We start from the raw sequence: 72,089 nt of genomic DNA on the forward strand, positions 1-72,089 counted from the left end.
ATCATCAGAAGAAATTAAACGCGTGAGAATTTAAGATGCAAAGCAGGTATGGGGGATTGTGGGACGCACTGTGGTTGGGATCATTTGTTTTTGATCTGACTGTGGTCACAGGGGTAAGAATTTACTGTGAACCCACTACCACCATCACGAGTAGGAAAGCCCACCAGGTTTTCAGCTGACCTATCACCTACTCGGTTTACTGCATATAATTCTGGTCACCCTTCTTCAGGAAGGAGGTCGTTAAACCTGAGAGGGTGCAGAAAAGATTTACAAGGTTGTTGCCGGGACTGGAAGATTTGAGTTATAAGGAGAGGCTAAATAGGCTAGGGCTATTATCCCCGGATTGTTGAAGGCTGTGGGTTGACTTTCTAGGAGTTTCTGAAATCATAAGGGGCATGGTTATGGTGAATATCCAAGGTCTTTTTCTTGGGGTTAGAGAGTCCAAAATCTAGAGGGCATAGGTTTAAGGTGAGAGGGGAAAGATTTAAAAAGGACCTGAGGGCTAATTTTTCTGTGCAGAGGATGGTGGATGCATGCAACAAGCTTCCAAAGGCAGTGGTGGAGGTGGGTACAATTACAATATTTAAAAGGCATCTGTTTGGGTTTATATATAGGAAGAGTTTGGAGGGATATGGGCCAAATGCTAGGAAATGGGAGTAGGTCAGCTTGAGATGTCTGATCAGTGCAGATGAGTTGGACTGTAGGGTCTGTTTCCGTGCTGTATGACAATATGACTCTATGGCAGACATGTTCTGTCCCAACTGAAGCTATCAGCCAATCAGAGGCCTGCAGCCACTGAAAGCCAATCAGAGGGCATATGTGCTGGCTTGCAGCAAATTGGATGCCCATGGGCATGGGGAATGGAAGGTACTATTTTAGGAGGGTTCACAGGGTGGGTTTGCAGGGAGGGGATCTTCATAGCAAGGGAGAGTAATGGTTTTTAGTAGCCATCACACCTTCCCATCTTCTCCAGTGTTGCATCCCCCTGGAATTCCTGGCATTGTCACCTTTTTTTTAAAGCTCAGCTGTGCACCATGTCAGGGGCTGCAAAGCTCCCCTTTGCAGTACATTCAGTAGGACAGGAACCAAAGGTTAACACCTCTGAGGGCATATAAGTGGCTTGGGTATCACTTCTTTGGTAATACAAAACTCACGTTTGTAAATGTAGTGCTGTTTTATATCATCACCTATCAGATCAGTCATGATTACAACTGCAGCTGCAAGAGTCAAGCTCCACAGGGCTTGAGTGTCATTCTATCTCAGAACCCTGTCCAAAGGACAATTACTGTTTCCCCAATGCCCAACATAACCAAACATCTGCTCATTGCTCAATATGGGAGCATTACACACTGGAAAGCCTTCAAATGGTTTAGAAAACATGAACTTTCATTGATCAACAGTAAAAACGGTGAAAAGACAATCAAAAAAAGATGTATTTGCTCTTGGAGACAGAGAGGAACTGCTAGACTTTTGATCAACAACAAATTTACCGTCAATGAAGATTACTTCACCCAGCTCACATCTATTGGAATAGGGTATCAATTAAGTCCTGTCTGGCTTGTTGTGCCCCATTGCTACAGCATTCTATCATGCAGAAGATGATGTTGATAGACTCATAGAAGTTTACAGCCATTCCGCCCACTTTATCACCACTGTTCGTCTAAGTTCTGACTACACTAAATTCATTTTTTAGCCCTTGGCTCTTGCTTCTCCTCTTTACTGTCGTCATCTTCCTACTTGCACATCCAAGGTGAAGAGGAGGTGATTAGGGCCAAAAAAACTAAAAATTATAGGACTGATGTAAAGTGTCAGAAGAATCATGAATGTAGCTGGGTAGCAACTGGGAAAGGGAGAACAGTCAAGATAGAAAGATAGAAGTTTACTTGGACATGAACAGGCTGAAACAATGGGCATGCCAGGAAGGAGGTGGAAGTGGACTGTGCAGGGTTGAGGGTCTATGAGGTGGGAGACTGTGGAGGGGAGATCTCCAGAGGAGGTGAGGTTTATGATAATCCTGGCAACAGCTTGATGTTCAATGGAAGTGTCAGAGAGTTAGTGCTGCATTTCTGCAAGGTAGAGGTCAGCATGCTAGATGATACTGGCACCACCCTAACAAGGACAGAGTAAGCAAGTTCAGAGATAGACAGGTTAGAGTAGGTGAGGGGAGCAGAGAAATTAAGGTGGTTGATGTCACATCAACAGTTCTCGATGAAGAGATCAATTACAGACAAAGGGCCAGAAGAGGGGTGTCCGAGTGGAGTTATTGGACACTGGTGAAAGGATCCTTAGAGTGGGGACAGAATTCTGTTCAAAGAAACAGACACAGAGGCAAAAGTGACAGAAGAAGAGTCCAATGTCATGTCATGCCTGAAATGCATGAGATGGTATTTATAAAGGAAGTTTAATGGGATTGTTCTCATCAGAGAGGGGACTGTCAGATAGTGTGCTAAACACCTGACAAGAGATTGTGTTCAAGGGAAGGGGAGGGGAGGAAGTATTCAGAAGGTGTGGCAAATGCTATCTTTCAAAGGCTGATCGCCAACTCTAAGACATTTTCTCCAAGCTCCACCTGGATCACAACATTGAAACCAAGAAAAAAATCTGTTGCAAGCGATAAAAGGGGCAACTCTAGCTTAAAGTGATAAACTAAAATGTCAAGACATTTGTTAAACAGGTGAGGTATGTAAAAGTTTACAGAATCAAAACTTCAGCTTTAACAACTATCTTAATGTCAAAATGTCACAATTGTTATGGACCAGGCCAGATCCCTCAAAACATTTCAAGAAGGTAGCCCAGACCCTAACATGCCAGTTGTTTTAAGTAGGTGTATGTGGGTGTTTCAGGAGAGATGCAGCTGGTCAAACCACTCAGTTTTAAACAAAACAGAATTTATTCACAAGATTAACAAATGAAACACAAACAAAAGAGAACAGAATAACTTGACCTATCTGAAAACCGAACAGATTATCCCAATTTAATGATGCTGTTCCCGATACTTGCAACAATCCCCATAAATACTCCTTGGTGCAAAAGGTAAAATCAAACCCAGGGTCTTACAGGAGAGAAGCCAGAGAGAGAGAGAGAGAGGAGGATCAGATTGCTTCTTTTGGATCCAGCAGCTTTTTCCATACTGCTGATAAAAACCAAACCAAATCAGAGAAAAGCTGAGCTGGTAGAATTGGCTACTCCCTTTTCCTTTCTCAAAAACATGAAAGTCTGTTGCCTGAGGCAATATCTTATAGCTATAATCAAATTGGCCCTAAAACCCTTCAACTTAGACATTTTGGGGTCTGTGTCTTTATCAATCTCTCTGAAAAAAAAACAAGAACAATATAATCTTGTTAAAGGATCAGCTTTGACACACATATCACTCAACGGCAACACAAAGACTTTCAGCCCAATATAGGTAATCCATTCAAAAAATTTCCAGACTCCGCAAACAGCTTTCAATAACTGAGTCAATAATATTAAGGTTTTACAAAAAACTCATTCTATGTGTCATTTAATCTTCATGTGAAGTACTTTTTAGTCATCAGTTCTAAATTTACTTTTCGCTAGTTGTTCCAGAATTTATTTTGTTGACAGTTTTCTCTCAATTATCTCTCTTATCTGTTCTCTCGAGCCCTGACACTAGCTGGCCTAGATTTTCTTCTCACACTTGCTGAATGTGATTCCCCAACAGATGTGATGTGAGATTGACTTTGTCCAGGGCTTTTGTCGTTTCATATATATTATGGATTTTCAGCAAGTTGTGTGATGTGCAATGGAGTGTAGGAGTTGTGTGACTGCAGAGGGCAGGCTGAGTAGACAGCCTGTCTGTGATGTCATAGACAATACCCCTAAACCTCATCCCTCATCTAAAAAAAATGGCACTCCACCAGTCCTGACTCTTGCACCGAAGCCTGAGTGTTTAGGGGTCTAGAGCAAGACTTAAATTCTAAAACCTTTAACTCTGATGCCCTATTGATGCAACAGTAAGGGCCATTGACCTTATCAGACTCTTTGGTAGTGCTAGCTGATTAAACCCACTCCTCAGCTCTTCCGCTATCATCACAATCTAATCCTGATAACAATACTTTAGCAAAAGTTGAAAAATTTCCTCTGGTTCTTTTGTGGTTCATGTTAAAGCTGGTCATTGATCCTCCTGCCGTGGGAAGCAATTTTTCCATATGTACTCCATCAAATCTCCTCAAGATCTTTCACAGCTCTTAACTTTTCCCTTAACATTTTCTGCTCCAAAAATACCAACTTCCAGCTTCTTCAGTTTTGCCACATAACAGGTGCCATTTGGGTATCTTCCTTATGCACTGTCTCTAAAGCTTTGACATTCATCCTAAAAAATACTTCTGGAATTAGAAAGGACAAAATCTCGCTGTGACAAAACTGGTGTTCTATAAAGTTATCTCAATTTGCCTTTCACATTGTTCCAAGTTTGCCTCTGTAGAGCACTTTACGGAGCTGACAATAGTTTAGTGTCTTGCACAAATTTAAAAGAATTTTTTTTCAAATTTGCAATTAAAACAAGTTTCACCTGGTAACGAGGCAAGGATGCCTTTAAAAGTGGAGGCAGAGACTTATCCTTCAGTCTTCTTTGCCTTATTTCTGTCATATTCCAATGCTAACCTACTCCTTTTGAGCAGATATATAAAACACGCACAAGAGGATAAAGAAGCTCTTCATCAAACATTCAGACCAGGTCACCTTTGGAAATGTTTGAGATCCAATCGGCAATTTTTTCCAGACCTTAATGAGTCATCAACAACAGATCTTCCATGACATTTACCAGGATGTTGCCAGGTATGAAGAGTTTAAGTTACAAGGAGAGGCTGGAACAGGCTGGGACTTTGTTCACTGTAACAAGGTTTATAGAGGTTTATAGAATCATGACGGTATAAATACGGTGAATGGCAGGTATGTTTTCCATAGACTGGAGGATTTCAAGAGTAGTGAGTATATTTTTAAGGTGAGAAGAGAGATTTAAAAAAGAAATGAGAGGCATTTTTTTAAACAGAGAATAGTTCATGTGTAGAATGAACATCCACAGGAAATGGTAAATGTGGGTACAGTTACAATATTTAAAAGATATTTAAGTAAGTATATAAATAAGAAATGTTTGGAGGGATATGGACCAAGGGCAGGTAGATAGGATTAGTTTAGTTTGGGATGATGGTTGACATGGACTGGTTGGACTGGAGGGTCTGTTTCTGTGCAGTATGACTCTGACTCTGTGACTTATAGGTGGTTCATGAGCCAGTAAAGACCAGTTTAGTTTTATTATTAATTTTATTTTAAGAGTTCTTGTGGGTAGACGTAGGCCATTAAAATCAGTGAGAACTGCATTACATTAGAAAGCCTGCAGGCTTGTGCCCTGTCTATTAAAATCAATGAATAACGCATTCATATAAAAATTCTTTAAATTAATCCCTGAGCTCCTTGCCCTTGCAACATTCCCCTAACTATGCAGACTCATTGCCAGTCAATTATGCTGCATGCAGGTTTCACCTAAAATGACAATTGCTTTAACCTTATCAGTAACGATTCATGGAGAACTTCAATAAAAGTGTCACTGGTGTGAATTGCTGTGGAAAAGAAAACACAAATAATGGGAAAGATGAATTTCATAAATAAAGATCTCCATGGTAATATGAGGAAACATGCCTAAACATGGTTTGTTGTGACCAATTTTGTGCTTTTTTTTAAAATAACGGTGCTTTTCAGAGTCAAGCCAAGTATCCAAAGATCCCAAAACTGCTAACTGTGTTGTATGATAGTCCCACTGAGTGTAAAAATATGAATAAGTCAATGACATTGGTATTATCTCTGATCAAGTTTATGACGAAGATGCAGAATAAAATAAGGATCAGTGAAAAATGTCGAATCCTGCTGAACCCCTGAGCATTCTTTGATAACTGGAGCAAAACTATAGCCTAAACTTTGATTTTAATTGTCCTTCCCCTTTCGCAGCAGAGGCCAGGTAGACTGGGCAATTAAAATGGAGTCAGAGACTGTAGGCACTCCTTTGGTGCTATGTCATTCCTGATGAAGGGCTCATGCCTGAATCGTTGATTCTCCTACTCCTCAATGCTGCTTGACCTGCTGTACTTTTTCCAGCACTGCACTTTTCGACTCTGACACTTTAGCATCTGCAGTCCTCACTTCTTCCTACCTGCTATGATCAAACAGACTGGCATTTGAAATTCCCGAGAGTAAGGACACCCATGCCAAGACTGTTTACCCTTGCAGTGGAGGGTTTTGCAGTGAATCCAGAGGCGTTTCAACTTTCTGACATTTTCATCTTTGACAAGTCGAGTGATGGGTGTGTATAATGCTTCAAACAGTGACTGCCAGAATTGCAGCTGTTCTCTGCTTAGATTTTTGCCATGGTTGATGGAATTCCAAAGAATGTGAACAAAACTAATCATTTATTTATTTACTGAACTCCCAATATCACAAGCTTCTTTATTTGCAGTTAAATGCAATTGAGTTACATGACCGTGTTATTAGCGGATGTTGACCTGCAGCCTCGTTTGAGCTTGACGTTACCCTCAACATTAAAGGTAGACAAACTGCTCACACTTCTCCATTTGACTGCAGTGAAAGACTATGCTGCTGGCACCCAGGAGCATTTACATTAGCAGCAATATCTCCCATAAAAATAATATAACAAAGAGTGTTGATAGAAATTTAATTCTGCAAGAGAAATACTGTGTTACGTGAAGTTGAACTTTTCTTTCATTAAAAAAAAATTGTACACGCATACATGTGCACCCTTGAATAATTGACTGTGAACATGTGTAGTTAGCTTTCATCATCAAAGAGTCCGTGTCACCAAACGTACCTAAAAGCTTTTCTATCACGACTACAACTTGGTCAAAACAAAAAGACTTAACTAGATTATCCAGTTGAAAATACTATAGGTCAATGCCTCTGTGTTACCTTTACATGTACCAACAATGTATTTAATTTTTGAGTGAAACTCACTCACCATAAAACCTGATGTGACGATGCATGCAAAGGTTATACCATGGACCTGTTCAACTCCAGCTTTGAGGTGGTGGCATTGGACTGTAATCCAAAACACCAGGTGAAATATCCTGGGAACATGTTTTGATTCCCACCATGCGAAATTTGAATTCAATAAAACCTAGAATTAAAAGCCCTAGAATTAAAAATTAGAATTTCGCAGCCATTGTCATGAAAAAAATGTACAAGTAAACCTGCCATCTTTACAAGCACAACATTATCAGTGTGAGGAATTCTCGAATTAGCATATGATGTGCTTTTGGCCAGTTCCAGTCTTAGTAGAACTTGATGTCTGATTTAGTATGTAAGTAGACTCTTTCCATATCTGCTGCAGAGGCAAATTCAGAAGCATGGAGAAGAAGATGCCAAACAGAGTGGAGGCAGGCTAATTCTCTAATTTCTTCACTCTAAACCTGCCATAAATGGAGCCTTCAAATTGTACAGCACATTGTATGGGCAATTTCTTGGAAAACCTGTCAGTCCTCGGTCAGAGCACTTATCACCACAAGTTTCATGACATCAACCAAGGGCAATGGCATCAACTAGGTAATTGCAAACTTGTAATTTTGTAGATCTAAACGTGATGACCCATTAAATATTTACATTCCTTGCACAAGCAATGATGCTAAATTTCAGCAGTTGACTAGAACTATTTTTTGAATAGTAGGCATTAAAGGTTTACCAAAAAGATCTGCTACTGGTTTTAATGAAGGTTGGAACTCACTAAGCTTAATAATCAGTGAAGCAGAGGATCATTTTATAAATGTAGATTCCACATGTAGATTGGTTTAAGATCTACTTAGTTAAGTCTACCTGATGCACAACATAAACCCAACATCTAAAATACTGCATATACTGAAATGAGCCAAAACAGAAATGTAAAAGATGAGAAGAAATAGCAGAATTAAACATTAAATCAAGAAAACTAAACAACTGTGATAATGTAAATCAATGAGCTAAGTATAAAGGCATCAACATGTGCATTAATCTACCATAACCAAAGTTGCACCCGTGAAATGGGTGGATGAAATATTCACTTACAGAAGTTAACAGCTGTCTAACTGAGCTAAACACTACTGTGAGTAATATTCTGTGACCAGTTCTTTGCAAACAAGAGGAAACTGTTTATATTTTGTGCTTTTATTAAATTATTCATAGGCGTCAGAAACCTCTACCAGCTTTCTCCATGTGACACCTCAGCCAATCAGACTCGATTTTCCTGCCAATAATCCGTATCTTTTTTCACCTGTAGTGTAAGTTGTTGTTGTGATCATTTACAGTCTTGCATTTTTCCAGATGATTAAAGTGAAAATCTTCAGTTGCTTCTCTGTACAGCATCATCAAGTTAATAGGGAGTGAAGATGAATATAACTAAGAAACAGATACAAGGACCAAATTTAGGAATCACACTTTTATCTCATGGTTCCAGCTTTAAAGTTAATGACAACAGTGTGCCATTTAAGCTTGTATTTTGATTCAGCTTGAAGGAGACCTGGGCAATATTAAGGGGAGGACCTGACATTCTTTTGGGAATTTCTCCCTTAGGATTCTAAAAGATCACACTTGAGAGTGGGTAATCAGGGTCAGTTGTGGATCAGTTACCTGTGCTTTTTCTTCTGTGTCAGAAGGTTGTGCGTTCAATTCCACTCAAGTACGAAAATCTAGACAGGTGCTCCAGTGCACTTCTGAAAGAGTGCTACACTGTCAGAGGCCCGGTCTTTCAGAAGTGATATTAAACTGATGCCTTGCCTGCCACATCAGTTGATATACAAGGTCTGATGGCAGTAATTCAGTGAAGAGAAAGGGAGATGCCCCATGTGTCTTGGCCAATGGTTTTAGAGATTTTCATGCACATCCAATGATGTCAAATGTCTTAGCAAAATCTAGAGAAGTGAGGTAAAGAGATATATTCTGTTCACTCCATTCTTCTTGTAGATGGCATATGGAGAAGACTATAGTCATAGCAGATCTTTTAGTGTACAAAGCTCACTGTCATCTAATTACACTTAGTCTGCAAATGGATGGAATCATCGAAGTATGTTGGGGTCATTTTGGAGACATGGGTAAAGCAAGGTCAGGAAGGGATGTTGCAGGTAGCAGGGTTTAGATCTTTCATTAAGATCAGAGAAGGTGGTAACAGAGGGGGAGGTGTGGCTTTATTAGTCAAGGGCTGTATAAGCTGAAAGAACTTTTGATGAGGATTCATCTACTGAGGTGGTATGAGCTGAGGTTAGAAACAGGAGAGGAGAGGTCACACTGCTGGGAGTTTTTTTTATAAGCCTCTGCAAAGTTCCAGGGATGTGGAGGAGAGGACTGGCAAAACAATTATGGGTGAAAGGAACAGGGTGGTCATTATGGGGGACTTTAACTTCCCTAATATTGACTGACATTCCCTAACATAGAAATTATTTAATTCATAAATTTGTATAAATTAATTAAATAAGTAGAGATGGCTGGACAGGTGATATGCTGTAGGCAAAAGTGAGGACTGCAGATGCTGAAAACCAGAGTTGAGATGAGAATGGTGCTGGAAAAGCACAGCAGGTCAGGCAGCATCCAAGGAGCAGGAAAATTGACGTTTCAGGCAAAAGCCCTTCATCAAGAATGGAGATATGCTGTAGCTGTATGATGTGGGAGCTGGTTGATCCCACTGTGAACGACAGTGACCACATCTGCAGCAAGTATTGGTTGCTGGAAGAACTCCAGATCAAAATTGATGATCTGGAATCTGAGTTTCAACCACTGTGGCACATCCGGGAGGGGGAGAGTTACCTGGATGCTTTGTTTCAGGAGACAGTCACACCCGGTAGATTAAGTAATTCAAATTCAGATAGTGATCAGGGACAACAGGGTGTGACTGTAAGTGAGGCAGGTAGGGGGATGCTGAGTTCAGGAGTGGAGGAACCTCAGCCCTTGACCTTGCCGTACAGATATGAGATTCTTGCTCCCTATATGGATGAGGAAAAGGGCTGTGGACAGGATGAGCCAGCTGACCACGGCACCATGGTGCAGAAGGCCATTCAAGAGGGGGAAGCAAAAAGACAAGTAGTCGTTATAGGGGATTCTATAATTAGAGAGACAGATAGTATCCTTTGCGAGCCGGATCGGGAGTCCTGCATGGTGTCAGGGTGCAGGACATCTCCGACCGGCTTGAAAAGATATTCGAGTGGGAGGGAGACGACCCAGTTATTGTGGTCCACGTTGGCACAAACAACATAGGCAAGGCTAGGAAGGAGGACCTGTTTGGGGAGCATCAAGCACTAGGAAGAAAATTGAAGAACAGGTACTTGAGGGTCATAATCTCTGGATTACTGCCCGAGTCACATGCTAATTTGCATAGGGATAAGAAAATTAGGGAAATAAACACATAGCTAAGAGATTGGTGTGGGAAAGAGGGTTTCCATTTCAGGGAACGTTGGCATCAGTTTTGGAATCGGGGAGATCTGTACCGATGGGACGGTCTCCACTTGAACTGATCTGGAACCAGTGTTCTGGTGAAAAGGATAAATAGGGTGGTCACTAGGACTTTAAACTTGTGAGTCAGGGGGAAGGGAAAGGGAAAGCAACAGGGAGTATGGAGTCAAGTAGAAAGATAAGCAGCAGGTTAGCATGTGTGCAGGGTTTAAGTTCAAGGCAGATTAGGAATGAAGCAAAAAGGGAGGATAACTTAGGATGTACTTCTAGAGGTGATGGAAATCATGAGGATAAGAAAATTAACATTAAGGTGCTTTACCTGAATGCTCACAGTATTTGTAACAAAGTAGATGAATAAACAGCACAAATCATCTTGAATAATTATGATGCAGTAGGGATCACAGAGACGTGGTTGCAGGGGGTTCAGGACTGGCAGTTAAACATCCAAGGATTTATAACTTATCAAAAAGACAGGAGGCAGAAGGGGCGGGGTTGCCTTGTTAGTTAAGAATGAAATTAAATCTATGGCACTGAATGACATAGGGTAGAGGTGATGTGGAGTTTGTGTGGGTGGAGTTGAGGAATCACAGAAACAAAAAAAACATAGTGAGAGTTATATACAGACCTCCCAGCAGTGTTCAGGACCAGGGGCGCAAGATGTACCAGGAAATAGATAAGGCATGTCAGAAAGGCAAGATCACGGTGATCATGGGGGACTTCAATATGCAAATGAACTGGGTAAATAATATTGCCGGTGAATCCAAAGAAAGGGAATTCATGGAATGCTTACAAGATGGCTTTTGGAACAGCTTCTGATGGAGCCCACAAGAGAGCAGGTAATTCTGGACTTAGTGCTTTGTAATGAGCCAGACTTTATAAAAGATCTTAAAGTCAGGGAACACCTTCGGAGGCAGTGATCATGATATGGTAGAGTTCAGTCTGCAGTTTGAAAGAGAAAAGGCAAAATTGGATGTAATGGTGTTACAGTTAAATAAAGGTAATTACAGGGGCATGAGAGATGAAAATCAACTGGAAGCAGGGCCTAGTGGGGAAGACAGTAGAGCAACAATGGCAGGAGTTTCTGGGTGTAATTGAGGACACAGTATAGAGGTTCATCCCAAAGAAAAGAAAGATTTTCCAGGGAGCTTTAGACAGCCATGGTTGACAAAGGAAGTCAGGAAATGTTTCATAGAAAAAGAGAGAGCCCATAAAGTGGCCAAGAGCACTGGGAAATCAGAAGATTGGGAAGACTACAAAAGCAAACAGAGGATAATAAAGCGAGAAATAAGGAAGAAGAGGATCAAATATGAAGATAAGCAAGCCAGTAATATTAGAAATGATAGTAAAAGCTTCTTTGAATACATAAGAAACAAATGAGAGGCAAAATTGGGCCGCTCCAAATTGATGTAGGAAGGCTAGTGATGGGAGACAAGGAAATAGCTGAAGAACTTAATAAATATTTTATGTCAGTCTTCACAATGGAAAACATGAGTGATATCCCAACAACTAAGGAGCATCAGGGGGCTGAGTTGAGTATGGTAGCCATTACAAAAGAAGAAATGCTAGAAAAGCTAAAAGGTCTAAAAATTGATAAACCTCCTGGCTCTGATGGGCTACATGCTGGAGTTTTGATGGGGATGGCTGAAGAAATAGTGAAGGTGTTGGTTGTAATCTTTCAAAAATCACTGGAGTCAGGGAAAGTCCCAGATGATTGGAAAATCTCTGTTGTAACCCCCTTGTTCAAGAAAAGATCAAGTCAAAAGATAGAAAACTATAGGCTGATTAGCCTAACCTTGGTTGCAGGTAAAATTCAAGAATCCATTGTTGATGAGAATTCTAAATTCTTGGAAGTGCAGAGTCGGCTTAGAACAAATCAGCATGGATTTAGTAAGGGGAGGTCATGCCTGACAAATCTGTTAGAATTCTTTGAAGAGATAGTAAGTAGATTAGACCAGGGAAACCCAGTGGATGTTATGTACCTAAACTTCCAAAAGGCCTTTGATAAGGTTACTCACAGGAGGCTGCTGAGTAAGGTGAGGGCCCATGGTGTTCACAGTGAGCTACTGGTATGGATTGAGGATTGGCTGTGTGACAGAAAGCAGAGAATTGGGACAAAAGATTCTTTATCAGAATGGCAGCTAGTGACAAGTAGGGTCCCACAGGGTTCAGTGTTGGGGCTGCAGCTGTTCACTTTATATATCAATGATCTGGATGAAGGGACTGGGGACACTGGCAAAGTTCGCCGATGATACGAAGTTAGGCAGACAGGCAGATAGTTCTGAGGAGGTGGGGAGGCTGCAGAAAGATTTAGACAGTTTGGGAAAGTGGTCCAAGAAATGGCTGATGAAATTCAATGTGAGCAAATGCGAGATCTTGCTCTTTGGAAAAAAGAATACAGGGATGGACTATTTTCTAAACAGTGATAAAATTCCTCAAGTCAAAGTACATAGGGATCTGGGAGTGCTAATCCAGGATTCTCTAAAGGTGGACTTGCAGGTTGAGTCCCTGGTTAAGAAAGCAAATGTAATGTTGTCATTTATCTCAAGAGGGTTGGAATGTAAAAGCAGCGATGTGCTACTGAGATTTTATAAAGTTCTGTTTAGACCCTATTTAGAATCCTGTATCCAGTTTTGGGCCCCACACCTCAGGAAGGACATACTGGCACACTAGTATGTCCAGCACAGATTCACATGGATGATCCCTGGATTGGCAGGCCTAACATACAATGAACGGCTGAGGATCCTGGGATTGTATTCATTAGAGTTTAGAAAGTTGAAGGGGAGATCTAATAGAAACTTACAAAATAATGCATGGCTTAGAAAGGATAGATGGTGGGAATTTGTTTCCGTCAGGTGGGGATACTGGGACCCATGGGCACAGCCTTAGAATTGGAGGGGATCTATTTAAAACAGAAATGAGGAGACATTTCTTCAGCCAGAGAGTGGTGGGCCTGTAGAATTCATTGCCATGGAGCGCAGTGGAGGCTGGGACGTTAAATGTCTTCAAGACTGATAAATTCTTAATCTTGAAAGGAATTAAGGGATATAGGGAGAGTGCAGGTAAGTAGCATTGAAATGCCCATCAGCCATGATTGAATGGTGGAGTGGACTCTATAGGCCGAGTGGCCTTACTTTCACTCCTATGTCTTATGGTCTTATGGACTGGAAATGCTATAACCCTGGTGCATTAGATGGGTCAATTTTTGTCCAAATTATGCAGGAGAGTTTCCTGACACAGTATGTCAAAGGGTCAACAAGAAAGGTCACACCAGATCTGGTACTTGGTAATGAACCAGGCCAGATGTTTAATTCGGTGATAGGTGAGCACTTCGGACAGAGTGACCATAATTCAGTTACATTTAGTTTAGCATTGGAAAGGGATTGGTACGTTCCACAGGGCAAGAGTTATTGATGGGGGAAGGGCAATTATAATATGATGAGACAAGAGTTAGGATGCATAGAATGAGGTAGCAAAATGCAGGGGATGAGGACAACTGAAATGTGGAGCTGGTTTAAGGGATAGATATTGCTTGTCCTTGATAGGTATGTCCCTGTCAGGCAAGGAGGAATTGAAAGGTAAGGGAACCGTGGTTTGCTAAAGAAATTGTATCACTTGTTAAGTGGAAGAAGGAGGCTTATGTGATGTTGAGTCGAGATGGTTTAGATGAGGCCACGGAGAATTACAGATTAGCTGTGAAGGATCTCTGTGGAGATCAGAAAGGTGCTAAATGAATATTTCTCATCTGTTTTCACTCAGGAAAAGTAGACTATTGTAGAGGGGAAGGCTGAGATATGGGCTATTAGACAAGAAAGGATTGAGGTTCGTGAGGAGGAGGTGTTATCAATTCTAAAAGGTGTGAAAGTAGATAAGTCCCCTGGGCCGGATGGGATTCATCCAAGGATTCTCTGGGAGGCTGGGGAGGAGATGGTGGAGCTTTTAGCCTTGATCTTTGAGTTGTCATTTTCTACAGGTTTAGTACCAGAATACTGGAGGATTGCATATGTTGTGCCCTTGTTTAAGAAGGTCAGTAGAGATGGCCCAGATAAATATAGACCAGTGAGTCTTACGTCTGTTGTAGGAAAGGTTTTGGAAAGGATTACAAGAGATAGGATTTATAATCATCTAGCAAGCAACAATTTGATTGGAGATAGTCAAATGTGAGGTGATTTACTTTGGGAAGGATAACAGGAAGGCAGAATACTGGGTCAATGGAAGGAGTTTTAGTAGTGTGGATGTACAGAGGGATCTTGGTTCCATGTACATCAATCCCTGAAAGTTGCCACCCAGGTTGATAGATGCTGTTAAGAATACAGTGTGTTAGGTTTTATTAGTAGAAGGATTTGGAGTTCCGGAGCTGTGATGTCATGCTGCAACTGTACAAACACTAGTGTGCTCTCACTTGGAATATTGTGTTTAATTCTGGTCGCCCCATTACAGGAAGGATGTGGAAACACTGGAAAAGGTGCAGATGAGATTTACCAGGATGTTGCCTGGTCTGGAGAGAAGGTCTTATGAGGAAATGCTGAGGGACTTGGGTCTGTTCTCATTGGAGAGAAGAAGGCTAAGAGGGGATTTAACACAGACATGCAAGATGATCAGGGGATTAGATAGAGTGGACAGTAAGAATCATTTTCTTAGGGTGATGATGTCGGCTTGTATGAGGGGCCATTGCTGCAAATTGAGGGGTGATAGATTTAAGACAGATGTCAGAGGAAGATTCTTTACTCAGAGAGCGATAAGGGTTTGGAACGCACTGCCTGCCTATGTAGTTAACTCAACCACATTAGGAGCTCAAAGTTCGGGAGAAGATTTGTAGCTCGGGTGCTCGTTGTTGTGGTTCTGTTCGCCGAGCTGGGAATTTGTGTTGCAGATGTTTCATCCCCTGTCTAGGTGACATCCTCAGTGCTTGGGAGCCTCCTGTGAAGCGCTTCTGTGATCTTTCCTCCGGCATTTATAGTGGTTTGAATCTGCCGCTTCCGGTTGTCAGTTCCAGCTGTCTGCTGCAGTGGTCGGTATATTGGGTCCAGGTCAATGTGCTTATTGATTGAATCTATGGATGAGTGCCATGCCTCTAGGAATTCCCAGGCTGTTCTCTGTTTGGCTTGTCCTATAATAGTAGTGTTGTCCCAGTTAAATTCATGTTGCTTGTCATCTGCATGTGCAGCTACTAAGGATAGCTGGTCGTGTCGATTCGTGGCTAGTTGGTGTTCATGGATACGGATCGTTAGCTGTCTTCCTGTTTGTCCTATGTAGTATTTTGTACAGTCCTTGCATGGGATTTTGTACACTACATTGGTTTTGCTCATGCTGGGTATCGGGTCCTTCGTTCTGGTGAGTTGTTGTCTGAGAGTGGCTGTTGGTTTGTGTGCTGTTATGAGTCCTAGTGGTCGCAGTAGTCTGGCTGTCAGTTCAGAAATGCTCTTGATGTATGGTAGTGTGGCTAGTCCTTTGGGTTGTGGCATGTCCTCGTTCCATTGTCATTCCCTTAGGCATCTGTTGATGAAATTGCGGGGGTATCTGTTTTTGGCGAATACATTGTAGAGGTGTTCTTCTTCCTCTTTTTGCAGTTCAGCTGTGCTGGAGTGTGTTGTGGCCCTTTTGAATAGTGTCTTGATGCAACTTCTTTTGTGTGTGTTGGGGTGATTTCGTAGTTCAGGACTTGGTCTGTGTGTGTGGCTTTCCTGTATACCTTTGTGGTGAATTCTCCGTTCGGTGTTCTCTGTACCATCACGTCTAGGAATGGGAGTTGGTTGTCCATTTTTTACTCTCTGGTGAATCGGATTCCTGTGAGTGTGGCGTTGATGATCCGGTGTGTGTTCTCTATTTCTGTGTTTTTAATGATTACAAAGGTGTCATCCACATATCTGACCCAGCGTTTGGGTTGAATTAGACAGGGGACGAAACGTCTGCAACACAAATTCCCAGCTCGGCGAACAGAACCACAACAGAACACAAGGGCTTTTAAACAGTCCTTGGATAAGTATATGGATGATGATGGGATAGTTGCGGGGGATGGACTTAGAGTAGTTCACAGGTCAGTGCAACTCGAGAGTCAAAGGGCCTGTTGTGCTCTGTATTGTTCTATGTTCTATGATCCTAACAAGGGCCTTTCTCATGATGACAAAGGGTCGAATGCCACAGTGGTTGCAACCTCCTTTATTTTTGCGCAGCATCATGGAATGGAGTCCACTCTCCAACACAGAAGGACAATTGTGGTGACACACAGGTCTTTCAGTAGTTAAGCAATTCAGATGATAGTCCACACTTGCTGGGTGCCTTTCTGTTCTTCATCTTGAATTGGAATGGTTGAGGATTTTTCATCTAACTCATCCAGAAAACAAAGCTGCCAGAGAGCATCAAAAGTGGACTGGGTAATAAATAGCTCTCCTCCCAACCAATTTAAAATAATCAGTTAAGTTTGTAATGTGACTTATTTATGCTTGATCGGAGCGGCATGCAATCATGCTCAGACACATGCTCTCACTGAACACAAGGAATCTGTTCAAGCTTTGCTCAGCCAGGAATCCTGGGGAACCTATTTTTCCTGTTGGTTCTCCATGAAGCAATGCCTCAACCAATCAAAACTGACTTGTCAGCCAATCATCATCTTTTTCTCAAGGCATCTGAATTATTGTAGGCATTTGAAATTTGCACATTCTTGTGTTTGTGCTCACGAATGCAAAATGAAAAACTTTGATTCTTTCATATTTTCTTTCCAGCAATATTCAAATAGTCCTACTGTCTAATTCAATGATTACTTGCCATGTGAACCCAGATTCAGAAAGATATTGTCCATTAATTAAAATGTAGATAACAATAAAATTCAAAGATTTATGCAAGGTTAAGAAAAAATCAAAGTACTGAATGCTTTTTACCTCAGTCTAAAACTCACGGGTGTCAGAAACGTATCAACCATTTGCCGAACATCAGGCAAGTTTTCAATGCATCACTGACCTGTCAAGCAACAAGTTGAAGTGAATCTTGCTGGTAATCATTTTCCAAGAATCTGATTATCTGAGACATGGATAGTAACAATCATTGATAACTCAGAAATGATACTGGTTCAAGTCCATTGCACAGCAATCCCTCCTCCCATCTTCTTCCCACACTGCAATATTCAAGACGTTTGTTGCATACTAAGTTACCTATTTCAAAATAAAATATGTTTACAGCTTTATATTATGTGTTAATGCTGATACATAAAATTAAATATTGTTTACACAGGTAAATCAATAGTAATTGTTTCAAATGTTATTCCTTGTCTGTGTGGAGTGTTCAGTTCTCTGATTAGATTACTTACAGTGTGGAAACAGGCCCTTTGGCCCAACAAGTCCACACCGACACTCCGAAGAGCAGCCCACCAGACCCATTCCCCTACACCTAACACTCTGGGCTATTTAGTGTGACCAATTCACCTAATCTGCACAAGTTTGGACTGTGGGAGGAAACCGGGGCACCTGGAGGAAACCCACGCAGACACAGGGAGAATGTGCAAATGCCACACAGACAGTCACCTGAGGTTGGAATTGAATCTGGGGCTCTGGCGCCGTGAGACAGCAGTGCTAACCACTGGGCCACCGTGCCGCAAGTTGCTGTAAATGGTATTTTACTGAATAAAATGATTTTAATTTGGATTGAGCTACTGAAAGGAAACAGGTGACAATGGAAATAGAATTGATATTCAGCCCAACATCAACATTGAACGTTTCTCGACAACCTGGCATGGCGATCGTTTGGCCTAAACTGAGTTGGAAAGATTGTTTTGCTGAACTTCTTATTTCCTTATTTTTCAAATTCATTTCTATGGTCTGTACTACTGGACATTTTTTTTTTCTAATTTGTTTTTCATAAGAATTTGTACTTAAGAATCTGTACTTAGATATTTTATACCTAACATGATGCTGTAAGTGGTGAATTGTAAACCTTTCATTGTACTCATTTCAATACATGTGACAATGAGGCTAATTCAAATTCTAATTCTAACATAACCTGAACTGTACCTGAGGGATTTCTATGATGTGATGAATCTAGTATTAGCTAGAATGGCTGTAGAATTATTGACCTTGATTCAAAGAAAAGCATTTAAACCAGTTACGATCAAGCATATGCCCACAGCCAGCACACCTGCTTCTTGTCCTTCAGGGGATTTCATCTGTCAGCTCTGTGCTCCAAGTGTCTTCCTCAACCTTACTGAAGTTTCTTCATCTCACCATGTTACTTGCTTTCACAACCAGACAGCAATTTCCATTTTAGTTTGAAGGGTAGAAATTGGTTGAGGCCAATAAAAATTGATCATGGGAATGATTGCTTCCTCTTTAACAGAGGGACCTCATTTTAAAATGACCAGTGGGCTGCAGACACATACAGTACACATTAAGGCACCAATCTGGGAAGTAAAGGTGAACAGCAAACTATGCGACACAGGCAGCATTGCTCAGGAAGGATCTGTGATAGGGACAGACGATCACAAACTGGGATGGTTGATGCTTCCAGTGTCCCACAGAAATGCTAAGGACTGATACAAACACTAGTTCCTCCTTGGTGCACATTAAGGTAAGTATATAAAAAAAATTAATCTTACTTTTACAGTATCAATCTTTAAGGATAAGCGGTAGGCTGCATGTAAATTAAGAGGTAAAGCAACTCGATCCCCTGACTTGTCCGGACTTGTCCGACCTGCCCAGCTCCTTTTCCACCTATCCACTCCACCCTCTCCTCCCTGACCTATCACCTTCATCTCCTTCCCCACTGACCTATTGTACTCTATGCTACTCTCTCCCCACCCCCACCCTCCTCTAGCTTATCTCTCCACGCTTCAGGCTCTCTGCCTTTATTCCTGATGAAGGGCTTTTGCCCGAAACGTCGATTTTGCCTGTCCTCGGATGCTGCCTGAATTGCTGTGCTCTTCCAGCACCACTGATCCAGAATGCATGTAAATTAAGCAGTCCTGAGTGGAGCCTTCTGTATTCAGAGCAAATTAATTTCTGAAATGGATCCTTGAGCTGGAGTAAAGCTGCTTACTAACACAACAACACGTCTGCATGTAACACCTTTAATGTAATGAAACATTCCGAGACATTTCATAGGTGCATTATAAGCTAAAATATAACACTGAGGCACATCAGGAGGTATGAGATTAGGTGCCCAAATATTTGGTCAAAGAGTTAAGCTATAAAGAGTGTCCTAGGAGGAAAGTGAGATGAAGAAACAGAGAGATGTAGAAAGAAAATTCCATAGCTTGGAGTTTATGTAATTGAAGGCATGGCCACGAATTAATTATTAATTATTCCTAATTATTCAGATTACAAATGAGCCTTACAGATGCTTTGAATAGATGTCAGGGATTGGTTTACCAGAACTAACAATGTATCAGAGATTTTTTTTCTGATTTTGTTTCACATTAAGAAGTTTCCCTTCAAGTTGGTACTTCCATTTTCTAATGACCAATTTCTTTCATTTTGAATAAACGGCCTGAGGAAGCACATAATGCACAGTAAGATGGATACCAAGTACAATATTCAGGTTTCCATACCAATGAGAACATTGTTTCATATACATGAAAGGCAGAGACTGAGTTTTTCACAGAAAACTCTCAATAACAATAATCTTTGACAGTGATTATATGTGACAACTGCTTATCCAGCTTGCTTTCTACACTTTTCACAAAGCCTTTGAGAAATAGAAGACTAAAGAACACAAGAGAGCCATTAGGTTATCTTTTTTTTAAGATTGAATGATTTCTTCTCAAGAGTCAGACAACCAGATTGTTAACTCATTTTATCACCTTCAAAGGCATTGTGGAAATGGCTTGAACAGGAATTTTCAAAAGGGCTAATATTCTATTTTTGGCATCTGACAGCAATAGCAAAGCACAATACTGCCTGTGTACCTATACACCTTATGAAATACTCTTTGCTCTTCAAGGTATCTGTCATCAGATTCATTCTGGATCATGACTTTATTTCCATCACAAAGCCTTCTCAACTCTATTAGGTAAGCTTCTGCCAATGGTGCTTTGGGAACTAAATATGCCATGGTGCTTTATATATCAAAAAGACACACATGAGGGAAAATGGCAGAGGGTAGCCTTTATAAATGAAGGATGACTTCAGTACAAAGATGAGGAAGCATATTAGCTCTGAAGACAAGAGAGAATTGAAATGGATGATGATAAGGGACAGAATAATGAGGGACAGGAAACAATAGTGAAAGTAGTTGAAATGCTTCCTAAGAATAGTTATTCACTCAAAATTAAGAGGCAAAAACAATACAACGTTTGTAGGGGACTTTAATCTTCATTTAGTTTGGATAAATCAAAACAGCAAAAGTAGTTGGGAGGCCAACTTCAAAGAGTGAAAATAAGGCAATTTCCTAGAGCAATGGGCCTGATCTTCTGTTCAGGATCAGAACATCTGTTTCTGATGGTGATCATACTGAAAAATGCATTCTTATAACCCCATACTTATGTCCAGTCTCCAACTATCCAGAGATGAGAGGATTTGATCATGTCATCTCCCCTGCCAGGTAAGAGTTAAGCTAGTTTATCATAAAGCTAGCCAAGGAAGAAGTTATTTTAGATCTTGTCAGGGCAAGTGGTGGAGGCTGGTACAAGTACATCATTTAAAAGACATTTGGATGGATATATGAATAGAAGGGTTTAGAGCGATAAGGACCAAATGCTGGCAAATGGGATGATTACTTTAGGATATCTGGTCAGCATGGACTAGTTGGACCGAAGGGTCTGTTTCCACTCTATACAGCTCTATGATTCTCTGACTATTATCTTGTAAAATGAGATAGGGTTACACAGTAATCTCATAATAAAGGATTCTCTGAGGAAGACTGATCATGTGATAGAATTGCACATTGGATTCAAAAGTGACATACATGAAGCTTGAATATTTAACTTAAATAAGATCAATTACATGATATGAAGAGCGAGTAAACAAAGATAGATTGGGAGAGTAGATTACAATGGTAAATAAAGAAAATTTAAAGAAATATTTCATGATAAATTAAAGATAGATTGCGGCAAGTATGTAGTTGCACATAAAAGAAGTGAAACTATTACGGTATTCTAACAGATGAAAGGCTTAACAGACAATCAATTTTTCAATGTATAATTTCAGATACATCACACTGTAAACTTTTGCTATAAATTCTGTGTGATAGGATTAAGCCCACCGCAACCACCTGATGAAGGAGCGATGCTCCGAAAGCTAGTGCTTCCAATTAAACCTGTTGGACTATAACCTGGTGTTGTGTAATTTTTAACATTGTACACCCCAGTCCAACACCGGCATCTCCAAATCATGGCAAGTGTGTAAGTTGTGAGCTTGAGTTGAAGTTGCTCTGGATCTGAGCCACCGCACGGTTTCCTGATCTGAGGGACATGGTGAGATCACAAGCCAAAGCTGACAAAGGACTGATTCATAATTAAAAGAAATCTAGTGTGGTTCAGCAAGATTCAACTAATGATGGTCTCCTGATACTGTAGAAGCCACTGGAATGGAGAAGAGTTTTGGTCAGGCTGCTCCCCCTCATTCTCACCTGGAGGATGTGAGGGACTGCAGTGAGGTGGGGGTGTACAGTGAGGTGAGGGACTGCAGTGACGTGGGGGTTTACAGTGAGGTGAGGGTTTACAGTGAGGGGAGGGACTGCAGTGAGTTGGGGGTTTACAGTGAGTTGAGGATTTACAGTGAGTTGGGGGTTTACAGTGAGTTGAGGATTTACAGTGAGGTGAGGGTATACAGTAAGATGAGGGTTTGCAGTGAGGTGGGGTGTACAGTGAGGTGAGGGTTTACAGTGAGGTGGGGGTTTACAGCGAGGTGAGGGACTGCAGTGAGGTGAGGGTTTACAGTGAGGTGAGGGACTGCAGTGAGGTGAGGATTTACAGTGAGGTGAGGGTTTACAGTGAGGGGAGGGACTGCAGTGAGCGGAGGCTTTAGAGTGAGGTGAGGTTTTACACTGAGGGGAGGATTTACAGTGAGGTGAGGGTTTACAGTGAGGTGAGGGTTTACAGTGAGGTGAGGGTTTACAGTGAGGTGAGGGTTTACAGTGAGGTGAGGGTTTACAGTGAGGTGAGGGTTTACAGTGAGGTGAGGGTTTACAGTGAGGTGAGGGTTTACAGTGAGGTGAGGGTTTACAGTGAGGTGAGGGTTTACAGTGAGGTGAGGGTTTACAGTGAGGTGAGGGTTTACAGTGAGGTGAGGGTTTACAGTGAGGTGAGGGTTTACAGTGAGGTGAGGGTTTACAGTGAGGTGAGGGTTTACAGTGAGGTGAGGGTTTACAGTGAGGTGAGGGTTTACAGTGAGGTGAGGGTTTACAGTGAGGTGAGGGTTTACAGTGAGGTGAGGGTTTACAGTGAGGTGAGGGTTTACAGTGAGGTGAGGGTTTACAGTGAGGTGAGGGTTTACAGTGAGGTGAGGGTTTACAGTGATGGGAGAGACTGCAGTGAGGTGAGGGTTTAGAGTGAGGTGAGGGTTTACACTGAGGGGAGGATTTATAGTGAGGTGAGGGTTTACAGTGAGGGGAGGGTTTACAGTGAGGAGAGGGACTGCAGTGAAGTGAGGGTTTACAGTGAGGTAAGGGTTTACAGTGAGTGGGGGTTTACAGTGAGGTGAGGGTTTACCGTGACGGGAGGGACTGCAGTGAAGTGGGGGTTTCCAGTAAGGTGAGGGACTGCAGTGAAGCGGAGGTTTCCAGTGAGGTGAGGGACTGCAGTGAAGTGGGGGTTTACAGTGAAGTGGGAGTTTACAGTGAGGTGAGGGTCTACAGTGAGTGGGGGTTTACAGTGAGGTGAGGGTTTACGGTGAGGGGAGGGTTTACAGTGAGGTGAGGGACCGCAGTGAGGTGAGTGACTTCAGTGAAGTGAGGGACAGCAGCAAAGTGAGGCGCTGCAGGCTATCACTTTTTCCAGATGCATTATCATTTACAAGATACACTGCAGTAACTAGTCAAGCCTCCATTGTCAGCATCTGCTAACCCGTGACATCTTTTATCTGAAAGGAAAGAGCACATGGGAATATATCCACTTGCATGTTCCAATCCAACCATCATTGTAAATACAGTGAGGTATTTCCTGCACATCCTGCAGTCCCTCACTTCCTGCAGTCCCTCACCTCACTGCTATCCCTCACATCCCACTATCCCTCACATTCTGCAATCCCTCACCTCACTGTAAACCCTCACCTCACTGCAGTCCCCCACCTCACTGCGGTCCCTCACCTCACTGCGGTCCCTCACACCCCCCTCCAACAACATTGCTGTCCATTTGTGGCTGTACCTACATCACAAATGGACTGCAATGATTCTGCAATGATTCAGGAAGATAAGTCTTCATCAGCTTCTCAAGAACCATTAGGAATAGAGAACAAGTGTTTGACTAGCCAACAATGTTCATATTTCATAAAAGAATAAATAAAACTCCATACTACCTGATGGCCTACAACCTGTTGCTCTAAACGTCATGGGTGCAGAGATGGTGGATATACTGTTCTATCATTCAAAGTTCCTTTGATTCTGGAACAAAACCAGTAGAAAACCAACAGAACTATTAATAAAGAATACTACACAAAATATCCAAAAATAAGTTACTAGTGAGCAGAAGAGCAATTATTTATAGGACATTAGTACAAGTACAAAGAATCAGAATAGGGTCTACAGCACTGGTCTTCCCAGAATCACAGAAGTAAGAATGCGCAGATTTGGACACTCAATCCATCACTTTAAATCTGTGCCATCTTGCTTTTAATTCTTTGATGAACAATAAAAGTTTTTTCCCTGTCCACTGTGTCATCTTATGATTTTGAAAACTTCTTCTTAATCTTCTCTCCAAGCAAAACAATCCCAACTTCTTCAATCTCATAATTAAAATTTTTCATCCCCAGAACCATTCTTGTTTACGTGCTGTGCATTCTCTCCAACGCGTTCATATTGTTCCTACATTGTAGTGGCAAGATCTGCACATGATGCTCAGAGCTGAGGTCCTACAAATATCTTATAGAAGTTCTGGTTGGTCTCTTTGTTCTTGTACTCTATGCCCTCCTTAATAAAGGAGAAAGTGAGGGCTGCAGATGCTGGAGATCAGAGCTGAAAATGTGTTGCTGGAAAAGCGCAGCAGGTCAGGCAGCATCCAAGGAGCAGGAGAATCAACGTTTCGGGCATGAGCTCAAAGAAGCCCTTCCTGAAGAAGGGCTCATGCCCGAAACGTTGATTCTCCTGCTCCTTGGATGCTGCCTGACCTGCTGCGCTTTTCCAGCAACACATTTTCACCTCCTTAATAAAGCTCAGGATACCATTTGCTTTATAAATTGCCCTATCCACCTATCCTGCCATCTGAAATAATTTAAGCACACATCACAGAATCACAATTGTGTTACAGCACAGAAGGAGGCTATTCGGCACATGCAGCCTACACCAACTCGTTGAATGAGTGGCAGTCCCAGTACTAATCTCCTGCAATTCCCCTCTATACATCTAGGTCCCTCTAATCCTGCATACGCTTTAGAATTGTACCCGTATTTTATATTGTCTGGCTGTGCTTTTCCTAACAAAATACATCACCTTGCACTTATCCATACTGAACTTCATCTTTTTGCCAACTCTGTCAACTTATCCATGTCCAATTGGAGTTTTACATTGTCCTCTGCAGCGTTTACCATAACTTCCTTTAAACTCCTTGGATGCATTTCACAAGACTGAGTGCCTTGTCAAATTTAAGTAGCAATCTATTCAAAACTTCTTTATCAATTTTGAACCTTTCCTGAGCTTCCTCTTCAGTCACCATGGCCTAGATATCACATACATCCGTAGTACAATTTACATCTTCAATAAAGACAGATGTTAGGTATTCATTTAACACATCAGCAATGCCTCCAGATATAAATCCCTTTTCTTGGCCCCTCATCCGTTCTACTTCTCCTTTCACCATCTTTTTACCATTTATGTTCCAATAGAAGACTTTGGGTTTTTCCTTTTATTGTTCACCAATCTTTTCTCACAACTCATTCTCTTTCTTTTTCCCTCTTTGTTTCCCTAAAATGCTTTTTCATCTCCCCTCTGAACCTTCTCCATTCCTTTCGATTCTCACTTATATTTTATTCTTTTTTGTCTTTATCTCAAGTTCTATTTCCTATTTCAGCCAGGGAGCTCTGAATCTATTTGCCCTCACTTTCCCATTAGAGTATGAGAGATATTAACTTCCAGACAATGAATACTCTGTATTACAACTTCGTGCTGTGGTTATAATTAGCCATGGAAAGTGTAACACAAGGTGCACATGCAGTCTTGTTCACAAATGATTATAGATCTACCATGTCCAATTAAGGCTTTCACACTTCAAATATCAAGGAACAAAACAATGTTAGAGAGAGTGCAAAAAGATTTATATCATTATTTATAAGGAAGATTAGGTTGGAAAATCTGGGGCTCTTAAGAGAATTGTAGGTTGAGAGATGATTTGACAGACATATTCAAAATCACAAGAGGTCTGGACGGAGTAGAAAGAAGGAAACTGTTTCCATCAGTAAAGGGGTTGAAAAATAAAGAACAAAAATTTAAGATGATTGGCAAAAGAAGTAATGTCAATATGAGGAAAACTCGCAGGAGATGAGAATATCCTGGAGCAGGGTTCATACTCACAGCCTTCCGACTTAGTTAAAGCAACAGTACAACCAACTGAACAACAACTGTTCCCGTACGTGCATCTCCAACCTAACAACAAATTTAGATTGTTACAGAATCAGCAATGCTATGTTTGAATCAAAGTATTAGCTAGCTAACCTTATGTTAGATAATTTGTAATAAACCAGAAAACCACCTCAATATTTTAATGCATGCTTTTACATGCATAAATGAGAAAAAGAAGTGAAATGTTGCATCTCTTAATATATCCCTGGCTGTCTTTATTGCCTCTCACTCGGCACTGATTATAAATTTGAAATGTCTTTCACAACATTTGTTGGTCTCTGGAAACCTGTTTCATTTCTCTTTGATTCCTTGAAAATTTTACTCATTGTGGCCTGCCTTCTGCAAGATTTCCTCCAAGGCTTTTTCTTTGCTGGACACGCAGAGACATATTGAAATTTCATTTGTCCCAGTTGGAAAGAAAAGCAATTAACTTACCTTGACATAATGCTTGACAGACATAGGGCAGTATCAGAGTCTTCAACACACAGCAATTCTGGCTGACCCCAACACTCTTCACTGTCTAGCTTTATCCTTGTCTTTTGACAGCAGGATTGGCTGGTCAGGCGCATTCTTTGTGAAGGTCAAGGCAAATATTGATTACCGGTACTATGTTTACTGTTGAATAGACAGTAAGATATATTTAGTCATTCATCAATTATAGCCATCATTGGCAAGGCTAGTAATTGTCACCCATCCCTAACTGCCTTTGAACTGATCGGTTTAATAGCCCATTTCAGAGGGCAGTTAAATGTCAATCACATTACTGTGGGCCTGGATTCACATGTAGGCCAGACCAGGTAAGAATGGCAGATTTTCTTCCCCAAAGAATATTAGTGAACCAGATAGGATTTTTCCATAATCAACACAACTATATTGTTGTTATTAGATTTGCTTTTAATTCCAGAATTCTATTGAATGCTAGCCTGACAGGAATATATATCTCAAGCTTTAAAATGCAGTAAGAGTGAGTTAGATTTTTTTTGTTATCAGACTCTGAAATCACATTAAATAACTTGTTCTTTTGTAGAAATCTAGCTGTGGAGCTAAGGTCAAGCATATAAGATGGTAAAATGAACAATAGAAGATGACATAAATTAGTCATAGTTGTTTGGTCCAATGATCTATACCCCATATTCTGGAGGTTACCTCCAAGTCATGCACTGTTTTGAGTTGGAACTATATCCACAATCTTTCACTGTGACTGGATCAAATTTATAGAACTCTCTTCCTCATAGAATTGTGGATTTACCTTGCCTCAAGGGCTGTAGCCATTCAAGACAGCAGCTCATCACCACCTTCTCCACGGCAATTAAGGATACGCAATAGATGCTGACCCAGTCAGTTATGCCTATATCCTTTAACAAATACAAAAACTCATTCTCTCTTCCTCCCCATTTTCCTCTTTTTCAAACTTACCACTTTCACAATGTTTCTAACATCTCCTTCTTTGGTTCGCCTCCTATTTTATTTCTTTATGTCTTTCTGTAATAATTTAGGACATGACACATCTACATCAACCATGTTTTGAAAATGTGCCCATTGTTGCCTAAGGCATGGTGACCCTCAGGTAAATCCACCACCATTTGTCTTTCTCTAATGAGAGAGCAGCTCTGTGATCTAATAGCACTAGGGTAAAATTTTAGATCCATTAGTCTTCTCCAGACATCCATCATAAATACCACTCATCAACGTCTCAGGGCATATTCCATGATCAGGTGCTGCATGCACTTCATGTCTATCTGACATGTACCAGTCTCATAAAATTACTATGGCACAACTCTGATCCCCTACAGTGTGGAAACAGGCCTTCAGCCCAACAAGTCCACACCGACTCTCTGAAGAGTAACCAACCCAGACCATTTCCCTCTGATTAATCCCCTAACCACTATGGGCAATTTAGCATGGCCAATTCACCTAACCTGTACATTTTTGGACTGTGGGTGGAAACCAGAGCACTCAGAGGAAACCCATGCAGACATGGGGAGAACATGCAAACTCCACACAGACAGTTGCCCAAGGTTGGAATCAAACCTGGTGCTGTGAGGCAGCAATGCTAACTACTGAGCCACAATGCCAGCCAGTGCGGTTGCACTTCAATGCTGCACTTTAAAGCATACAAGTATCTCTCACTGCAATATGGCAGCACTTGGTGCACAGAGATAGAAGTCAGTTCATGGATTGGACCAGTTCATCATAGGGCAGTTTGCCTCATGTTTCACTCACTTTGTACCTACCTCAATGCTCACAACATCCCTGCCTTGCTTTAATGCACCTTATTTACAGAAGGTTGTAAATGTATTAGAAACAGTTCAGAGATATTTCACCAGATAAAAATACCTGGGTTAGGAGGGATGTATTATAAGGAATGGTTGAGCAAGCTAGGCTTGTATTTGCTGAAGTTTCGAAGACTAAGGGGTGACCTGAGTGAAACACATAAGATTCTGAGAGGCCTTGATATGATGTGTGCGAAAAAGATATTTCCTTAAGTGATCAATCATTTAAGATAGAAATGTGGAGTTTTTTTTCTCAGAGAGAGTTGTGAGAGTCTTTGGAATTCTCTTTTTGGAGCCTGTGAATATTTTTTAAGACCAAGGTGAAAGAACTGTTGATAAGGAAGGGGGGAAGGGTTATCATAGGTAGACAGAAATGTGGAGGAATTAGATCAGCAATGATTTTATTGAATAGCAAAGCATCTCAAGGCGCTGTGTGACCTACCTTTGCTCTGAATTTGCATGCTTATATACATGATGAATGGTTTATTTCGATGAGGTGCAAGATGGTTTCCACTGCCTGCTGAATCTACACCAGACATCAGAGCAGTCAGGGAATGGGTAAGGGAAAATACATTCATACAGTTTTTCCTCATTAGCTTTCGAGTATAAGACATCACTTCGGTAGGTGATTGAGAAAAATGTGACAAAGCTCATCCAATTTTCATTGAATCATAATGCGTGGGGAGAGGCCATTGAACCAGATCCTTGAAAGACCTGTTCAATCAGTTCCCCTCTCTCGCACTTTCCCCATGTACCTACATAAATCCTCTTTGCAGGCATATGTCCAATTCCATTTCAAAGTTACTACAGTATCAGCTTCCACCAGTGCTGTAAAGCAATTTACTCCATATCATAATAACTTGCAGAATAAGAAGATTTCACCTCGCCTTCCATGTGGTCAATATGTTGCTTGTATAAAATTTGTGTCATCTGCTTACAAGATTTTCTGCATTGCCTTGCAATGTATAGCTACAGTATGATCAACACTGTTTATCTCTGCTCAGATCTATACCTCCCTAAAATGAGAATACACATCCTTTTAAAACAGCATCCTTGAAAGCATCCAATATTCCTTTAAAAATGAATTTCCAATTGGTTCAGCAGCAAAATGATATTATGGTATCATTTTAAGATGGAAGATGAAAGTTCTGTGGAGGCTGTGCTGTTGTTTGCTCTGCAGCAATACATCAATATTTTAAATTCTAAACTGTTACCAAAGCATTAAATCTACCAAACAACTTGCAATTATATAGAAATCTTTAAAATGAAGAATCATCCCTTGCAATTCAGCAGAGATGGAAAATAAGACTGATGTGAAAGAATTGGAAAAGTGAGTGAATGAAACAGATATTTTTCAGAAATTTCTAAAGTTGAGTGCAATGAATAACCTGGAGGGGAATGTCAGACTCAATGATGATGCCAGGCTGTATCTCCAAAGCAATTCACAATTGGAAAAGTAGAAGGTGTCAACAGAAACAGAACATGGTAAAGATGGGCTAAGGTTATGGAGCAACTGAGACCAAGGGCTTTGACACTAGAACAACGAATGTTGTGGAGCTGGAGTTGTTGGATTGTTAACTGATAGAAAACAGATTTGGGATAAAGGGAGTGTTTTCTGAATGACAGTCTGTAACTAGTGAGATGCCACAGGGATCAGTGCTGGGCCCACAATTATTCACAACATATATTAATGATTTAATTGACTGAAATGAATGTACAATACCAGATGCCACAATTGTAGGTAGGGAAAAAAAAGAACAAAGATGATACAAAGAATCCACAGAGAGATATTTACAGGATGAGTCAGTGATTGCAAACTTGGCAGGTGGAATGTAATTTGGGAATTTGAAATTATGCACTTTGATAGTACATCATGTGAAATATTATTGAAATGAGAAAGAGTGCACAAGCTGCAGCATAGATGCATTTGGGGTCCTCATTCATGAATCACAAAGAGCTTTCAGCAGATAATAGGGAGGGCAAATGGACTATTGGCTTTTACTTCAAAGTATAATATCGAGAGGTCTTACTAAAAGTATACAAGGCCTTAGGCAGATCACACCTCAAACATTATGACCAGTTTTAGTCTCCTTATCTATGGAAAGATATGGACTAGCAGAGCCATTCAGAAATGGCTCACTGTGTTAATTCTGGAAATGGAGTAATTTTCTTATGGTGAGAATTTGAATAGGTTGAGATTGTCTTCATCAGAGCTTAGATGAATCAGAGATGACCTTATTGAAACGGAAAAGATTCTCAGGGAACATAACAAGGTAGATACAGAGAGGTTATTTCCTTTTTAAGAGAATGTAGGACCAAAGAAGCATAACCTCAGAGTAAGAGACTCCCCATTTTAGAAAGAGATAAGGAATGATTTCTTATCTCAGAGGATAGTCAATCTGTGGAATTCTTTACTGCAAAGGGCTGTCAAGGCTAGGTTATTAATTATATTCAAGGCTGAGATAGACAGAATGGTGATCAGGCAGGGTAAGGGACAAATATTACTTTTTAACAAGGGGAATAAAGTGGTTTTCAAGGTTAGGAGATTACTTTGAAGTAATTGAAATAAATAGCAATGTCTATACAATTTAGTCTGAAGAGAGCAAAAATGGTGAGGAATTAGTTTGAGAAAACAATTAAGGAAGCAGATAATGAGACCCATGAAGGGTCTGATTCCAGTGGGAATCACAGAATATAGTGGGGACAATGCCGAGTTTGTCAGCCAGTATAATTCCAAAGCACCACTATGCACATTTCACAAAAACAGAACCATCCCTTTTTTCCCTGTTCTGAAGAAAAATTCTTGACCTGAAAAGCTAAGCCCTTTTCTGTCTTCTCAGATACTGCCAGATCTGTTGGGTATTTCCATTATTTTCTGTATTTTTATTTTCAGTTTTCCAGCATCTTCAGTATTAAGTTTTGAAGCGCTTTTCCTAGTGGTTTCTGACAAACTGGCTCCAGTGGGAATTCAGCAAAAACAGCTGTAAAAAATGGATGAAGGTGAGTCTCCTTCCCACCATCTCAAAAGGGATGAAATATTCATTGAAAATGTTGCAAGTCAAGAGAATCATAAGTTTGCTTCTACAAAAAAAATCCATTCTGGATCAGACCTCTCACACAGAGGAGTGTGGGAGAGCTGGATGGAACCTGAAAGATGTCCCAGATTGAAGGGTGAATGTTTCCAGCAACAAAGGCAGGCCACCCCTAATGAGATATCCAGCTTATGAGTTTTCAGAGCTCTAATATAAAAATAAATCAACCCATGTTATGATACACCGCCATGATCGTGATGTCCTGAGGTAGGACTGAACCCAACCCTTCTGGACTAGTAATAGGGACTGTGCCACTAGACACCAGGGGCAATAATTTATGTCTGTACTAATTTACTCATATAAATTAAAGTATAATCCTAAAAGTCCTGATCAGCCATCAATGTCTGATCCAAGTTGCCATTTACCTTGACTGTTCAGTTAATGGGGGCCCTACAGCAAAAGTCCTCAGTCAAATTATAGCACTCTATCAACTATGACCTTAATTTCAGTCAGTTTAAGGAGAAGTAAGGCCCTATTAATGGTCTCTGTTACATAAAGCTGCAGGGGTTTCCTCATCATTGTCCGGCATCTATGACTGAAAGTGCATGTATATAAATAATGATCACTTCAGAAAGTCACTGGAGAGTTCCTGTGTGTGGAACTGTATGAAGCTGGAAACTAATGCCTTGAGGTGAGAAAAGTAGAACAAAAGGTGTCAGATAAATTCATGCAAAATAATTCTGGAGTAGGTTGGGTCGAAATATAGTTTTGCATTCAACACTGCTGTTCCAGATTGTGAAATTTGTGTCCATGTTTCAAAAAGCTATGGCCTGCAGTCAAAGGGTTAATTAGGTTAATTAGGTTAATTGATTTTTCTGAATTTTCAGCTATACACTATACTTCACAGGCGCCTGAGTATGTTAGGCCAATTAACATCATTAGCTAATGACCTTTGAAAGGCAATGAATTGTCCTCAGCCGTGTGAAACCATGTATCGTGTAACAGCAAGCAAATTGGTGTGTCTCGAGCCTTGCTTATAATCAGTTAGTTAATGGATTGCTGTCTGACATAATTGTGCTTTCTTTATTGTTTTTGTGCCAATAATAGCCACCCATTATGCAGGAAACCAGCCAAATGATAGGTTCCAAATCAGTCTACTGCAGCTGCACAGATTGAAATGTGAAAGCAACAAAGATTCCAATATATGTTTATCTTCCCATTCACATTCTACAGACTCTTCACCATAATACTGCAATTCATTACTATGAAAATCTAGGCTTCTTTGATTATGATTAATTGGCTACTCAAAAAAAAAGGAATAACACAAGAGGATCTTATAATTTGACAGTCCAACTCAAATTCCCAATAGTGGTTCTGAAGATAGATGTTCATGAGTATGCAGTTTCACAAATCTCAAGTGAAACTTTCTACCTGAGTTGTTGTTTCAGTTTAAAGTCACTTTGGCTTTTTGTCCTGTTACATAGATCTCAATAATATTAGTTGACCACTTGAATATTAAGGATTTAGAAGATATTTTATCACTGCCAGACACCCTCCCTGCCATGAAACCACACTGTTTACTTGGGATGAAAACTGGCTCCATACACACTAACTTATTTGTACTAGTGATTGAGTTGCTGATTCAGTGTAAGTACTATCAGTTAGTTCTGTTCTGTCCAATGTGGCTAAGGTGATGGCATCTTCATATTAGAATCAAAACATTAAAGTGGGGGCCTCTTGTTATGCAGTGGTAGATACCTTCCTCCTGGAGTGGTATCTGCTCCAGATGTAAATAATAACGTCTCTGAGCAGGTTAATCCTTACAGTGCAGAAAGAGACCAATTGGCCCATCAAATCTGGACTGATCTTCTGAAGACCACATTTACACTACCTAGTCTGTGCTTCCCTGGACACCACACCTAACCTGTACATCTTAAACTGCGGGATGAAACCAGCCACAACACAGGGACAATGGGCAAACTCCACATGGATAGTCACTCATGGGTGGAATTAAGCCCTTGGCACTGTGAGGAAGCCAGGTTAATGGCTGAGCCACCATACAATCCTTAAAGGTTAAAAAGGGGACAAAAAACATTGAAGTGTTTGAACTTTAATGACATCTCTGAACAGGTTGATTAATTAAAAAAAGAATTTTAAGGCCCATTCCACAGACCTAAATAAGATTTGACACTGCTGGACAATAATTATTCAGACTTATTAAAAAATAGTGTTTTCAAGAACGAGAGAACGGAGCTGAGAACATTTAAAATAAAGCTGAATGAAAAAAAAATCATCATTGTTTTATTTCAGATGCTGCCTGGATGCTGCCTGACCTGCTGTGCTGTTCCAGCAATAAAGTTTCAACTTTGATCTCCAGCATCTGCAGACCTCACTTTCTCCTCGATTATTTCAGAAAGTCAACTGGTGAAGCAGAGAACTGGAACCAATGTTTACAATCCCATTATATTTATTTAGAATTATACATTGCAAACAAACACAACTTAATTTACCTTTTGTCTACTTATATGGGATTCGAGTTAATATTCATAAATTGCATAATCATTAAACACAGTTTATAAACAATCAACAATCTTCATTCTTATCTATCAAAAGTGGAGAAGTAATTCTGAGTCCTGTTCAGGAATTTAGAGTTAAGATATTTAAATTAGTGATTTGCTTTTGAAAAAGTTATTTATGCAAATAATCAACAAAAATTTGATATTGCATTAAAACTTAGAGCTCAAGAATTATGTATTTTGTTGGCCTTAAAATCCTGAATCAAGTTTGTTTGATTTGTAAGAACTTCATCTTATTGGGATGATTTTGAAAAAGTAAAGTTTAGTTTGCATATGTATGATCTCATCATTATTACATGAACAAAATTATGTATTACCAGTTACAGAGGAACCTCGATTATCCAAAAATCAATTATCCGAATATCGGATTATCCAAAGGGGATCTCAAGGTCCCGATAGAAACATCACGTCAAAGAGCTGTTTCCACCTTGATCGTGTCTTTTGTTTACAGATACAATGATTTAAAACAAACTTGGCTCACTGAAATGCTGCCAAGAACAGTCCTGGACAGTCCAGACATGCAGAGCAGAGGTGAAGCTTGTCAAAAAGTTGTGTGTGTGTGTGTGTGTATATATATATATATATATGTCGGTACCTCGGAGAGGGAGGTGCGGGAGAGGGGTGCAGGTGGGTGGGGGCGGAGGGGGGCGGTGGGGTAGACACGGTGTCGGACAGGGTTGGGAGCGGGCGGGGGGCAGGGTGGGAGCGGACGGGGTTGTGGGCGGGTGAGGGGCAAGGTCGTGCACACAGTGTGCTGCTGCATAGTCTCGTGAATGTGGAGCACACTTCAGAGAAAACTCTGAGCCCAAGAGGAAATCAATTAACCGAATAATCAATTATCCAAACGAAATAGTGCCCGCCCATCACATTCGGATAATTGAGGTTCCTCTATTATTAGTACCCTCTCAGGCTATCTTTTCCTTCAGTTTTCTCATGGAATATGAGCATTGCTGGTACAAAGAACAAAGAACATTTACAGCCCAGGAATAGGCCCTTCAGCCCTCCAAGCCTGAGCCGATCCAAATCTATCGTCTAAACCTGCCGCCCAATTTCTAAGCATCTGTATCCCTCTGCTCTCCACCTACTCGTGTATCTGCCTAGGCACATCTTAAATGAATCTACTGTGCCTGCCTCTACCACCTCTGCTGATAATGCGTTCCAGCTGCCCACCACTCTCTATGTGAAGTACTTGCTGCGTGTATCCCTCTTAAACTTTTCGCCCCTCACCTTGAAAGCATGACCTCTCGTTATTGAATCCTGCACCCTGGGAAAAAGCTTGTCTCTACCCACCTTGTCCATACCCTTCATGATTTTGTAAACCTCAATCAGGTCCCCCCTCAATCTTCTTTTGTCTAATGAAAACAAACCTAACCTACTCAACCTCTCTTCATAGCTAGCACCTTCCATACCAGGCAACATCCTCGTAAACCTTCTCTGCACCCTCTCCAAAGCATCCACATCCTTGTGGTAATGTGGTGACCAGAACTCTCCACAGTATTCTAAATGCGGCCGAACTAATGTCTTGTACAATTTTAACATGACTTTCGAGCTCTTATACTCAATACCCCGTCCAAAGAAGGCAAGCATACTATATGCTTTCTTGACCACTCTATCCACCTGTGCAGCAAACTTCAGGGTACAATGGACCTGCACTCCCAGATCTCTCCAGGCAAAAGTGAGGACTGCAGATGCTGGAAACCAGAGTTTACATCAGAGTGGTGCTGGAAAAGCACAGCAGGTCAGGCAGCATCCGACGAGCAGGAAAATCGACTTTTCGGGTAAAAGCCCTTCATCAGGAAAGGCTCCCAGATCTCTCTGCCCATCAACATTTCCCAAGGCTCTTCCATTCATTGTATAATTTTCTCTAGAATTAGTCTTGCCTAAATGCATCAGCTCACATTTGTCTGGATTGAACTCCATCTGCTACTTTTCTGCCCAACTCTCCAGTCTATCTATATCCTCCTGTATTCTTTGACAGTCCCTTATGCTCTCTGCTACTCCACCAATCTTCGTGTCATCTGTAAACTTGCTGATCGTACCAACAGTGCCCTCTTCCAGATCATTTATGTATATTACAAACAACAGTGGCCCCAATACTGACCCCTGTGGATCACTACTGGTCACCTTTCTCCATTTTGAGAAACTCCCTTCAACTACTACTCTCTATCTCCTATTGCTCAACCAATTCTTTATCGACCTAGCTAGAACACCCTGCACACCATGTGACTTCACTTTCTCCATTAGTTTACTATGGGGAACCTTATCAAACACCTTACTAAAGTCCATGTATATGACATCAACAGCCCTTCCTTCATCTATCAACTTGGTCACTTCCTCAAAGAACTCTATTAAGTTGGTAAGGCACGATCTCCCCCGCACAAAACCATGTTGCCTATCACTGATAAGCCCATTCTTTTCTAAATATAAATAGATCCTCCTATCCCTCAGTACCTTCTCCAGCAACATTCCCACCACTGACATCAGGCTCACCGGTCTGTAGTTACCCAGAATATCTCTACTACCCATCTTATACAGGGGGACAACATGAGCAACCTTCCAGTCCTCCAGCACCTCACCTGTGTTTAAGGATGCCACAAAGATATCTGTCAGGTCTCTAGCTATTTCCTCTCTCACCTCCCTCAGCAACCTGGGATAGATCCCATCCAGTCCTGGGGATTTGTCCTCCTTAATAGCCTCTAGCCTACCTAACACATCTTCCCTACTTATGCCAACATGATCCAGACTAATCAATCTTCTATCTCTAATCTCAACATTCATCATGTTCCTCTCCTCAGTGAATTCATTCAGAATCTCACCCATTCTCTCAGGTTCAACACTCAGCCTTCCTTCATTATCCTTTAGTGGACCAATCCTTTCTCTAGTTACCCACTTGCTTCTTATATAAGAATAGAATGCTTTGGGATTCCCCTTAATTTTGTTTGCTAAAGCTATTTCTTGACCCCTTTTAGCCCGCTTGATTCCTCTTTTAAGACTTGTCCTACTCTTCCGATATTCCGCCAGGGCCCATTCTGTTCTTAGCTGCCTAGACCTTATGTACACTTCCCTTTTCCTCTTGGCTAGTCGTATAATTTCTCCTGTCATCCACAGTTCACAAATCTTGCCTTTCCTATCCTTTGCCTTCAACGGGACATGCCTATCCTGCACTATCTTTAACCTATCTTTGAAAGCCTCCCACATATCAAATGTGGACTTCCCTTCAAATAGTTGTGTCCAACCCACATTTCCCACCTCCTGCCTAATTTTGATATAATTGGCCTTGGCCCAGTTTAGTAGCTTCCCTTAGGACCACTCTCATCTTTATAAGATCTGATTCCCATCTCTAATTCCCTTGCAAGTGTCAACAATATTGTTGCAGATCTGGAGTCCCAGGATGGCCAGAACAAGTAGGGATGAAAACTTTTCTACCCCAAACGGCATTAGTGAAGTAGAAGAGTTTTTTTTTTAACAACTGATAATATCGTCTTTACTATGATTGAGACAAACTTAATTTTCTTGGCTTATTTATTGAACTTAAATTCCACAAGGTGAAGTAATGAGAATTGAACCCACATCCTCAGGACATTAACCTGCACTTTTCGATTACTATCTCAGTGACATTTCAACTATACCACATATTCACAACTCAACTATAACTGATCCATGTCTTGATCCTTAAAATAGTGGCACTCTTTACTTCCCTCTATTCTTTTTTTGCAATGCACATGCCTTAAAAAGCCAAATTAGAACTCCCAAGATGGAATAAATGATATGAGTGCAGGTTGCACTGATTTCAGTGCAGTGAAATTTCCCACCTTATCTGTCAATACGTTTCTCTAAAACTTGCATTCTGTTTTCTTTGGAACTTATCTAAATTGTTCCCTTCAGTGACATTGGTTGGTCACATACTTTAAAACTTTATTATAGAATGGAATGTAGATTATTGGTGCTGCTTGCAATTGAGGAATGGCAGGGTATATAGATAAAAGAAATACATCAAATATTGTATTTACCCTTGCATTTTCAGAACAAAATGCACTAAGATACAACATAACAGACTATTTACGAAAATTAAGGCACGTCATATGGATTGGGGTGAAGTCCCAACCCAGCAGTAATCACAGAATTTTATACTAAAGAAGGAGGCCATTTGGTCCATCGTGACTGTACTGGCTGCTTGAATAAGCATTATGTTTTATTAACAATCTCCTACTTTTATCCTGTAACTCTACACAATTTTTATAATCAAGTAATTATCTACTGCCCTCTTGAATGTCTTCATTGGACCTGCCTCCATCAATTTGCAAGAAGCCCATTCCAGACTGCACGAATTTCTAGTTCATACATTGCATTTGCTTCCTCTAAAAATTACTTTAAAACTAGGTCCACAGGTACTCGATCCTTTTACTAGTGTGAACAGTTTCTCCCTACCTGCTCTTTTTTGATTCCTCATGACTTTGAAGATTTGAATCAAATTCCTTCCTAGTTTCCTCCTCTCCAAGGAATGAATCTTAACTTCTCCCGTCTATACTCTGTTCTTCTTTTGCAATGCATATGCCTTAAAAAGCCAAGTTAGAACTTGATTGCTCATCTCTAGAAGCATCCTGATTAACCTCTTATGTGTTCTTTCCAGTGCATCCATTTCCTTCCTGAAGTGTGATGTCTCAGAGTCTACAGAATACTCTAGCTGAGGTCTAACTAGTGGCTTGAATCAGTTTGGCATAACTTCCCTGCTCTTACACTTTATGCCCTTAGTAATAAAGTCTAGGATGCTGTATGCTTTCTTAACTGCTCTCTGCTCTTGTCCTTCCACAGACGTATGTACATATATACCGAGGTTCCTAAGGTCCTATCACAAATGACTGCATCTAGAGGTTTCCCCTCCACAGGAGGTAAAGTAATGCATCTATAACTGCTGGACTTACTATCAAGCAACCTTAATTGTGAACCTTTCTGAACAAGGCTGTAATATTTGCAATTTTCCAATTCTCTGGTCCTACCCCTGAACCTAAGGAAAACTGAAGGATTAAGGTCAGTATCTCCATAATTTCCACTCCCACTTTCTTCCGAATTGATGTTTCGGGCATAGGCAGCGCTTATGCCTGAAACGCTGATTCTCCTTCTCCTCGGATGCTGCCTGACCTGGTGTGCTTTTTCAGCACCACGGTCCTGATAACTTGTCTTTAAGTGCAGTCAGTCTAAAGATGACTGTGATAAAGATAATAGGATAAAATGGTAGTGGAAAATTCATTTTTAATTTCCAAATTGTGTAAAATGTTAATGAAATGTCCAGTGACAAATACTGGGACTATTAATTTTTGGAAAAGCTTTTGTTTGTATCTGTGGCCTAGAAAATGTGTTGTCTACTGTCTATGCTCCTTGCTCACTGCAACTGTATCAGACACAGCAAACAATACTTGAAAACGGCAATGAACTCAACACAGTACATAGGAAACTGTCAGGAATCTTTCTTACCAGCAAGGGAACGGTTTACAGGACCAGGAATAGTACTGAGGGAGAAGATGTCAGAGAGTGCTTACTTGATCACCATGCATTTCTTCAAGCTATCGTCTGGGTAAAAGCCCAGTAGCCACCACCATGCACTCCTTGAGTGAGTGAATCTTCTATCCCTGCTCATCATTTTGTGCATTTTGCCTGTCTTTCAGCCACACTGAGTCTTGGGGTATACTGTAGGCTATTGACTGGTACTGAACACTGTCACTTAACTGCATCTCCCAGCTGCAACCATTGTTTTATCCAGGCTGTCTTTGTTATTTTAAAGGCTCCCTATACCTATCTATAGGGAACATAATGTCTCGCTGCTCCCACACAATGCTTAGAGGGTGTCACACAGTGAGGTATTACTGTACTGTTGGGCATTTCTGTTCACAGTCATGACATTCCATCAAAAAATGAATGTGTCTCCTTAAATTAGCATGGCGGACATGCTAACGTTCTACTGTCTTGTCATTGCTTTCTGACCTCTCGGTTGATGGAGATGAGATAATAAAGCCTTAAGTGATTTGCAGCTCAGAATCCTCACTCTTTCCAGTTACAAGGAATGCTCCGTTAAATGCCTTTATAATATTCTTCCAGTCCTTCAGTTCATCAGTCAAGAGAGGTGGGCCTTCATGAACTTATCTGCACCCCCACTACAACTGGCTGACTGTCTCACTTGCATTATTGTCAGGTCACCATATAATTGTGGTCTGCTAACTAACTGCCACCTTTCCATATTTGTTCCCTGACTACTTCAGAACCTGCCCTAGCTTTGTTGCTCACTCCAAAGATGTTGCCTGACCTGTTGATTACTTTGAACATTTTCTGTTTGCATTTCAGTTTTCTAACATCATTTCATGTCAGAAGAGCAGTAGGTCATTTTGCTCATCTGTTATTTAGGAAAATCACTGATTTTGTGTGCCAAAACACTATTCATTCATTTGTGAGTATTGCCCCTTGCCCCAACCCCTAAGCCTAACCCTAACTCTAACTCATCATCTAATAAAGACCTGACAATCTCAGACTTGAAAATTGCAATTATTTTTGGTCATTAGGGTTGCCCAAAGAGTTGCCCATCTATAATAGTCATTAAATTCAATGGCTTGCTTGGCCTTTGCAGCGAGCAATGAGAGCCAGCCACACTGCTTGTAGGTCTGCAGTCACATATAAGTCAAACAGGTCAGAACAGCAGATTCCCTTCCCTAAAGTGCTTCCTAATTTAGTCCTGAATCTAAATTAAAAATTGTCCCGTCTTGTTCTGGACATTTTCATGACAGGAAGTAACATATCTATCTATTGTCTTGAATCAAAATGATCATTTTAAAACTCCGTAACTAGATCACACCTCAAACTGAATGAAAACAGTCCAAATTCATTCAAACTGTCTTGCAATTTAATATTTGAGCCCTGGGTAACCTTTTGGTCAATATGGACTGTGCCTTCTCGAACCCCTTCCCAGCATTCAGTGTCTAAAACTGAACGTGGCATTCTAGATTGTGATAATAGCTCTGTACAAATGAGGCACAACTTCCCCTATCCTGTATTCCAACCATCTTTTCATGATGGTTGAAACACCATTAGCCTTTTGTGATTACTTTGTTGTACAAACCTGTGAGGTTTTGGTGATTTGTTTACATTGATACCTAAATCTCTTTGCTCTTCCACAGCCTCTCAGAAGTACAAGGAACAATGATTACTGCTACGAAGGAAATCTCCAAAATAAATTAGGCTGTTTGGTTAGAATGGGAGTACTTGATAGTGATTTCCGGCTATAGTTAGGGCAAGATCACTCCCACTAGTTGAAGGATTGTTACCAAAAGATCATACACTCAGAATCACCAGGCAAAGTATGAAGGAGGTATTAAAAATATTTCATACAGAATTATTTGAACATGGACTGCTTTATTTCATATGGCTACTAGATGGTGATGGTAACATCTATGACACAAGGAGTACATTAGTATTTGCATTGAAAAGTACAAAAATGTGAGAGGAAATGCCAGAAAATAAGAATCATTTTGATAGATCCCACATGAAGATTCTGCACTGTTCCAGAAATCATAAACGAGATTAACTTCTTCTGTGCAGTAATTCCTATAATTCTATTACTTCCTTTGTGATTAATAGATTCTGCCTAGTTTCACTTCTTACTTCAAGTTTTCTTATTTTAATTGAATCCCTTGTTACTTGAGTTCGCCAAAGTCAGCAGTAACCTGAATATCAATTTTACCAAACACACAGATCACTTAGCAAACTTCAGTCAGATCACCTCAAACTATGCGTATTTAGAAAGAAATAGCTTTATCACACAACCAACAGAATCCTTGAAATATCGCCTAGTTTCTGTAATCTTTATTTCTGCTTTTTTTCTAAATCATGAATATTATATCAGAAACAGCATTCTTCCTTCTAAGTTAGAAGGTTATGCATTCAAATTCCACTTCAGATACTTGTGAGCATAAACCAGGTCCACTGCTGAAGGAATGCCACACTGTTCCAGGAGCTATTTTTGAATGAAATATTAAACTGGAGCCCCAACTGCCTGCTCAAGTTGAATTAAGGATCCCATTACAGTATTTAAAAGGGTTCTTTTCAGCGTCCCGGCTGATATTTACTCCTGACTCAATATATGGAAGGGAGACTATCTAGTGCTGTGTGCAGATTGGCTGTTGCATTTCATACATTGAAGTAGTGACTACAGTACAAAAAAAGTATGTAAATTTTCTGCAAGTCACATTATGTCATCTCACGATGATGAAAGGTGAGATTTAAATGGAAGTGCTTTTTTTTATTTTGGTACTTCTCACAAAGCCAATATTTAAAGTGCAGCAGAAAGTTTGTGAATTTGTGATCATTTATTTATCTTATATGCTCAATGTGCAATTGGAGTACATTAAAGTTAATGTGACATTCCTAAACTAATAGCATAAACTAATAAAAGATTAATTTTATTTTAACCCTGCTGCTCAAGCTGCTCAGTATAAATTCACTAGCATCAGCGTGACAACAAACTTTGAAAGATCCCAAGAAATCAGAGCACTTGAGGGAATACGACAAAGGAAAGAAAAACTGCAGCATACATGCTTGTCAAATGTGAGCACAAAAGAAGCAATTTTCACTTTCTTTATTCTTGTGAATGTTGTAATCATTGAGCCACAATGTTTGCAAACTTTTCAGGGAGGTTATTTAGCTACAACTTCTGCTGTGGCCTCACGGAATCCACAGATATAGAGAATTGGTTTGATGTTGAATAAGTGGATATTACAAATGTTTGCATTCATTTATAGAATGTGAGGGATACAGATAAGGCCATCACCTACTGCCCATCCCTTATTGCCCTTGAGAGTATGATCGTCAGTCACCTTCTTAACCCTCTGCAGCTCATGTGACTTACACATAAATAATGTTCTTTGGTGGGGAGTTTCAGAATTTACTAAAGGAACTGAAATGTATTTCTGAGCCAGGAGGTATTTGATAAAATGCATGTTACAACCCTACAATCGAAATGAAGGTAAATGACATTAAAGAGAGTATAACTCCAATGTTACAGAGATGGCTAAAGGCCAGAGAAGAGAAAATTGATTTTTTTTTTTAAATTGATGTAATATGGAGACCAGTCAAGCTATTCAAAGCTAATTCTTTTGTCCTTTCCCCAGAGTCCTGTATTTTTCACTTTCTCCTTTAAAAGATAGTCTCTACTATGATGGTTCCCTGCAGCAAAGCTTCCCATCTAGGTGAATTGTTAGAGTTTAGAAATAAAAGTTTTGGGAAACAGCAAAATAGGTCAATTGCCGCAGAGTCGTTAAGCTTTTGATGAACTTATATTGTTGGGTTTAATACCTTGTAAATGGAAGAGAAGACAGAAAGAATTGAGAGTTCTACAGTTTCAAAGATTTTATCAACCACTGTTCTATGACTATCAACAACTCTAATTTCTAGACTTCTAGGTATATTACAAATAAGATCTTCAACCTTCAGTTGGCGATGTGCATCGAAGAATGCCATAAGCGATGCAATTGGTTTTTCAAAAATTCATGGCAAGAGACCATTTTATTTTTAAATTGGAAAATAAGTGTGCAATCCTGCGATGCTGAGTTTCTGCCCACTTTATGCTGTCCCAACACTTTCAGAGATATCATGGAAGTTGGTATAAATACTATCCTGCCAGAAGTACATCTCAGGAGGAAAGGATCATTTCCTATTCTTTCAACTATTTTATTTTCTTCACCCAGACCCTAATACTGAGCAAAATTCTAACTTTAAATCCTAAATATTGACTTCAGAGCCCATTCTGTCACATCAATCCAAACCTAATCCCAACATAAGTGCTCATAATTCCACCTTGTGTGCCTTTCCCTTACATGTATGCGTAGAGTAATTAGCTTTAAAAACATGACACAAGACAAGACTTGAGATGATATATGTAGACTGTAAAGGAGAAATTGTGATAGAGCTGATAGCATTGCAGAAGCCTAACAATGTGTTAAATGGGATTTTGCAAGTTATAATCACATACTGAATCTGTTGAATGCTTCAGTACTAATGTTGACTTGCTGTAATATTGTAAAACGATTGATAGTGAATTGACACCCTTTGACTTCAATTAGAATTAATAACGGGAGAGTCGTAACTTGAGCTGCTAATTCACCCTTCTTGTTTTTCATTAAAACAAAGAACCAAAACTACACTACCTCCCCACCCTCCATTGAGTGTGAAAAATATTTTCAAAAAGACACATCAGGGTCAAAATCTACCATTCATTTAAAAGCTGGCTATTATCTTTCACTGCTTCTGACTTGTATTTCTCTTGACTTGTATCAACAACTTCATTGCAGCTGAATGTGTAAGACATGGGTTAAATGATTGATTATCTTGCTTTGCTATGTTCACTTTCTGATGCAATTGATTGGCATGCTGAGAGGTAATTGGCTGTTTTGTTCAACTCTAGGAACAGAACGTTGATGATTTGTGAGATTGCCTGTGGACAGACAGCTCACTAATTCACAAAAAAATGATTCCGTTTTCAAACACCTTTCAAGGTCATAATGCATGCCAGGCTTCCAGATTATATCAGTAGCTGCAAGAGTGAGTCATAGTTTCAAATCTATCTTAAGCATTGCCTTGTTTGATGGTTTATGGGGAAAGTCTGTGAGGAACTAGCCCTGCATGGTAGGAGGTTTCTGATTTGATTCCTAATTTGTCCTGAGCTAAACTAAGTCAGGATGGTAGACAGACTGCTGCAATTAATGTTTTTCTTCAGTAGAAACAAATATGCAAGCTGCTAGACCACAGCAGGATAATTAGGAGGACCCCTCAGTACACTGGGATATCAGAATGAACATAGTTCTAATGCCTAGAATATGGTGCTGGAAAAGCACAACAGGTCAGGCAGCATCCGAAGAGCAAGAGAATCGATGTTCAGGCATAAGCCCTTCATCAGGAAAGAAGGGATTATGCCCAACACATCAATTCTCCAGCTTCTCGGATGCTGCCTGACCTGCTGTGCTTTTCCAGCATCACACACCTGACTTTGACCTCCAGCATCTGCAGTCCTCACTTTCTCATAGTCCTTATATCCCTTGATGCTCATTCCCAAGCATCTTATATCCCACCTGATGCTATTTCATATTTTCCATACCATCCACGCTTCGTTAAATCCCCTCATATCACTCAAGTCACCTATATTTCCTCATGTCCCCTCATATGTCCCCATAAGCCCTTATATTCCCCATGCCACCCTGAGCACCCTGAGCCCTCTCACCACCACCCCCACGCCAGCTTGATGTTTTCCATTTAATCTCCTTCACCCCTCAGCTAGTATCCACATTTTAAAAACATTCTAACAATCTGATAGAGCATTTATTTTCAAATAAGTTTATACTGAAAACAAATTCTCCTCAATAAATTTTAAAATATAAATAGTCAATCCATTATATTAAAAATAATTCACACTTCCAAAATCAACAATCAATAGTCTTTCACTAATCTCTTAAAATTTTCACCAAATGTAAACACATTTAAAATAACTAGTTCTCAACCTTCTGAAACTCAGCTAAATATTCATAACAGTCTCAGTTATCAAAACAAATACATGGAAATGTCCACTGTGCAGTCCATTGAAGCTGATGTACAATATGGTCTTTACTAAAGCTTCAGATGGTATACATTTCCATTATGAAGCAGATTGCCTGTTAATCAATAAAATATGGCAGATGACTAGAATAGAACTTTACAGTGTGAAACAGGTCATTTGGCCCAACAAGTTCACACCAACCCTCTGAAGAGCATCCCACCCAGACCCATCCCCCTACCCCTGCATTGTCCATGGCTAACAAACCTAGCCTGCACATCCATGAACATATTGTCAATCTAGCACGTCCAATCCACCTAACTTGTATATCTTGGGACTGTGGGAGAAAACTGGAGCACCCAGCAGGAACCCATGCAGACATGGGAAGAATGTACAAACTCCACACAGTTGCCCAAGGGTGGAATTGAACCTGTGTCCCTGGTACTATGAAGCAGCAGGGCTAACCACTGAGCCACCATACCACCCAAATGCTTAGATTTTCAAGGTGTTCAACAGCAATGCCACTTTGTTTTCAAAACTAAAGATGATGGGGCATTTAAATCTCAATCCAAAATATGGCAGAATTGTTCAGGACATTTTTGACTATTTTAAATGTATTGTGCCATTTTTTTCTAAAGGAAAAGGTACTACAAAGCAGCACCTATGTAATGGTGTTCTATGTAAAGTTCAATATATCTTGAAAGACGGAATACCATGATGTATTACTATTTCAAAAACACATCTAAATAATATTGCAGCAACTAGTGGTGACATTTGATAGTATCAAAACATTTATCCTTGGCTTGCTGGAGTGTTAAAGACTCTACAGTTAACTTTATCCTGTGGTCACAAATTCACAAAACTGGTCGGATTTTTTTTTAGGACTGGCAAAACTCATGGCAGTATATGAAAGCACCGTGTGCCTTTATAGCTGGTGCTAGCTGGCAACTCTCATCTCTTGAGGGTACCTGGTGACAGTAATTGGGTGCTCATCTCATTTCTTGATCAATTAAGACATCTGCATTCAAAGATGGCATCATATAAGTGGGTCAGGATCCAGAGGATGGGGGCAAAAATTCAAATTTCACATGGCCATCATACTGATAGTCCTGTGATCAGAATTGAATAAGCAGAATGCAAGAGCTTTCTGACCTATAGAAAAGTCACAGAAAATTAGTATGAGATCAGAAAGACTCCAAAAATTAGAATTTGCGGTCAAAAATCTTGTTTCTTTTTATTTTTCTGATCCGTTTTCAACCTCTACTTGGAGAGACACAAAACCAATCCACTGTCTTCAATGCTATTTAACATCTGTCTTGGCAGCATTGAGTCAGAGGTCTTGGCATTTAATTTCATTCTGGAAATTTGAACACATGGTCTAGACCGACACTTCAGACTAGTGCAGAGGGGATGATGTACTGTCAGAATGCTGTGTCAGACCTTCAAAGTGGAATGGAAACCCAAAAACAGGATGAATTCTGGATCCTGACATAGCTTCTCAACCTGGTCACTTAATGTGAAGCCATCTTTGAATGTAGATGCCTTAATTGAGCAGGAAATAAGCTGAACACCCAATCGGTGGTGCCAGCTACCCCCAGGAGCTGAGAGTTGCCAGCTAACATTAGCTATAAGGGCACACAGTAGCCATGTTTGGGCCAGACATTGCCTTGCCAACAAGAGGAGGCAACTCTTGGAAGGCTAGCAGGATAAAACCATAAGCCGGAGTGTGACAGGGTCAAACTGAGGTCATGGATATGTGCCAGCAAAGATTAACCAAGAGCCCCAGAACTTTCACTGTCAAAAACAGAACATTTTCTTCAACCTCACGACAAATCAGATTATTATGTACCAATTTGCAGCAGACTATTTGTATTTAAATTAATTTTAAATATCAAGCATGTCCTGGCCCCACAACTGGCTGCCAGGTGGGCTCTTAATTGGCATCAACCATTTTCCCCATTCTTTCTGCCTGACAACAGTTTGAAAAATGTAAACTGTCCCAGAGATACCAGTTCCCTGAGACAACCTCTCAAGACTGTGATTTTTGAATTGTGCCAGCATCGTGTCCTGACCCAGTTAGAATTTGAGATTTCATTTCACTCTCTTTAAAGTTTTTAAAGCCCTCCAGGACTACATCTCATAGCTATACCTCAAATAAACATTATTCAAAACTAGATAGTCTGCTCATTATTGTGTTTCTGTTTGTAAGTCTCTGCTATGTGTGATTTGGCTGCCATGTTTTTGACAACAGTGACTACGCATCAAAAAAAAACTTCATTGATCAGAGAGCACTCAGGGACAGTTGTGAATGGTGCTATGTAAATACAAGTTTTTTTGTTGTCTGCTGAAAAGCATGGGATCAGGTTTTGATGAAATGCTGACCCTGTCATCTGTCAAAAACAAATGGACTGCCCGTGCCAGTGGAAATGGACCCCAGCTTAGTTTCACATATTGAGGTGAGAAAATAATTTTCACCACCAAATAATACATGATCTATGGTTAACTTAGATGAAAACAATTGGAGAACATCACAATTCTAATTATAGAATGTTAAATTCTGTTTTGTGTTTTGAAGCTTATGAATATATTGCTTTCGGTAGTATGGTAACTTTATAAATATTACAGATTTATTTGAAATAAATTAAAATAAAAGACAGTTGCTAATTGAGTCTCAGGCTTTTAGTGTTTCAAACAGCCAAATCATCAATATGATCCAAGTCATACATGGCATAACTGAGATGCAAGACAAATACACAAAAGAACAAGACGAAATCTCACCAAATAGTTAGAAGCAACATCTGGAAATCATTCCCAGATCTAACATCTGGACGCCACTGATGATTGCCAAGTTGCTGTTGGCAAGTGCATCAATATTGTCAGGTTGCTTGTTTTATCAGTGGTCTGTTCACTAGTGCTGACATCTGACATCAAAAATCTGTTCACCACTTGAGAACAACTTGTTTCTTTACAGTACCTTTGAACACAGTGAGGTGCTTCACAGCTTAGAAAAAGTCAGTGAACATGAGTCGAAGAGTTAGAAGAATAGTTCATAAGTGTTGTAATGGTCTGGAATAAAGATTAAAGATGAGAGGTATTTCGGAGTGACCCATATGGCTGATGGCTTTGAGAGGTGGTGTTAGGGGATTCTCAGATGGATAGAGTGTCAGAACTGTAAAGCACAGACTGGAGGAAGTTGAAGAGATATAAGGGTACAAGGTATGGAGAAGACTGTTAATGAGGACAAGAAGTGTGAATTGAGTGTTTTGGGAGTAAGAAACAATTAAAATTGTGAAGATGGAAATGGGGGTAATAATAGGTGGCTGAGACAGGATACAGTCACCAGAGTTTCATTTGGGAACTTAGAGAAGATGGTGTAATAAAGGCTGGTTAGATGGAGGCCACAAATACATGATAAAGTTTTCAGTGGTTCGGGAGGGAATTGTTTTGATCCTAGCACTCTGAGGAAGAGAATTCTTCAGACTAACGATCAGCTGCAATATCAAAATTCCCTGAACTTAATTAGGAGATCCTCACATTTTAATCTGTCTCACCCAGTTGTTGATTCCCCAGAATGAGGAAACACACTGTCAGCAACCAAGAACTGGCCATTGTCAGCTGCTTTCTGTTAGAACTCCACAGAGACCTCCCACAGAATTTTATAAGTACAGACCATAAAAGGGGAAATAATTAATTTCATTTACCAAACACAGCCCTTTTATGCACTGGTCTGGGAATGGCCCACCTTAAATACAATAGTAGACAAAGAATCACATTTTCTGAGGAGTGACAGTATCATTTTTAACAAACTAGAAAATGCCGCATTTATCACAGAGCTTCCAAACAAGGTTCCTTCAGAAATGTGGAACCATTCTGTCAGTTCTTCGTGGTGCAGAGCCATTGGGGGAAGGAAAACCACTGTCCCTTTACACAGCATTCATAGAAGTGTAGAAACATAGAATATAGGAACAGTAGTAGTCCATTCAGCCCTTTGAGCCTGCTCCATCATTCATTATGTTCATGACTTATCATCCCATTCAGTATCCTGTTCCTGCTTTCTCCCCATACCCTTTGACCCTTTTAGTCCTAAGAACTATATCTAACTTCTTCTTGCAAACATTTAATGTTTTGGCCTCAACCACTTTCTGCAGCAGAGAATTCCACAGGCTGACCACTCTCTGGATGAAGAAATTTCTCCTCAACTCAGTCCTAAATGGCCTGTCCCATACCCTTAGACTGTGATCCTTGGTTCTGGACTCCTCTGTCAGTAGGGACATCCTTTCTGTGTTTACCCTGTCTTGGCCTCAGATTCCCTGCAGAGTGGAAGCAGGCCATTCAGCCCAACAAGTCCACACCGACTCTCTGATGAGCATACCACCCAGATTCACGCCCCCTACCCTATCCCTGTAACTCTGCATTTCCCCATGGCTAATCCTAGCCTACACATCCATGTACACTATGGGCAATTTAGCATCCACCTAATCTGCATATCTTTGGACTGTGGGAGAAAATCCACACAGACGTGGGAAGAATGTGTAAACTCCACACAGACAGTTGCCCGAGGCTAGAATCGAACCTGCGTCCCTGGCACTGTAAGGCAGCAGTGCTAACCACTGCACCACTGTGCTGCCCTTTTATTATTTTAGGAGATTCCCCCCTTCTCCTTCTAAACTCCAATCAATATATGCCTAACCAATCCAGCCTCTTTTCATACGACACTCCTGCCATTCCAGGAATCAGACTAGTATAGAGTCAGCTGCCACATTCTAAAATGTGAATTTCAAGAATCACAGGCAGAGACTTTGACAGCTGCTGTCAATGGTAAGTAGATAAAGTGTGAGTTCAGGGTGCCAGGAGGTTCATGTGAAAGATGGTTTTAGTGGTGGGATACCAAGTAAAAAATAAGAGATAGGAAGCCAAGGTAGATGGGGTTAGTGTGCCAAGTGAGTAGAATATCAAATGGGAGGGATAGTGTAGAGGGAGCTAGAATGTCAGGTGGAATAGGGAGCCAAGGGGAAGGGAATAGAGTGCCTGGTATGTAGGATTTGAAATGGGTAAGCGGATGGTGCCAGGAGTCTAGTATTCCAGGGTGAAATTTGGTAAATTGGGCAGGTAAGTGATGCAGTCAGATACAGTATAGGTAAGGTACAGAATGGCATGACAGGGGCCCCAACAGATGAAGATGGCCCAAACTGTTCAGATCCCCCTTAGGATTCTGCCCATCATCCAACTCCTGAGTAAGTATTCAACTGACCCTATATTTACCTCACACATCCACAATGACACGTCTCCTGATCACTTACATCAACCAAACCCTGGTCTCACCTCATTGTTTAGCAAAGACACAAGATAAGAAGTCCATAAGACATAGGAGCAGAAATTAGGCCATTCAGCCCATCAAGTGTACCCCACCATTCAATCATGGCTGAGACGTTTCTCAAAGTCATTCTCCTGCTTTCTCCTCATAACCCTTGATACTCAAAAACCTATCTAGCTCAGCTTTAAATATACTCAATGATCTGGCCTCCACAGCCTTCTGTGGCAATAAATTCCATTGATTCACCACTCTCTGGCTGAAGAAATTTCTCCTTATCTCCATTCAAAAAGGTTTTCCCTTTACTCTGAAGCAGTGCTTTCGGGTCCTAGTCTCTCCTACCAACGGAAACATCTTCCCAACAACTACTCAATGCAGGCCATTCAGCATTCTGTTTATTTCAATTAGATCCTCACTCATCCTTCTAAACTCCATCGAGCATAGACCTAAAGTCCTCAAACATTCCTCACATGTTAAGCATTTCATTCCTGGGATCATTCTCACCAATCTCCCCTGAACATGCCCCAGTGCCAGTACAGCTTTCCTGACATATGGGGCCTAAAACTGTGCACAATACTCCAAATTTGGTCAGATTGGAGCCTTATAGAGCCACAGAAGTACATCCCTGTGGGGCACCTCAGTCACTTCAAAGGGGATAGCCTTCGCTCAGAGGTTCCCCTCATAATAAGGCTAGGGCAGCCTCTGACCCCAGTCAAGTGCAGAGCAGTCAGTCAGGACCCTTTCCACATTTGGGGTGAGGAGCCAAACGTCAGACGGCCAACCATCCTTCATGACTCATTTTGCCCTGGTATGGACTGCTTTCCTCCTGGAATGAGAGAGGGCAGGTATTAAGGCAGATGAATATGGGTGCCACAGCTGTTAGTTTTTTGCAGTGTCCCGAGGGCATGGAGAATCATCGGGATTTGCGATAGATAATAGGCAGTGAAGGAAAATGTTGAAGCAATAGTGTAGATAATGAACTTTGGCGGGAGGCGGATATGGTGACAGAGTTCGGGTACATGTGGAGTACTGAAGGGAAGATGGTAAAGATAATTCTGCTGGAGTGAAGAACACTGACCTTCTTCTTCCAGCAGTGGGCATTCCTCTGGACAGCTGAGATTTGTTTAACCCAGGTGGCAACCTCATACCAGGCTGGCAAGGCCAGGAGTAATGGCATGCACCACAGGTGCTAGGAAGAGGGAAGTCCCATGTCAGCATCATTCCATTCAGCAGGACGTCCAGAACTCTGTGCACAAATTGACACGCCAATACCCCCTTACTCTGCTATGTTTAGAGTAAATGTCAAGAAGCATGCAGGGCAACTCCAAACAGACAATGCTTGTCTAGGTAATCATAGCCATCAAAGATGGAGCGGGCATGAGGATTGCCAGTAAATTCTGGAATTATTGCTGAGTGGTAGTCCTCCGGGAATGGTGAGTGGTAATTTGGGCCAGAAATCAGAAGTGAGAGGAAGCATAAGGATGTGGTAGGTAATTAATGAGATGGGCTTGATAACATACAATGAGAAATCTCATTGTCCTTGCCATAGCAAACCCTCCAAAAATCTCATCGTAGCTCAGACATGTTCAATAAAAGAGTAAGATTCAGTCTTTTGTATTTAACAGTCTAAATCTTCCCAAGTAATTACTTAATTTCATCCGAATTCTCTGACTGAAATGGATACTTTCAGGGAGATCAAAATGTGAAGGAACTGCCCAGCAGAAGTTTAAATTTCCTAGGCAATTCCTTCAAAGTCTGCTACATTGGAGATTTCACAGGGTTTCCATCTACACTGGAAATAACAACTGTTTAGCCATCATAAAACCTGGGCCACTGTGAAAACCTTCAATAGAAGAAGCAGAAAAAAAGCTGCAGCAAAATGTATGAAAAACATCTGGAGAATTCTTTTATCAGTGAAATGATGGAGAAATGCAAAATATATATCAATTTTCATGTCTCTGATCTGTAATTCAATCCATATCCACTCTCCTCACAACATTACAGTTTTCATAACACAAAAGAATAATATCCCATTGAAGAGAGTCATAGAGATATACAGCATGGAAACAGACCCTTCAATCCAACTCATCCATGCCAACTGGGTATCCTAAATTAATCTAGCTTCATTTGTCAGCATTTGGCCCATATATCTCTAAATCCTTCCTATTCATATATCCATCTAGATGCTATTTATATAATCATAGGACATTCTGTTATTTAAAAAAGTTATTCTCTTAGTTCTTGTGTTGTATGTTTAGTCTGATTACAATTCAATCTGAGGTATGGAGGGTGGTACAGTGGCTCAGTGGCTAGCACTGTTGCCTCACAGCACCAGGATCCCAGGTTCAATTCCAGCCTCGGGTGACTGTCTGTGTGGAGTTTGCACATTGTCTGTGTGGGTTTCCTCCCACAATCCAAAAAATATGCAGGTTAGGTGAATTGGCTATTCTAAATTGCCCATAGTGTTAGGCTCATTAGTCAGAGGGAAATAGGTGGGTTGCTCTTCAGAGGGTTGGTGTGGACTGGTTGGGCCAAAGGGCCTGTTTCCGCACTGTAGCTAATCTAATCTAAGTCTCTTAACTTTTTTTACATACAGCATTTCCATGTAGAGTGCAGTTTGATGCAAACATAAGCTCCCCTATCCTTATCTCAAGCACTTAAATATAACTGGCTCCTAAGTAAAGCCTTCCCTACACTATCTCAACCATTCAAGTACAGCATATTTCAGTACAGAGTAAAACTCCTGTCTTTTCCCATCAAGTGTACCGATGCAGATTGAAGCGTTGCTTCTAGATGTCTCCAAAAATGTACCTTAGACCCAAAAATATACCATTTCTGATTGACATAGTTTATTGTAATGGTGTGCCATTTCTATTTCACACTCCGTCGCCTCTTGTCTTTTTCTCATAGTGTAGCTAATTGGTAACATTTGTAATGGTTGACGCTGGAATCTTGCGGTCTTGTCAGTCTTTGCTTTAAACTACCTCAAACCTAATTCATTTACCTGAAGTACAGAAAGAAGACAGTCTTTCATTTCATGAGCTGGAGTAGTTTTATTGACTGTTTGTTGTTTCCAAATGCCTCAGCAGTACTGGCACCTGTGGTAATATAAAACTACTTGCTGGAATGATCTGGCTAGAACTGCCTCTCTTTATCTGTTTTCAATAGAATGCTCAGAACTCTTAAATATCACTCTGTTTTATCCCCCAAATTTTCTCCTTTTTCTTGATCCCCTCTTGTTTACAATCCACTATTATCTTTTATGTTATAAATCTTCATTACAATCTTGATAGTAACTTATAATTATTAAAGTAAGCTCAAACTTCCAATTGATAGTTCAAAGAATGTCACGAGAAGTTTTAAAGTATAACTGTAACTAATAAGTAAAAGTACAATTGCATAACTATTTATTTTAATATAGCAACTTATAGCTTAAACTGTTGAGAATAACAGTTACTTTTATACTTCACACACTTCACTCACCATGAAATTACAGTCCTTATAAAAGAAAACAGCTGACAGTTGCTTCCAAGACTACTTCCTGCTGGCTTAGTTGTGATAAAATTTCCAGAATTCCTAGATGATTGCAAAACGTAGCTTTGACTAGAGAATGCTTCCTCTTGCATGTGGTTGTGTTATCACTTAAAGCCAAGTAACCTCTTCTCTCTTCGACCCTGAGGAATTCTTGCAGAGATGTCCTAGAGCTGAGATGACTCACGTCCAACAACCACAATGGTATGAATCCAACCAGCAGAAAGCTTGCCCCCTGATATCCATTGATTTCAGTTTTATGAGGGCTCCTTGATGCCACACCTAGTTGAATGCAGCCTTGGTGCCAAGGGCTGTCACTCTCACCTCACCTCTGGAATTCAGCGCTTTTGTCCATGTTTGAACCAAGGCTGTAATGATGTCAGAAGCTGAGTGTCCCTGGTGGAACCCAAACTGGGCACCACTGAGCAGGTTATCGCTGAGCAGGTGTTGCTTGATAGCATTGCTGATGACACTTTCTTTCGCTTCACTGATGATCAAGAGTAGCTTGCTGGGGCAGGAATTGGACAGGTTAAATTTGTCCTGCTTTCAGTGTACAAAAAGGTTATGAATTGTGCTGGAGTACAATTCTGCTGCTGTTGACAGCCCACAGTGCCACATAGATGCTAGGTATGTTTGAAGTCTGTCCCATTTAGCACAGTGTTCGTGCAGAGTCGACAGGGCTGTTTCTGAGCTTCCTGTTGCCTAGGTCAATGTCAGGTGATCCATTCAGTTACATTTCATTGTGAGACTTTGCGCCAATTGATAAAACTGAATGGCTTGCTCGGCCATTTCAGACAACAGTTGAGAGTCAACCACGTTGTTGTGGGTGTGGAGTCACATGTAGGCCAGCCTGGTCAGGAGGGCAGATTTCCTTCCCTGAAGGACATGAGTGAAATATATGTTTTCTTTCCTAAAAATTGGCAATCAAGGTCATCAGTAGATTTTTAATTCCAGATATCTTTTATTGAATACAAATTGCACCATCTGCCGTGGTGGGATTCAAATCCAGGTCCCAGAACATTAGCTGAGTTTCTGGATTAATATTCTCATGATAATATCACTCATCCCTTTGAAGTGGATGTACAGTTTACACCATGACTGGCTACAACCCAATACTTACAACACCTTTCTGGGAGACTCAGAGTAAACTCATTGTAAACTCAGGGACTTCTGCAATTGTTTCCAAGTGTAAACACTTTGCTCCTTCTTCTCAGTAAAATAATCTAAACTTCCCTTTTATATCAAACAGTCAAACCACTCAGCCTCATTGTTGTGCAGACTTCAGAATGGAGCACACCAACACTTATTATTGGGATGTTGCTGCAAAGACAGTTTGAATGCACCTAACTCATGGATTTAACCAGGGAACATCTCAGGGATCCTGGCTTGCTATCTTAGCACTCACTCACTTTGAGTCTATTTGGATGCACACAGCATCCCTGCCTTAAGGGATGAGTTTTAAAGCAGGGGGGTTATGTTGCAGCTGTACAGGGTGCTGGTGAGGCCACATCTGGGGTATTGCATGCAGTAATGGTCTTCTTACTTGAGAGGAGGTTCACTAGGTTGATTCCTGTGTTGAGGGGATTGGTTTAAGAGGATAGACTGAGTAGACTGGGATTGTACTCATTGGAATGTAGAAGAATGAGGGAGGATCTTATAGAAACATATAAAATTATGAAGGAAATAGATAAGATCGAAGAAGAGAGGATGTTTCCACTGGTGGGTGAAACTAGGAAAGAGGGCATAGCCTCAAAATTAGGGAAACAAATTTAGGACTGAATTGAGAAGGAACTTCTTCACCCAGAAGGTTGTGAATCTATGGAATTCCCTGCCCGGTGAAGTAGTTAAATGTTTTTAAAGCTAAGACAGATAACATTTTGAACACTAAAGGAATTAAGGGTTATGGTGCAGGGGGGAGGGATGGGGAACTAAGTGGAGCTGAGTCCACAAAAACATCAGCCATGGCAGAGCAGGCTCGAAGGGCCAGACAGCCTGGTCCTATTGCTAGTTCTTATGTTCTCATGTTCTTACTTTGACTCTTTGTGGTTTAAGCTAATCAGCCAGAGCTTAAACGCTCATTGTAACTCTGTCTTACCTTGCCTTTTAGCACAGGCACAAAATCAGGCAGCTTGTCATGGTTGTCAGCAGTGATCGGTCAAGGCAATGGCCATTTTGCTGCATCGCACTGTGCTACGTCAGTCTCATAGTGACACATGTGCCAGCTGAGTATATGCCAAATGCTCTGCATGTGTTTCAAGCACACGGTCTTTTCTTAAGGTCTAAGGGGAGTAGTCCACAGTCAAGTCAAAAGAGACACCTGTAAGTCAAAGGCAGTCTCCAAAGTCAATTCCTAATGACTACGATTCCTAATGAAAACGATTCCTGATGAAGGGCTTTTGCCTGAAACATTGATGTTCCTGCTCCTCGGATGCTGACTGACCTGCTATGCTTTTTCAGCACCACACTTTCAACTCTAAAATCAGTCTAGCAGCTTGGGCACAGTCAGTCAGTCACATTGGGAATTCATGGACAGGATTGTCTCTTTGTAAGGAGTGATGAGCTGCATGTAAGATACCGTACCTTCCGTTTTAGCAGTTTCTGCCTTATTTATGAGTGTTTTTGTCCTGGAATGAGACAAATATAGGGACTGAATGAGATGAAAGTAACTAGCACTGTTGTTAGTATTCGTGCCGCTGGGGGAATGATGGTGAGGTGTCCTGAGTGAATGAGTAAGCAGCACGGAGGCCATGTAGGCTTAGTAATCTGGGGCGATTGGGTGAGTGAGAGTGAGTGAAGGAAGAAGATGCATGTGAGAGTGATAGTGGTAGCGCATTAGCCTTGGGGGGATGTGAGTGCACTAGCAGAGAGAGAGTAAGTGTAAGGCTGCAGAGAGAAGATGGTAGCATTTGAAGATGAAGGTCATTGACCTTCTCAAAGCACTACTGTAAGGGTTCCTCCACACGATTGAGACTACATTACATCTAGGCAACTTCAACCTAGTTGGAAGGGTCTGGCATCATGGCCTCCTCTGCCAGTCCCAGAGGAAGAGGACAGTCTTCCTCTGCACCTCCCTGACCACTAGGACCTCCACACCCCTCTCTCCAAAGCGGTGCAACAATTTACCCCATCTGCTTAGCCTGGGACAATAGACAGGGACCAGATTGCATGCACTTGACCGAATACACAACAGCCTTGTAAAGATGGCACCAATGCCAGGCATCACAAGATGTCCTGCTCATGGCGACTACTTCCACCTACAATGAATGGGAGAATCCAGCTAGCATTGGATGAATTGGACACCATGGACCTGGTCAATGATGCAAGTATGGGGCAAAAACACAAGAAAAGATGCTAGGCCTCGAGGACAGAAACCCTCCATGAAACTTGATAAAATGACATAGGTGATTTCTGGTCAGTCTGATTCAGCCCAGTCTGTTTATATAATTGATCCAGTTCCATTTGGAATAGAATCCAATTTGTGCATTGTTTGCACTCAACATTATCCACAAATTGGGGAAATGGATGGCTCCTTTTGTTTTGCTAATTAATTCCAGTCTGTCTCTGTTTGAGATTGTCTGCAATGCTGATCGATGGAACTAGAATAATCTCACCTGTTTCAATGAAAATTAATTAGATCAATAACTCAGGCAAAAGAATTTTGCAAAAGTACAAGTTTGGATTTCTAATATTTGTGAGTTCAGAAAGAGTCAAATTATACCTGACAAAAAAAAACTAAGTTTATACAACGTGGCGTGCAATAAAATTGTAGGAACTATGCAGTATGTCCAGCAAGATCTGAAAGACAAAATGAGTTAACAATTTATTTACAGACTTTCATCCCGGTGTTGTTATTGGGAGGCAGGGAGGGAGTAAGAGGGGAAGGAGGAATAGAGGAATGATAGGAAGGGAGACAGGATGAAAAGTAAGAAGGGAGAAACAGAAAAAGAAAGAAAGGAAGGAACGAGTAATGGCATAAAGGATAGATATTTGAAAAATATTACGTTATGTTACTGGAAATAATCAAAGAGAGGCATTCTCATGTTGAGAGCTCGCCCAGTGTTGTGGTTCTGTTCTCCGAGCTGGAAATTTGTGTTGCAGATGTTTCTTCCCCTGTCTAGGTGACATCCTCAGTGCTTGGGAGCCTCCTGTGAAGCACTTCTGTGTTGTTTCTTCGGCATTTATAGTGGTTTGTCTCTGCCACTTCCGGTTGTCCGTTCCAGCTTTCCGCTGCAGTGGCCGGTATATTGGGTCCAGGTCGATGCGTTTGTTGATAAAATCTGTGGATGAGTGCCATGCCTCTAGGAATTCCCTGGCTGTTCTCTGTTTGGCTTGTACTTTAATAGTAGTGTTGTCCCAGTCGAACTCATGTTGCTTGTCATCTGTGTGTGTGGCTACTAAGGAGAGTTGGTCGTGTCGTTTCGTGGCTAGTTGGTGTTCACAGATATGGATCGTTAGCTGTCTTCCTGTTTGTCCTATGTAGTGTTTTGTGCAGTCCTTGCAAGGGACTTTATACACTACATTGGTGTTCAAAGTTTGTGAGAAGATTTGTAGCTCGGGTGCTCGTTGCTGTGGTTCTGTTCACCGAGCTGGAAGTTTTTGTTGCAAACGTTTCGTCCCCTGTCTAGGTGACATCCTCAGTGCTTGGGAGCCTCCTGTGAAGCGCTTCTGTGGTGTTTCCTCCGGCATTTATAGTGGCCTGTCCCTGCCGCTTCCGGTTGTCAGTTTCAGCTATCCGCTGTAGTGGCTGGTATATTGGGTCCAGGTCTATGTGTTTGTTGATGGAGTTTGTGGATGAGTGCCATGCTTCTAGGAATTCCCTGGCTGTTCTTTGCTTGGCTTGCCCTATAATGGTAGTGTTGTCCCAGTCAAATTCATGTTGCTTGTCGTCTGCGTGTGTGGCTACTAGGGATAGCTGGTCGTGTCATTTCGTGGCTAGTTGAGCCCATGGGTGTCCCTGGTAGTGATACTATGGGTCTGAGTGGGATGTCTGGTTTGTGCACTTTAGTAGTCCATAAAATCTGGGTATGGTGTTGCTTTCAGGTTTCATTCTCTCTATCAGGTTTCATTCTCGCTACCAGGGACACTATCACACAAACTTGCTAAAGAACTACAACAGAAACTGAAACACCTGATCAGTGGATCCAGACATTCTATACAGTCAACACAGGAATTCTTGGACATCATCAGAAATATACACATAGACAAGGAAGAAACCATGGTCTCATTCGATGTAACAGCACTGTTCACTTCTATCGACAAAACCCTAGCCAGAAAAACAATAGCCAACCTGCTGGACGTACAGAACAGACAACAGGACGTTGAATCTATCAACAAAGATTGCATACTCAAACTACTGGACCTGTGCCTCACAACACACTTCACATTCAACAACCAAATATATGAACAAATCAATGGCACACCCATGGGCTCACCCATCTCTGGACTCATAGCAGAAGCTGTAATGCAAAGATTAGAACAAACAGTCTTACCGCAAATTCAACCGAAATGCTGGGTCAGATATGTGGATGACATCTTTGTAATCATTAAAAACACAGAAATAGAGAAAACACACCGGATCATCAACGCCACACTCACAGGAATCCGATTCACCAGAGAGGAAGAAATGGACAACCAACTCCCATTCCTAGACGTGATAGTACAGAGAACACTGAACGGAGAATTCAGGTATACAGGAAAACCACACACACAGACCAAGTCCTGAACGACGAAAGCAACCACCCCAACACACACAAAAGAAGTTGCATCAAGGCACTGTTCAAAAGGGCCACAACACAATCCAGCACAGCTGAACTGCAAAAAGAGGAAGAAGAACACCTCTACAATGTATTCGCCAAAAATGGATACCCCTGCAATTTCATCAACAGATGCCTAAGGGAAAGACAACAGAATGAGGACATGCCACAACCCAAAGGACTAGCCACGTTACCATACATCAAGAACATTTCTGAACTGACAGCCAGACTACTACGACCACTAGGACTCATAACAGCTCACAAACCAACAGCCACTCTCAGACAACAACTCACCAGGACAAAAGACCCGATACCCAGCATGAGCAAAACCAACGTAGTGTACAAAGTCCCTTGCAAGGACTGCACAAAACACTACATAGGACAAACAGGAAGACAGCTAACGATCCGCATCCATGAACACCAACTAGCCACGAAACGACACGACCAACTCTCCTTAGTAGCCACACACACAGATGACAAGCAACATGAGTTCGACTGGGACAACACTACTATTATAATACAAGCCAAACAGAGAATAGCCTGGGAATTCCTAGAGGCATGGCACTCATCCACAGATTCTATCAACAAACACATTGACCTGGACCCAATATACCAGCCACTGCAGCGGAAAGCTGGAACAGACAACCGGAAGCGGCAGAGACAAACCACTATAAATGCCGGAGGAAACAACACAGAAGCGCTTCACAGGAGGCTCCCAAGCACTGAGGATGTCACCTAGACAGGGGACGAAACGTCTGCAACACAAATTCCCAGCTCGGCGAACAGAACCGCAACAACGAGCACCCGAGCTACAAATCTTCTCACAAACTTTGAGCTAGCCTATTCACAATGGGCCAAATAGCCCCCTTTTTTGCTGACTGATTATATGATTCTGAAATCTATGATGTGGTCTAGCCATAATTTCATACCAGTATATTCTAGTCCTCCAGAGACCGGTTAGCAAGATTAGATCTCAATGAATACAGGGAGAACTCGCCATTTGGATACAGAACTGGCTCAAAGGTAGAAGACAGAGGGTGGTGGTAGAGGGTTATTTTTCAGACTGGAGGCCTGTGACCCGTGGAGTGCCACAAGGATCGGTGCTGGGTCCACTACTTTTCATCATTTATATAAATGATTTGGATGTGAGCATAAGAGATACGATTAGTAAGTTTGCAGATGACATCAAAATTGGAGGAGAAGCCTATCTCAGATTACAACAGGATCTTGATCAGATTTTTTTTGTATATCAGCCGCAAACTTCTTAATCATCCTATGCCCCATATTTAGACCGTTTTTTTAAGAAAACCAAACTGTTATAGAGTCATAGAGATGTCCAGCATGGAAACAGACCCTTTGGTCCAACCCGTCTATGCTGACCAGATATCCTAACCCAATCCAGTCCCACCTGCCAGCACCTGGCCCATATCCCTCCAAACCCTTCCTATTCATATACCCATCCAGATGCCTTTTAAATGTTGCAATTGTACCAGCCTCCACCACTTCCTCTGGCAGCTCATTCCAAACACGTACCTCCCTCTGCGTGAAAAGTTTGCCCCTTAGGTCTCTTTTATACCTTTCCCCTCTCACCCTAAACCTGTATCAAGGCCTGTATTCTATTTGCCTTTTCAATTAATTTATGTGCATAATATTTCAATGATCTTTGAACAAAATTGGAAGATTCTAAGCAGATTGGGACAAATTAGAGTTTTGTGCCATGCCTGCATATTACGTAACTCCTCCTGACCATCATTTAGAGGGTAATTTGCTTACTGTCTGGTAGCAAGCTGCCACTCATTATTCTTGAGTTATCGTCATTATTATCATCATTGGCAGTCTCTGACATATGAGTTTGACTCTCTTCTTCTCTCATGGTGAATCCGTAGGTGGCTTTATAGATCAAAGTGGCTTCCACAGACTCTGTTACACTTGGGGCAGAAGGTCGTCATTAGAGGAGGTGGGTGGAGCATTGGTGTGGCAGCACACTCCTTATGCTGTCTTTGCTTGGCTTCCACTTTTCCCTACGGCAAGACTCGAGGTGCTAAAATAAGGTATTTGATGATCTGTTACATCAAAGGTCATTGATGTAGTTAATGTTGTAGGGGGCAGCATATTGGCATGGATAGAAGATTTGCTGGCTAACAGGAAGCAAAGAATAGGTATAAGAAATCAAACAGGTTGAAAGAATGTAATGAGTGGTGTGCCATAAAAGATCAGCTCTGGGATCTCAACTGTTTACAATTTATATAAATGGGTTGGATAAAGGGACTGAAATTTTTTGTCAAATTCACTGATGCACAAAGATGGGCCAGAATGTAAGCTGTGAAGAAGATATAAGGAGGTTACAAACTGATAAAGACAAGTTCAGTGAGTGGACAAAGATCTGGCAAATGGAATATAAGAAAGCATGAAATTGTCTATTTTGAATGGAAAAAGAAAAAAGTACCATATTATCTAAACAGTAAGTGATTGCATGAATCACAATAAAGTGATACATAAATATCGCAAGAATTATGTGAGCAATTAGGATGTTATCATTTATTGCAAGGGAATTTGAATACAAAACTGGAGGCATTATGTTTCAGTTACATAGGCAGTGGTGAGACTGTATCTGTGTTTAGCTTGGTTTCCATACTTAAGGATGGATGTCAATGCATTTGAAGCAGTTGCTTGCTAGACTCATACCTAGAATGAGCTGGTTGTCTTATGAAGAAAGGTTGTACAGACTAGCCTTGTACGTAAAACCAGGTAACTCTTGGTCTCCAAAAGAAATACGTTTGTCATTCAGGGGCACAAAAATGTAATTAAAGGTTACAAAATCTCCGCTCTTTCATGGAACAGCTCAGAGCTCACATAGTTCTCAACTTAAATTACAACTATTTACATTTATGTGGGAGCCAAATGAAATACAGAAATACCAGACCATGTCATAAGATATTGATGTCATACTTCAGAGAAATTGCCAGTGTGCATTATTTTGGTAGGTTGTGAACCAAGATTCAATCTCATTGAGAGATATTTGATATATAGATTGAATCTGAACCCTTAGGATGGATTGTACCTTTGAAATCAGAGAAATATTATTTTTATAACTTATATGCGATAGTTTTAAGGACAGCTTTGAATTGCATATTTTGAAAAATATATGTGGCAGTGATTAGGTAGCTAGACAGAGGGAACATCAGCCAGCAAGAATTAGTGAGGCAGACAGCTCGATAGTTCCAGTTTTCAGATCTAGTGAATCATTGTGAATGCAGCAAAAGATGTCACTGGCTTTGAAGGCTGCAAAGATTTTCTGGTATTTCATGGATTAAATTCGAAGTCAATGCTTTGCAATTGCAATGTGAACAAACCAGAGAGTAAAAGAACATCAAAATAATTGTATCAATTTTACTGTCCGAAAGAAATTATGGATCTGAGAAAGGGTAACCAACTATGAGGAACAACTATAAATTCACAGAGGTTGGCTACATGAATGACATGCACCTTTCTTAAAGAATTGCACATATTGAAAGTCACGATTGGAGCCATTGCAAGGTCCTTTACCATATTAACTCTGATTATTCATTTAATCCAGCCTTCTGCTTCCGTTATAAAACATATGCAGCATGGTGGCTAAGTGGTTAGCACTGCTGCCTCACAGTGCCAATGACCTGGGTTCAATTCTACCCTTGGACAACTGTGTGGAGTTTGCACATTCTCCCCATGTCTTTGTGGGTTTCCTCCCATAATCCAAAGATGTGCATGTTAGGTGGGATTGGCCATGCTAAATTGCCCCACAATATCTAGGGCTGTGCAGACTAGGTAAATTAGCCATGGAAAATGCAGGTTATAGGGTGGGTCTGTGTGAGATGCTCTTTTGAGGGTCAATGTGAACTGGATGGGCTGAATAACCTGCTTCTATACTGTAAGGATCCTATGATATCATAAACTACCAAAAATAATGCATATTAGCAGCTTTGCTGTGGCATTGACATGAAAAGTCTTAGGACATGATCTAGTGTTTCTGTTTTGTAAGTTTTGGATTAGCTGTTTTGTTTCTCAATTTTCACATTTCCTCTCTTCTTTCCATTTGCCAAGCTATCTGTATTCTATCCTTTTTACGTCCATGTCTTATTCTTTGTGGAGGTTTTTTTTGGATCTGTCCAGAGAGTTTTCAAGAGGTATGTACATTAATGATGAACCACAGATGCATGGGCAAACCACCACCTGCAAATTCCACACCAACCCACTTACCATGTTGCTCCTTTAGTGTCTCTGGGTCAAAATCTTGCAACTCGCTCCTTAACAGTACTGCATGCTACTTACACCAAATGGACTACAGCAGTTCAAAAAGACAGTTTGCTATCACTTTCTCAAGGGTAACTAGAGAAGGGCAATAAACGTTGGTCCACACAGTATTGGCCATATCCCATGAGTATCCATTGAGATTTTTCGACAAACTTACCTCATTAATTAGCTATCCTATGCTGATGCTCTCATCTGTTGCATTTTTGAGTCTACCACTCACAGTACTCAGTAGAATTCATCCAAGAATAGACCAGCATTGATGGCACCTTCAACATCTTTAAAGGCAGATATGCACCCAGCTAAGCACAGTCAATCCAGAACTGCCTTGCATGGTTTGTGGTGTTTGTCCTAGTGATGGCAGATATGGGTAAATGACTGCCCTGCATTATGGAGAGCGAGCTGGAAGTCCTGCTGGGAGGGGAGGTGCTGAGAAAGGCTCTTTCAAGGACGCCAACCTTGAAGTTCTCCTCCTCTCTCTACAAGGATCTCAGTGAGTCTCTCTCCCACTGCAACCCCACAAGTCGTATCTTCCCCCCAGCCCCACCCCTCCCATTTATCTCTCCACCCCCTTGGCTCATTCCTGATAAAGGGCTCTTGCCTGGAATGTCAACACTCCTGCTCCTCGGATGCTGTCTGACCTGCTATGCTTTTCCAGCACCAAGGTTGAAACTTTATTGCTGGAACAGCACAGCAGGTCAGGCAGCATCCAGGGAACAGGAGATTCGACGTTTCGGGCACAGGCCCTTCTTCAGGAATCCTGAAGAAGGGCCTGTGCCCGAAACGTCGAATCTCCTGTTCCCTGGATGCTGCCTGACCTGCTGTGCTGTTCCAGCAATAAAGTTTCAACTTTGATCTCCAGCATCTGCAGACTCACTTTCTCCTTTTCCAGCACCACACTCTCGACTCTGATCTCCAGTATCTGCAGTCCTCACTTTCTCCCAGAGAAAGGCTGCCCTCTTCCCCCAAGATTGGTAAAGGAAACCATGACACTGGACCCTGCAGCTCAGTCAAAGGTTCCTACCTGGTCTCAACTGTCTGGAGAAACATCTAGCATAGTAGGAAGAAGGTCAGTGAACTTCTCCAAACAATCAGAGTAAGAGCCACCATATTTCCTCTACTTCCTCACTCTACCATTGTTGCTGAATCCACCTCTCACCAAGGCTATTGTTTACCACTTTCTCTAATGCATGCAACATTTTCCCTCACTTGCTCTCAACCAACCCATCATCCCACATTGGCAATCCTGATGCATTCTGTGCTCCCTATTCACTCAGCAAGGGCAATCCACCACTTTCACTCACCTGCAACAACACTAACAGCTCACTGAATCCCTCCCTTTCCATCATTCAAGGGAAAAGCAACCTCCAATAAGGAAAAAAGTGCAAAGGTAGATGGTGCGCTGCCTGTCACTCGGTTTTTCACCCTAATGAGGAGACTCTGGCCATCCTGAGTGGCTAACTGACTGTGTCTGAGCCCCTGCACTGATAACAGAGGCTGCCTTCAACTTATAGTATCAGGACCCCCTTACCGATGGCTGTCTCCCTTGACATCATTGATGACTGCTGACAACTTTGACAAGCTTCTTGATTTTGTTTTCACGTTAAATAGCAAGCCAAGATAGAAGGAATGTGGACCTGATAGCTTTGGCTGGGAGTGGGGAAGAGCAGCAAAATGCAAAAAGCCAAGGCAGGGATGCTGCAATCATTCAGGTAGGCTCAAGGTGTGTGAACAATAATAGAGCAAGCAAACAGCCCTGATATACAGCCTGATCCAATCCATGAGCTGGGTGCCTGCCTCTGTGAGCTAAGTTTCTTTGCAGCAGCCATTCGGTGCCAGTTGTGCCCTGACATGCAACAAAGTGCAGAAACATCCTGGTTCATAATGGTGCAGTGTGGGGGACTGGGCAGTGTTAGATTCCAATGACTATGGACAGGGGATGAGTGCAGCTGATACACTGGAGCATGCCTTGAGATTTGATGGTGGTGAAATCCCTGGGTGTCCACTGTGACTTTCACGTTGAAAATTGACAACATTTATTTTCCTTGCAGCGGTTAGCAGGATAGAAAGCTGCATATTAATGAGGTGAGATTTGCAATTAATGAGACTGAACACAAGCAATAATTCCCGGTAATAAGCATGTTACTGCTCTCTAGTGAGAATCTTGTTTCATTGCCTGGATCTCTCTCTTTGAAAATGCAACAAATTGCACCCAACAACACGCAAGTCCTCATCCAACATCTCACACAATTCTCACTGATTGCTTGTCACAGACCATGATGTTCAGACCCCTAAAAGATTCTGCCCTTCATTTCAGATTTCGAGCTTTTCCAAAGTTTTGCTATTGTTAAAGATAATTTGTTAGGTGGGAGGCTCTGTGATTTTTGGTTTATGGGATATACTCGTCTTTTATTGCATAGGTCACAAAGGTTTTATTTGTCCAGGTTTATCAATCCATCAATTGCCTTATATACAGCAGATTGAGAAAGCCTTACACTTTTGATGTTTCTGATGGCCAGAAAGTCCAGAACAAGGTGTCACAGCCTAAGAATATGGGATAGATCATTTGGGACTGAGGTGAGGAGAAATTTCTTCCTGCAGAGAGTGTTGGAGCCTGTGAAAATCATTGCCACAGAAAGTGAATATTTTCAAGCAGGAGTTAGGGCTAAAAAGACCAAAGGTTATGGGGGGAGAAAATGGAACAGAGATCTGAATGGATGATCAGCCATGATCATAGTGAATGGTGTAGTAGTTAAATTGGCCTTCTCCTTTTCCTATTTTCCTAGATTTGACACCTAGTTTTTTCAAAGCACAGGACATTATTATTGGCTCAAATATTACCACACAGGCTCCTAAGCTAAACATTAACAGCTTCCTGAACAGAAAGAGACTTTACTCCATCAACGTGCAGCTGTTGAAACTACAGGTACAGAGTCAAGCACAGTGCTGCTGCAGTGACTATTGCTCTGGTAATCTTATGGTAAGTCTATGGTTCCATTAGAGTCATAGAATTACACAGTATAGAAACAGACCATTCAGTCCAACTCATCCATGCCGACCAGATAAGCTAAATTAATCTTGTCCCATTTGCCAGCATTTCGCTCATAATCTTGTTAAGCCTTCCTATTCATATACCCATATAGATGCCTTTTAAATGTTGTAATTGTACCAGCTCCATCACTTCCTCTGGCAACTGATTCCATACACACACCACCCTCTGCTTGAGAAAGTTGCTCCTCAGGTACCTTTAAATCTTTCTCCTCCCATTTTAAACCAATGCTGCCTAGTTTTGGACTCCATTACCATGGGAAAAAGGCCTTGGCTACTCACCCTATCCATGCCCCTCTTGATTATACAAACCTCTATAAGTTCACCTTTCAGCCTCTGACACTCCAGGGAAAATAGCCCCAGCCTATTCAGCCTCTCCCTATTGCTCAAATCCTCCAACCCTGGCAACATGCTTGAAAATCTTTTCTGTACCTTTCAAGTTTCACAACACCTTTCCTATAGCGGGGAGACCAGAACTGAATGCAATATTCCAAAAAATGGCCTGACCAATATCCTGTACATCTGCAACATGACATCTCAGCTCCTATAATCAATACACTGACCAACACAGGCAAGCATACCAAATGCCTTCTTCACTACCCTAACTCTCTGTGACTCCACTTTCGAGCAACTATGAACCTGCACTCCAGATAGATGGTTGGAAGAGGAAATGGTTATCAAATGAAGCAATAACTGTTCACTATACTGTGGAACTCAAGAAGTAACACAGAAGAGAAATACAATGAGTTGTGCAATGTTGCCAGGATTTCCCTGGCTCCCCTTTATCAACTCTAGTGACAGTAAAGGAAATTCTGACACTCAAAAGGTTCAAAATTAATATGAAGAATTCTTGGAGAGACTGTTGGCATTTAAGGTTGACAAGGCACAGGGACCAGATATGATGTATCTAAGAATTTTGAAGGAAGTGAGGGTGGAATTGTGGGCGGACCAACCACAATCTTTCAATCTTCCCTGGACTCAGAGAAGGTGCAAGAAGGTTGGAGAATTGCAAAAATTACAAGAAAGTTTGTAAGGTTAAGCCCAGAAATTACACACCAGTTAGTTTAACGTCTGTGGTGTGGAGGTTTCTAGAAACAATTATGCAAGATAGAATTAGTAGCTATGTAGAAAATGATGATTTAATTAGGCAGAATCATCCTGGATTTCTAAATGGGAAAGCAATTTTGACCAGCTTGCTGGAGTATTTTTTTGAAAAGGTAACAGAAAGATGAGAGTAACACCATTGATGTAGTGGACATAGAATTCCAGATGGCATTTGATACATTGCCACACAACAGACTTGTGATGTAAGTTTTGGGTCATCATATAAACAGGACAGTAGCAATATAGATACAAGGCTGTCTGAGTGATAGGAAACAGAGAGTAATGGTCAATGGAAATTTTTTAGGCTGGAGAAAGGTTTGTGGTGGAGTTCACCAGGAATCAGTAATGGGACCCTTACTTTTCCTAATAAATCTTAATGATTTGTAGATCAGTGTTCCGAGGACCTGAATGTATAGGTGTGCAGGTCATTGAAGGTGGCAGGATAAGTAGAGAGGGGAGTTAATAAGATACTTGTTAGTCTTCAGCTGGAGTATTGTGCACAGTTGTAGGCCATGTTATAAGAAATATGTGAATCATTAGAGAGACTGCAGAAACCATTTACAAAAATGGTTCCAGGAATGAGAATATTCAGTGATGAGGATAGATTGAAGGAGTTGGGACTGTTCTCCCCAGAGCAAAGAAGGCTGAGAGGAGATTTGATAATTGTTTTCAAAGTTATTATGGGATTGACTAAAGTAGATAGGGAGAAACTGTTCCCTCTTACAAACAAGCATGAGAGGGTATAGATTTAAAGTGATGTACAAAAGAAGCAAAGGTAATGTGAGAAAAAGCTTTTCACCCAGTAAGTAGTTAAGGTACGGAATGCACTGTCTGGAAAATTGATGGAGGCAAGTTCAGTTGAGGCATTCAAGAGGCATTGGATAATTGGATAGAAATAATGTGCAAAGGTATGGAGAAAAGCAGGAGATTGCCTCGAGGCAATAGAGTAGATTGCCTCATTTAGGTAGCTGGTATAGATACAATGGGCCAAAAAGCCTCCTTCTGAACCACAACAAGTCTGTGATTTTTGATTTTTGATTGAACTCACTCACTCAGGACCCTAAAGCAATGGTTCAGAGGACTAAGAAAGTTGCTACAAACAACCAAGTAAATGGGCTCCAGAACTATTAGTTGGCTATTTTATTTGTATCTTGAAAAGCATCATTACCAGAGATTGGATTGCAGAAGAAGTACATAATGGTACATTTTAAACTTGAGGTATTGCTGGGCTGTGAGCCCATATAGGTCAACAATTATATGGAATGAATTGTGGCTTGATACAAGTTTGGACACATCCTGAAGAAATTTGGATAGGTTTACAAAGAATGGAAGTCATAAGGCCAGCCAGGAGAGCATTAGAATATTTGAGTCTGAAGCTAACAAAGATATTATTGAGAGTTTTAATAGCTCGAGCAAAAGCTATTACAGACAGAAGGTACTAAGGAAACATACGAATGTAGAAGTGTAACAAAACCATCAAGGTCCCAACAATAACAGCAACAGGTTTTATTTGTACAGAACCTTTAATGTAATATAATATCCTGAAACACTTCAAAGAAATATGATTGTACAAAATTGACATCAAACTACTTAAGAAGCTATTGAAGCGGACTTGGCCAAAATGGTTGGTTTTAAAAAACTTCTTCAAGGAGAAAAAGAGGCAGAGAAGTGAAGATATTTAAGACAGGAATTTCAGAGATTGGAATTCTTATGGTTAAAGTACAGAAGCCAATGATAGTGAAGTTTTTTTTAAAATTCATTCATGGGATGTGGGCAGGTCTGGCTAGGTCAGCATTAATTACCATCCCTAATTGCACAGAGGGCAGGTGAGAATTGACCACTGTAGATCTGGAGTCACATGTAGGTCAGATCAGGTGAAAAGGTAGTTTCAGAAACAGCAATTGCTTAAAACACTTAATAGGTCTAGCAGCAAATGTGGAGAGAAAGCAGAGTTAATGTTTCAGGTCCAGTGACCCTTTTTCAGAACTGATTATGGCTAGGAAGAGATTGGTATATATGGCGAAGGTGTGATGGGGAGAGGGGGAAGGAGTAAATGATAGATGAAGATGGAACGCAGAGAGAGAAAAACAGTTGACCAGCAAAGGAACAGGTAAAGGTCAGCTGGTAACTTGGGGCCATTAGTAGCTGACAATAAGATGGTTGTAGTAGCAGCCTATGTGATGACAAGGCCTGGTGTTGGGGTAAGGACAGGAAGAACGTGCTCAGGCCATAAAAGTATTTAACTTGATACTGAGTCCTGAAGACTGTAGGATCCTCAAACAGAAAATTCACATCAACATTGCTTTCTCTCCACAGATGCTGCCAGGTCTGTTAAGTTTTCCCAGAAACTTCTGCTTCTCTTTCTGATTTCCTGCACACAATTCTTTGCAGTTTTTTTTTGTTTAAGGATAGTAGTTTTATTCCTTAAAGAATATTAGTAAACCAGATGGGTTTTACAACAAAGGTTTCAATAGTCCTTATTAAACTCTTCCAGGTTTTTCTTTTAAATTCTAATTTCACTGTAGGATTTCAACTAGGGTCACCAGAATATTGCTTGCATCGTTGGACTAATAGAGACAAAAAAACTGCAGATGCTGGATTCCAACTTAGACAAACAGGAGACTGGAAGAACACAGCAAGCCAGGTAGCATCAGGAGGTGGAGAAGACAACTTTTCAGGTATAACTCTTCTCTGGACTAATAGTCTAGTAATAATACCACTAGGCTGGGCTAAACTCTATATACATAAAAGGCTAGATGTTAAAATAGCAGATATCCAAGACAGATGTAGGTCTGAACAAGATTGCATTGTTGGGAACAGCAAGGTCATGGTTAAAATTTTCAAATTCCATCCATTGTCTGCTTGAATTATTTAATCTCAGTTGCAGCACAGCAGTTTGTCACAGTGTCCTTAAAGTAAATAGGGGAAAATTCTTCATCATGACATTTCTCTGGAAATGGTGGGACTTGAACCTGCGCCTTCTGCCTCAGAGGTAGGAACACTACCAATACCTCACAAGAACCAGTCGGACTGTTTTATAGTGACCCCCTATTGAAGGTGCTTTAATGGGTGTTGGCTGATGTTTCAGCTCAACTGTGATCGACTCTTTCTCAAAGCTTGCACATTCCCCCATGGCCACTTGTCCAAAGTGTATATGAAGTTATACCCTATTGAGTCAGCATTTTCAAATAGACTTCAACTTTCAAAAAAAAATCTTGTACTTGTTGGAGAGTTATTTGAATAAAAGTAGAATAACTTTGCTAAGATGTGAAACACCTACACCTAGAATTGGTGGGGAAGATGATTTCTTATTCAGCTACTTTACTTCTGGCATAAAGTTGACAGAAACACTAAACACAACAAATAGACAGGAAACTCGTTATAGAAACTTGCCCTCATAATGCACAGCATCTTATCTACACTAACAGACTGTATCGTCAACACTCTGGAAGATTTAAACTTCTTGCCATGTTGTAACTTT

General features: G+C 41.0%; 1 long non-coding RNA gene across 3 annotated transcripts; it reads right to left on the reverse strand.

The window, feature by feature from the left end:
• Positions 1–8,098: 8,098 nt before the first annotated feature.
• LOC122549541 lies at positions 8,099–26,625 on the reverse strand. Of its 3 annotated transcripts, none has more exons than XR_006311563.1 (4): positions 26,563–26,625; positions 23,874–23,958; positions 17,313–17,391; positions 8,099–8,394 (listed from the first exon to the last, which is right to left on the reverse strand). It is a non-coding gene; the product is annotated as an uncharacterized LOC122549541 (long non-coding RNA). The 3 variants fall into 3 exon arrangements; XR_006311564.1 differs by lacking the exon at positions 17,313–17,391 and adding an exon at positions 17,392–17,451; XR_006311565.1 differs by having other exon boundaries at positions 17,313–17,451.
• Between the last annotated feature and the right edge of the window lie 45,464 nt (positions 26,626–72,089).

This window comes from Chiloscyllium plagiosum, chromosome 4 (assembly GCF_004010195.1).
Source record: "Chiloscyllium plagiosum isolate BGI_BamShark_2017 chromosome 4, ASM401019v2, whole genome shotgun sequence".
Taxonomy (NCBI): Eukaryota; Metazoa; Chordata; class Chondrichthyes; order Orectolobiformes; family Hemiscylliidae; genus Chiloscyllium; species Chiloscyllium plagiosum.